Source organism: Oncorhynchus keta, chromosome 20 (genome assembly GCF_023373465.1).
Source record: "Oncorhynchus keta strain PuntledgeMale-10-30-2019 chromosome 20, Oket_V2, whole genome shotgun sequence".
Taxonomy (NCBI): domain Eukaryota; kingdom Metazoa; phylum Chordata; class Actinopteri; order Salmoniformes; family Salmonidae; genus Oncorhynchus; species Oncorhynchus keta.
Genome location: NC_068440.1, coordinates 21646566 through 21705517, shown reverse-complemented (window position 1 = coordinate 21705517; position 58952 = coordinate 21646566). Strand labels below are relative to the sequence as shown.

Sequence of the window (58952 nt, the reverse complement as noted above, 5' to 3'; positions counted from 1 at the left end):
CTTTAGGCATTTGTCTATTTTCCCTCAACATTCACTCATTGCAAACAGAATGTGGGATATTTCAAAATGGGCTATTTCGAGCCCATATTAAACATCCAAACTCATTTAATGATACCATTTCTTTTATTTTCAAAAGCCAAAGTTAGCCTCGTTTTTTAAATTGTATCCATCCATAACCATGTATACGATTTTTGTTCATAGTGGTAGTACTAATTTGATAACAAGGTGGTAGTATTTCTGCTTATTTAAACCATAGGCTTTAATATACATTTATCATCCTGCAGCAGCTGTGGACGTTCGTGACGTCACAGTCGGTACAGTGCGGTCGGTGTTTTTCGGTAAGAGCTGGACGGAGAGCAAGAGAGAGAGAAAGAGAGAGAGAAAGAGAGATAGAGAGAGATGGCTATTGGCATAGGAACACGAACGGAAATAGAAGAAACGAGTAAATCTGAGATGACCTTGACTCGACAGACATATCCCATCATTTTGATCAACTGACATAACGGCCGTTTTTCCGGTAGGAAAAGTTCCAGTGTTTGACGTTACCGTTTTACGCTTCTTCTCCACACGGTGCCCGGGATTTTACCGCGTGCCCTTGCAGCACATATAATAAAATCCCACATTCCACATTTACTACAATAGTTCCCCACCCGGTTGATCTTGATATACGAGGGGAAATCGGCTATAATCGACTGGATTTCTTGAATCCTGATTGTGCGTGAGTAAGCGTTTTTATACTTCCTAACGAAGCATCTTTGTTTACTAACAACGTACAACGTGGCATTGCGGGGTACAATAACGGTTAAGGTATTCTAAGAGACGTTGTATTTTTGTTGTCAACTGGGTTTTTGTGATAACATGTCACCTACACATCGTTGTCTTTGTTTATGCAATGAGAGGGGAGAGAGCACACTGCATCCGCGCACGTAACGTCATGATGTATCCCGGCAGTGGCCACACCCAGCGTCTGGGTACAGTGCGGATGTAAAGCGGGATGTAAATCATAGCGGGTTTATAATAGGCAGTGGATAGTATATGAGGTAAATGTTGGCCTATGGAGCGGCCTTTTGTGGATCAATGATGTAGACAGAGATGTATTCGGTAGAACTGCTACAATTAATTTGACATGACAGAGAATGATCATGTGTGTTCTATACTAGGTATTTCTACCTGAACACTATGTCCCATCCTGTTGATGCCTGTGGGTCTATGGAACAGTCGTAGGGTCAGCCGATTAATTCTCTAGTGGAGAGAACTGACTGATTACAGAGCAGTGATTCGAGAAGCTTTTCTGACCAATGCCACTTGAACTCCTTGCTCCTACACCTAGGGAACTGGATCCATTAATCGTACAAAGGATTAGATAGGTTGGTCTATCATTACTAACAATACGGAGAACAAAAACCTGTAGGGCAGATTGAGTGTTCGTAAATCAGGGGAGACAGGGTCAGCGAGAGTGTGATACAATCTGTGACTTGTAATCCCCCCTCTTTCCATCTCTCTATTCCTCCATCTTTCCTTAGCTTGGCCCAAAGCATTTTTCATATTTATCCCCCTGTCCAAGCTCACATCAGCTTACGTAAACATGGACATGGCTTATTACCAGGGAAATTACAGCCACATTCATACCATACGTTAGTATTGTGGTTTGTGCGTTTGTTTATGCGTGAGTTCTTGTGCACGTGTGTGTTTGAACAAAGCTGTGAGCTGTAATGTGACTGCAGGATCTACCTGTAGTGTATAGGTTTACTGCATAGAGAGAGAGAGACATCCCAAGGTTGCAGTGTCTCCATGCGTCAGCCTTTATAATATAGGAGCACCACAGAGCCTTTATAGTAACATTATTACAGAGCCTTTATAGTAACATTATTACAGAGCTTTTATAGTAACATTATTACAAAGTCCAACATTACAGATACTTTATAGTAACAACACCACAGAGCCTTTATAGTAACAACACCACAGAGCCTTTATAGTAACAACATCACAGAGACTTTATAGTAACATTATTACAGAGTCCAACATTAAAGAGCCTTTATAGTAACAACACAACAGAGCCTGTATAGTAACAACACAACAGAGCCTGTATAGTAACATTATTACAGAGCTTTTATAGTAACATTATTACAAAGTCCAACATTACAGATACTTTATAGTAACAACACCACAGAGCCTTTATAGTAACAACACCACAGAGCCTTTATAGTAACAACATCACAGAGACTTTATAGTAACATTATTACAGAGTCCAACATTAAAGAGCCTTTACAGTAACAACACAACAGAGCCTGTATAGTAACAACACCACAGAGCCTTTATAGTAACAACATCACAGAGACTTTATAGTAACATTATTACAGAGTCCAACATTAAAGAGCCTTTATAGTAACCACACAACAGAGCCTGTATAGTAACATTATTACAGAAGTCGCTCTGGATAAGAGCGTCTGCTAAATGACTTAAATGTAAATGTAAATGTAATTTATGTAACAACTTTACAGAGACTTTATAGTTACATTATTACAAGGCCTTTTATAGTAACAACATAACAGAGACATTATAGTAACATTATTACAGAGCCCTTTATAGTAACAACATTACAGAGCCTTTATAGTAACAACATTACAGAGACTTTATAGTAACAACATTACAGAGCCTATATAGTCTCAATATTACAGAGCCCTTTATAGTCTCAACATTACGGAGCCTTTATAGTAACAACATTACAGAGACTTTATAGTAACAACATTACAGAGCCTTTATAGTCTCAATATGACAGAGCCCTTTATAGTCTCAACATTACAGAGCCTTTATAGTAACAACATTACAGAGAATTTATGTAACAACATTACAGAGACTTTATAGTAACATTATTACAGAGCCCTTTATAGTAACAACATTACAGAGACTTTATAGTAACAACATTACAGAGTCCTTTATAGTAACATTATTACAGAGTCCTTTATAGTAACAACATTACAGAGCCTTTATAGTAACAACATTACAGAGACTTTATAGTGACAACATTACAGAGAATTTACGGTGACAACATTACGGAGCCCTTTATAGTGACAACATTACAGAGACTTTATAGTGATAACATTACGGAGCCCTTTATAGTGACAACATTACAGAGACTTTATAGTGACAACATTACAGAGCCCTTTATAGTGACAACATTACAGAGCCCTTTATAGTGACAACATTACAGAGTCCTTTGTAGTGACAACATTACGGAGCCCTTTATAGTGACAACATAACAGTTACAATTATGTCACAACATTCCAGAGCCTTCATAGTAACAACATTACGGAGCCTTTATGTCACAACATTACAGAGCCCTTTATAATAACATTATTACAGAGACTTTATAGTAACAACATTAGAGAGCCTTTATAGTAAGTAACAACATTACAGAGCCCTTTATAGTAACAACATTACAGAGCCTTCATAGTAACAACATTACAGAGCCTTTATAATAACATTATTACCTAGACTTTATAGTAACAACATTACAGAGACTTTATAGTAACAACATTACAGAGACTTGATGGTAACATTATTACAGAGTCCTTTATAGTCTCAACATTACAGAGCCTTTATAGTAACATTATTACAGAGACTTTATGGTAACAACATTACATAGCCCTTTATAGTAAGTAACAACATTACAGAGCCCTTTATAGTAACAACATTACAGAGCCTTCATAGTAACAACATTACAGAGCCTTTATAGTAACAACATTACAGAGCCTTTATAGTAACAACATTACAGAGCCTTTATAGTAAGTAACAACATTACAGAGACCTTTATACTCACAACATTCCAGAACCTTCATAGTAACAACATTCCAGAGCCTTCATAGTAACAACATTACTGAGCCTTTATAGTAACAACATTACAGAGCCCTTTATAGTAAGTAACAACATTACAGAGACCTTTATACTCACAACATTCCAGAACCTTCATAGTAACAACATTACAGAGACTTTAGTAAAAACTTTACAGAGGCTTTATTGTAACAACATTACAGAGCCCTTATAGTAACTACATTACAGAGACTTTATAGTAACATTATTACAGAGTCCTTTATAGTAAAAATATTACAGAGCCCTTTGTTGTGACAACATTACGGAGCTTTGTAGTGAGATAATTAGAGTATACTGTATTGTAACAACATTACAGAGCCTTTATAGTAACAACATTACAGAGCCTTTATAGTAACAACATTACAGAGCCTTTATGTAACAACATTAGAGCCTTTATGTAACAACATTACAGAGAATTTATGTTAACATTATTACAGAGCCTTTATGTAACAACATTACAGAGACTTTATAGTAACAACATTACAGAGCCTTTATAGTAACAACATTACAGAGCCTTTATAGTAACAACATTACAGAGCCTTTATAGTAACACCATTACAGAGCCCTTTATAGTAACAACATTACAGAGACTTTATGTTAACATTATTACAGAGTCCTTTATAGTAACAACATTACAGAGCCTTTATAGTAACAACATTACAGAGCCTTTATAGTAACACCATTACAGAGCCTTTATAGTAACAACATTACAGAGCCTTTATGTAACAACATTACAGAGCCTTTATGTAACAACATTACAGAGCCTTTATGTAACAACATTACAGAGAATGTATGTAACAACTGAACAGGGCCTTTTACAGTGACATCATCACAGAGCCCTTTATAGTAAGTAACAACAATGCAGTGCCATTATTGTAAGTAACAACATTACAGCGCTGTGTATAGTAACAACATTACAGCGCTGTGTATAGTAACAACATTGCAGAGCCTTTATGGTAACATCATCACAGAGCCCTTTATAATGGCAACATTTAAGAGCCTTTATAGTAACAACATTAGAGAGCCTTTATGGTAACAACATTACAGAGCCAGTCAACTGCCCGGCACCCTCCACAGCAACCCGCCAAAGCCCCCACCATTTCTCCTTCACCCATGTCCAGATAGCTGATGTTCCGAAAGAGCTGCAAAATCTGGACCCCTACAAATCAGCCGGGCTAGACAATCTGGACCCTCTCCTTTTAAAATGATCTGCCGAAATTGTTGCAACCTCTATTATTAGCTTGTTCAACATCTTTTTCGCATCGTCTGAGATTCCGAAAGATTGGAACGCTACCGTGGTCATCCCCCTCTTCAAAGGGGGTGACACTCTAGACCCAAACTGCTACAGACCTATATCTATCCTACCCTGTCTTTCTAAGGTCCTCGAAAGCCAAGTTAACAAACAGATTTCCGACCATTTTGAATCCCACCGTACCTTCTCCGCTATGCAATCTGGTTTCAGAGCTGGTCATGGGTGCACCTCAGCCACTCTCAAGGTCCTAAACGTCATCGTAACCTCCATCGATAAGATACATTACTGTGCAGCCGTATTCATCGACCTGGCCAACGCTTTCAACTCTGTCAACCACCACATTCTTATTGGCAAACTTGACAGCCTTGGTTTCTCAAATTATTGCCTCACCTGGTTTACCAACGACTTCTCTGATAGAGTTCAGTGTGTCAAATCGGAGGGCCTGTTGTCCGGACCTCTACAGGGTTCAATTCTCGGGCCGACTCTCTTCTCTGTATACATCAATGATGTCGTTCTTGCTGCTGGTGATTCTCTGATCCACCTCTATGCAGACGACACCATTCTGTATACTTCTGGCCCTTCTTTGGACACTGTTTTAACTAACCTCCAGATGGGCTTCAATGCCATACAACGCTCTTTCCGTGGCCTCCAACTGCTCTTAAATGCAAGTAAAACTAAATGCATGCTATTCAATCGATCACTGCCCGCACCTGCCCGCCTGTCCAACATCACTACTCTGGAAGGCTCTGACTTAGAATACGTGGACAACTACAAATACCTAGGTGTCTGGTTAGACTGTAAACTCTCCTTCCAGACTCAAATCAAGCATCTCCAATCCAAAATTACATCTAGAATCGGCTTCCTATATCGCAACAAAGCATCCTTCACTCATGCTGCCAAACATACCCTCGTAAAACTGACCATCCTACCGATCCTCGACTTCAGCGATGTCATCTATAAAATAGCCTCCAACACTCTACTCAACAAATTGGATGCAGTCTATCACAGTGCCATCCGTTTTGTCACCAAAACCCCATACACTATGCACCACTGCGACCTGTACGCTCTCGTTGGTTGGCCCTCGCTTCATACTCATCGCCCAACCCACTGGCTACAGGTTATCTACAAGTCTCTGCTAGGTAAAGCCCCGCCTTATCTCAGCTCACTGGTCACCATAGCAGCACCCACTCGTAGCACGCGCTCCAGCAGGTATATCTCACTGGTCACCCCCAAAGCCAATTCCTAATTTGGTCGCCTTTCCTTCCAGTTCTCTGCTGCCAATGACTGGAATGAAATGCAAAAATCACTGAAGCTGGAGACTCATATCTCCCTCACTAACTTTATGCACCAGCTGTCAGAACAGCTCACAGATCACTGCACCTGTACATAGCCCATCTGTAAACAGCCCATCTATCTACCTCATCCCCATACTGTATTTATTTATTTACCTTGCTCCTCTGCACCCCAGTATCTCTACTTGCACATTCATCTTCTGTCGATCTACCATTCCAGTGTTTTATTGCTATATTATGATTACTTCGCCACCATGGCCTATGTATTGCCTTAACCCCCTTATTTTACCTCATTTGCACTCACTGTATATAGACTTTTTTGTTTTCTTTTTTCTACTGTATTATTGACTGTATGTTTTGTTTATTCCATGTGTAACTCTGTGTTGTTGTATGTGTCGAATTGCCAGGTCGCAGTTTCAAATGAGAACTTGTTCTCAACTAGCCTACCTGGTTAAATAAAGGTGAAATAAATACAAATAATAACCGCATTACAGAGCCTTGTATAGTAAAAACATTACAGAGACTTTATGGTGACAACCCCTCTGCCAGCTGCTGCATTAATTACATTAGAACATATATAACCTAGAGGAAATAGGAACCAGTGATTAATAGAGGAAATGTAACATGTTTGGAATGACATTGTTTGAAATGTACTGAGTGATTGACTTCTGAATTGATTGATTGATTGTTAGTTAGTTGAATGATATGATATGACTTGAGGGATGTGATGTAGTTTTTAATGAGAATGTTAGATGCTGCGAGGTGTGTGAGTGAGTGTGTGTGTGTGTGTGTGTAACTGTGTGTGGTGTGTGTGGTGTGACTGCAGCCAGCTGTTCAGATGAAACCTCCGCTCACCTCTACTCTCTCCATCTGCAGTCTAAAATAGAGTGGTAGGCAGACATGGGTATTCTAGTACATCAGCAAAGTACTGTACTAACCTGGTCCTAGATCTGTTTGTGCTGTCTTGCCAACTCCTCACGTATGAAAGTACAAATAGAAGTAAATAGGGGGCCTCCTGGGTGGCGCAGTGGTCTAAGGCACTGCATCGCACTCTGGATTCGAGCCCAGGCAATTGGCCTAGCGTCGTCTGGGTTAGGGAGGGTTTGGTCGGTAGGGATATCCTTGTCTCATCGCGCACTAGCGACTCCTGTGGCGGGCCGGGCGCAGTGCACGCTAACCAGGTCGCCAGGTGCACGGTGTTTCCTCCGACACATTGGTGCGGCTGGCTTCCGGGTTGGATGCTCGCTGTGTTAAGAAGCAGTGCGGCTTGGTTGGGTTGTGTTTCGGAGGACGCATGGCTTTCGACCTTCGTCTCTCCCGAGCCCACCATAACTACTAACAATTGGATACCACGAAATTGGGGAGAAAAAGGGGGTAAAAATGCAAAAATAAATAAATAAATATATACATTTAAAAACATTTTTTTGAAGTAAATAGTATCCAGAGTAGAAGCAATGTCACTGCAGTAGTTAGTAGTTGTGAGTTGCTATGTGCTCATGCTCTGTCAATTGCATGTTTGGTTGGCAGGAGGCCAAGTGCACTGTCAGAATGTTCTAGTGGTCTACTGATTTATAAAGTGTCTTCTGTCTGTCTCTTTCCCCAACATTTATCTAATCTCTCTTCTTCACCCTTTCACTTTCTCTTTCCAACCCCCCTTCTCTCTCTCTCTCTCTCTCTCTCTCTCTCTCTCTCTCTCTCTCTCTCTCTCTCTCTCTCTCTCTCTCTCTCAGCCCCCTCTCACTCTTCCCCTCTCTCTTTCTCAGGTTTAGACCTCTGCACCTCTCCTTCCTCCGCAGGTACCTGGTAACCCAGATAGAACTCCAGGTCTGTAGGCACATGGCCCTCCATTCTCTCCCCCAGTGAGTGGTGAGCCACGCTGGCCTCCCCAGCCCCCGCCCTGCCCCCGGACCCAGAGCCAGAGCCAGAGCCCGGCCCGGCCAGCCGAGAGGAGGAGCAGTATGTGAGCCTGCCTGAGCCACCCACCCCACCACCACCATGCAGGGACGCTGAGACCCTCACTGGTAGGTGTGTGTGCGAGTACGTTTGTAAGTCTGTGTGAGTGCGTATGAATGTGTGTGTGCATCTACTAACAAGAATGAGAAAATAGTTATAGGATGTGATGTGTCTCCTGTTTCTCTGGCTGTGATACTTTTCTCATTCATAAAAAAGTGTACAGATTTAACCCCCCTATAGATGTGTGTAACACTGCTGACCTACCGGAAGTTGAGATCATCAGTCTGTTGGAGGAGCAGCTGCCGGTGTATCGGTTACGCGCCGACACCGTCTTCGGTTACGACCATGACGACTGGCTACATACACCGCTACTGTCACCAGATGCACGCATCGACCTGACCACAGAACAGATCGAGGAGACGCTCAAATACTTCTGTAAGTGTTTGTGTGTGAGGGCGATTATGTGTGCAGTATAGTGTAGGGTTTTTGCTGTTCTAATGCTTGGGGAGATGACAGTTTCCACACAGGTTCTAGATCTTCTCTGTTGCATAACTCAGCAAGTATATTAGATCTCTCTGTGTATAATGTATAATGTATATGCCGTGGCTCGGGTGGTTGATGTCCTGGAGGGCAGGTAGTTTGCCCCCGGGGATGGGTTGGGCAGACCGCACCACCCTTTGGAGAGCCCGGTGGTTGCAGGCGGCGCAGTTGCCATACCAGGCAGTGATACAGCCCGACAGGAGGCTCTCAATTGTGCATCTGCCACCTTGCCATGGTTAAATGCGGTGGTTCGCGCTTTCAGTTTTGCATAACAGATTTCACAACATATTAAGTGTGTTCCCTCAGGCCCCTACTCTACTACCACATATCCACAACCCAAAATCCATGTGTACGTGTGTGTATAGTGCGTATGCTATTGTGTGTGTGTATGCATGTGTCTGTGCCTATGTTTGTGTTGCTTCACAGTCCCCGCTGTTCCATAAGGTGCATTTTTATCTGTTTTTAAATCTAATTTAACTGCTTGCATGAGTTAGTTGGTGTGTTAGCAGTTGATGTTATTGTTAACACAGACCCGAAGCAAATCAGGGGGAGAAAAATAGGCTTATTCAAAGGGAACGGATCATAGCTGTTATTCTGAGAAGTAGATGTTCATTCTTCCCTGTCCTCAGTGATTCTCCACAGAACAAAGTGACAGGATGTAATTTATAGCCCCCCAACCCTAGCCTGTTGTTAACCAATTAGAATTCCTTGCAGTAAAACTGGGACAATGGCCAAATAACAAGTATCCTGTTTCAGGCTCAATGTATAGACTATTCAGACCAATGAGATCTTGCCACATATAGCTATGAGTCCAGGACTGAAGCCCCTACACAGATTCTAACCAGATGTTGAACTGGAAAACAACTATTTCCATTGCTTGTTAATTCCATTAATTCCATTGCTTATATAATTCCCTATTGACCTCTAGTCCTCTGCGTTGTGGATTATCTTAAAATATTCTTACATGTGGAGTAGAGTTCTATGTAGTCATGGCTCTATGTAGTACTGTGTGCCTCCCATAGTCTGTTCTGGACTTGGGGACTGTGAAGAGACCTCTGGTGGCATGTCTTGTGGGGTATGCATGGGTGTCCGATCTGTGTGCCAGTAGTTAAAACAGACAGCTTGGTGCATTCAACATGTCAATCAATACCTCTCACAAATGCAAGTAGTGATATAGTCAATCTCTCCTCCACTTTGAGCCAGGAGAGATTGAGATGCATGTTATTAATGTTAGCTCTCTGTGTACATCGAAGGGCCTGCTGTGCTTCCTTTTTGTGAGCCAATTGCAATTTTTCTAAGTCCCTTTTTGTTCCACCTGACCACACGAATTAACAGTAGTCCATGTGTGACAAAACTATGACCTGTAGGACCTGCCTTGTTGATAGTGCTTTTAATAATGCAGAACAGCACTTTATTATGGACAGACTTCTTCCCATCCTAGCTACTGTTGTATCAATATGTTTGGACCATGACAGTTTACTATCCAGGGTTACACCAAGCAGTTTAGTCACCTAAACTTGCTCAATTACCACATTATTCATTACAAGTTTTAGTTGGTTTAGGGTTTAGTGAACGATTTGTCCCAAATACAATGCTTTTAGTTTTTGAAATATTTACGACTAACTTATTCCTTGCCACCCATTCTGTAACTAACTGCAGCTCTTTGTTAAGTGTTGTAGTCATTTCAGTCGCTGTGGTAGCTGACGTGTATAGTGTTGAGTCATCCGCATAGACATACTACACTGCCTTTAATCAAAGCCAGTGGAATGTCATTAGTAAAGATTGAAAAAGGTAAGGGGCCAAGACAGCTGCCCTGGGGAATTCCTGATTCTATCTGGATTTCGTTGCAGAGGCTTCCATTAAAGAACACTGTTAGACAGGTAACTCTTCATCCACAGTATAGCAGGGGGTGTAAAGCCATAACACATACGTTTTCCAGCAACAGACTATGATCGATAATGTCAATCGCCGCACTGAAGTCTAACATAACAGCCCCAACAATGTTTTTAGCATCAATGTCTCTCAGCCAATGATCAGACATTTGTGTAAGTGCTGTGCTTGTTGAATGTCCTTCCCTATAAGCGTGCTGAAAGTCTGAAAGTCCACAACTGTACATTTGGCGAAGCATGACAACTCAGCGACACAATGTCTCAACGCAGCCTTATAAGGCTGGGTTGAGGGACCCAAATTATTATAATACAAGCATTTAAAGATGCAGATGGTCTCATGGAATTCTCATTCAGTTCAAGGCACTTGGTCAAATGTTTTATTTTTTCATGAAGAGTAATAATCCTTTCTTTACAAATGAAGGTATCCATCGAACCTTTCCCCGTGACAACTATGAACATGTCGCAGATTATACACTTAATAGCATGCCAGTCCCCAGCAGATTCAATGGCTTTTTCACTGTTGAACGCCAACAGTCCAAGGGAACAAACATTTCCCGGCAGCGCTGGGGACTTATATGCTCCCTCCATGGCTGTGGACGCCACACCCACCAGTGCCTCGCGTAACTGTGTTGTTGTCTGACTCTTGTTGAATGTGAAGAGCAAGAGAGAATTGCAGGGGGGGTGATGGCTGGGTCGGTTGTCAGTGGCAGGTCGCCGGTTGTGTCTTGGTGCGCACCAGTCCGGCTGTGTGTTAGCGTTTGGTGTAGTCTCTCAGAGCTGTGTCGGGCATGTCCCCAGTGTCTGTAGTCATGGGGAATACAAAACATACGGTTACAGCATGTACTGGCCAACAACTGGAGTCGCACTCACACGCTGTTTGACTTTCCTTTAGTAGTTCTATAGAGAGCGTTGTATAAGTTGAGCTCTTGGCAGCCTGGCTCGGTTGTTGGTATCCAGGTACTAAAGGGACCGCAAGATGGGCCGCGCGACAAACTTCCAGCGGTGGCAAGAGGAGGGCAACAGATGGATAATTCTTGATACACACAGGAAGCTGTTGAGTGTAAAAACCCGTCAGTATTGAAGATGGGCAACTGGCTGGCCCTTTTGTAGACCGGCGGACCAATTAAATGTTTAAAAAAATATATAATAATAATAATAGTAATAATATATTTATTTATTTTGGAACTCGGTTGGGGTCTCAACTTACTGTTGAGAGTTACAATAATAGAATACACAAGGTGCAATTTCGAAATTTAGTTGTGCATCAGCAGTAACATAATTAGCCTATGTCAGCTAACATTTTTTAGATTGGCAAGTTTGTCTAGTGGCCAGCTATCTAAACATGGTCGTATCAATGTATAGACTATTCAGACCAATGAGATCTTGCCACATGTAGCTATGAGTCCAGGACTGAAGCCCCTACACAGATTCTAACCAGATGTTGAACTGGAAAACAACTATTTCCATTGATTTTTAATTCCCTATTGACCTCTAGTCCTCTGCGTTGTGGATTATCTTAAAATATTCTTACATGTGGATTAGAGTTCTATGTAGTCATGGCTCTATGTAGTACTGTGTGCCTCCCATAGTCTGTTCTGGACTTGGGGACTGTGAAGAGACCTCTGGTGCAGATCTCCCATACCACACAAATGTGAGATGGCTGAGTTTGGGGAAGGTGCTTAAAAGGGTGTGGGACCTGAAGTCGGAGATTGCTGAGTTTTTGCAAATGAAAAAATAATAAAGAATGGTTGACTGATTTTGCCTTCACCGTGGACATCATGGACCTCATGAATGAACTGAATTCCAAACAACAATGGAAGTGCCTTTTTGTACATCAGATGTATAGCCTTGTCAAAGCCTTCAAGAGAAAACTAGACTCCTACTGACCCACCATGTAGAAGCCAACAATTTCACCCACCTTCTGACACTACTAGTCTGTTCCCTATCAGATGACACTACTAGTCTGTTCCCTATCAGATGACACTACTAGTCTGTTCCCTATCAGATGACACTACTAGTCTGTTCCCTATCAGATGACACTACTAGTCTGTTCCCTATCAGATGACACTACTAGTCTGTTCCCTATCAGATGACACTACTAGTCTGTTCCCTATGAGATGACACTACTAGTCTGTTCCCTATGAGATGACACTACTAGTCTGTTCCCTATCAGATGACACTACTAGTCTGTTCCCTATCAGATGACACTACTAGTCTGTTCCCTATCAGATGACACTACTAGTCTGTTCCCTATCAGATGACACTACTAGTCTGTTCCCTATCAGATGACACTACTAGTCTGTTCCCTGTCAGATGACACTACTAGTCTGTTCCCTATCAGATGACCAGCGGGAGAAGTATACATCACTGCTGCTTTGAACGGTGAGTTTTCTCGTCGTCTTGAAGATTTCAAAGTGTTGGAAAATGACATGCATTATCTGATCTGAGCAAGATTAAGCGGGCCGTGCTGAATCAGTCGCTGGCCGCATACGGCCCCCTGGGCCAGACTTTGCCCAGGCCTGGTGTAGGCACATGCATCTCTCGATAAACAAAACTTTCCAAAGATTTGTAGTCATGCTCAGAAGATGTTTGTACTGTTTGGGTCAACCTATGTATGTGAACAGACATTTTCAGTGATGAAATATAACAAGTCAAGACACAGATCATCTCTTACCGACTCTCACCTCTCAGCAGTCCTGTTCGTAGTGACGTCAGAAACTATACCTGACTTCACTCCTCTAGTCAATGCCCATCAGAGACGTCTCTCCTCACACTGATTGAGATGTTTAAATGTAATGTTGAGTTCTCTCTCTTTCTTGTGCTTTTGTGCATAGTCGTTATTAACAGGAGTTCTGTCCATGGTGCTGAATGCACAGTGTGCTTTTCCCTATGTGTAGTTCATTGCATGTTTAAAAATGAAAATACCTTCCAAAAGGAGAACATGGATGTGGTTTATTTCTGTGCATGTTAAAGTAAAATCAGTAGCATATCTGGATGTGATTTACAGTAGATTTACAATATCTGTCAACAGTCATACACATTATGTATAATCCTGTAATATGATTCTGGCCCGCTATGGCAAAAATATATCCTAATGTGGCCCTCCATGGGAAATAATTGCCCAGGCATGGTCTACACCACCAGGGGGAAGTCCAATCAATCGTTCTCAGCCTTGTTTTGGTCTTGTGGGATGAGGTGTGTGTGTGTGTGTGTGTTGATGGAAGCTTAACTGTGATTATATAGGTGGATGGATGCTCTTTGTCCTTGGACAGAGGAGGAATACGTGTGTGTGTGTGTGTGTGTGTGTTTGTGTTTACTCTATTGAGATGGCCTGTGGGCACGACAGTGGGTGTGACTGGGAATGGAGGAAGGTCTGTCCCTGATTTTACAATCTCTGATTGGTTCCCTCTGTCTTCCTCCCCTCCAATCAGGATGCTATCTCAGCTACAGCTCTCACTCAGCAGTACACTAGAGTGTGTGTGTGTGTGACTTTCTTACCTAAGTACTGGCACTGTGGAAAGGAGAAGAGGGAGGGAATGAGAGGAAGGATGCGGAGGATGGAGAGAATTACAGGGGATGGATGTGAGCTGGAGGACTGGTGCTATGAGGAGGGAACTGAGGGTAACACTGGTGTGCGTGTGTGTGTGTGTGTGTGTGTGTGTGTGTGTGTGTGTGTGTGTGTGTGTGTGTGTGTGTGTGTGTGTGTGTGTGTGTGTGTGTGTGTGTGTGTGTGTGTGTGTGTGTGTGTGTGTGTGTGTGTGTGTGTGTGTGTGTGTGTGTGTGGGTGAGAGAGAAAGAGGGTGAGAGTTGTGTTAAGTATAAACCTGTTTTTCAGTTTGTTGTAGAGAGATTGTAGGACCCTATCATTAAGGGATTTAGTTCTGTATTGTGTAGAGAGAATGGTGCTTCAGGCTCATATTTGAGATTTGTCTGTAATGTGTTCAAGTGTAGCTTGTTTTCCGCTCATAGTTGACTCTCATGTTGTGGTTCCAGAGAAGTAAAGGTTGGTATGTGTATAATTAAGCAATGGGGCCCAAGGGGGTGTGGTATATGGCCAATATACCACGGCTAAGGCCTATTCTTATGCATGACGCAACGCTAAGTGCCTGGATACAGTCCTTAGCCGTGGTATATTGGCCATATACCACAAACCCCTGAGGTGTCTTATCGCTATTATAAACTGGTTACCAACATAATGAGAACAGTAAAAATAAATGTTTTGTCATACCTGTGGTATACGGTCTGATATACCACGGCTTTCAGCCAATCAGCATTCAGGGCTCGAACCACCCAGTTTATAATAATGTTTAATAATGTGTTATAATAGGTTTAAAGAGGAACTGATGGAGCTGTGTGATGTTGAGCTGGTTCAGTGTGACCTGTCTACCCTCAGGCTCACAAACACTCCCTTACATCATATGTCTCAGTTTCTCAGCGTCTCGATGAATGTTTGTTTTTGTTTTGGTACTTGGTTTAATGACAGAATGTCAGGTTTTAGGAAGTGTCTGTTTATTGGAGGTTGAGGAAGCTAAAGAAGCATCGTATTTTATGGATGCTCTAGCTCTCTTTAACTGTAATTTAGTTAGAAGTTTATTGTAAAGATGGTTGATTTAGAAGAGGCTATGTTATGTTTTAGTGAGTTTCTAGGTCATTACTAATTAAATTGATAATTATAGTTCTGATCAATATCAGCTTCAGGCCTATTGAGCACATCAGCCGTGTGCGGCATGGAAAATAGTCCCCTTGCCTGAACCCTCAGGGTGTTCCAGGAAAAGTTTCCCCCAGTAGTGATGCACGGGTTGACTCATCATCTGGGGCAGGTTTAGGATAATGAAATATTGTGTGGATGAAGGGCGGGTGGCTTGCGGGCAGTCTGAATAAAGAGAAAACAATACCTTCAATCCATAAAGGTATCATTGTTGTGCGATAATATATCTGTAGGCTACACATTGAGTTTTTGTTCTTCTTGTTTTAGGCTATCTGGCATTCGTGCTGAAGCCTAAGCTTACATGCGCAAAATAGCCTACACGGCAATCGGAAAATATTTTTGGTAATGGGCCAGCCAAAAAAGTTAACGTCGATCCATGGAGGCAAAAAGGACAATGTGTCTGTGGTGTTGAGTTTAATTCAATACGAGAAAAGCTGCACAATGGAGAGTTGAAAATAAAGACAAGGGAGGGCCAGAATGTCATGTTTGAGGAAGATTTGGTGCTTATGTTATGTGTGATGAATGTGAGGCGCAATACAAATTTGACAGTCACAAGACGTGGACTTCAAATAGGCCTATAGCATGTCAAGGGAACTGTAGCCTACTGTTCAGATGGGCTAAATGGGAACTGAAATCTGGACACTGACTGTAGGTCTGTAACCTCTCACATAGCCTTAATATTAACTCCTGCAGAATTAACCATTTCTTGCAGTAAAATTATACACCAAATATATGCAACATTTAGACTGGGAACATGAGTGGAGAAATCTGATTTCTTTCAGCATCTTAAGAGAATGTGAATGCAAATAGATACCGTCTGTAGAGGGGCTTCTTTATCAGCATCATAAAAGATGATATTATTTCAACCACATAAAATATACATCCAAACTGAAATCTTATCAGAAACATGTTGGGTTGTTTTCACAGCTTTCTATTTCCTTACAACTGGTCAAACTGGTGAGCAAAGGTTTATTAGTGTTCTAGGGCAACATATAAGGACAGAAGAGAAGCTGTATGTATCTAATTATAGACACGTTGACTATCAAATAGTCTAGCAAAATGTTGGAAATTATGAGCAGAAACGTACATGTACAGCCTTCAGAAGGTATTCATACCCCTTGACCTTTTCCATATTTGGTTGTGTTACAGCCTTCAGAAGGTATTCATACCCCTTGACCTTTTCCATATTTGGTTGTGTTACAGCCTTCAGAAGGTATTCATACCCCTTGACCTTTTCCATATTTGGTTGTGTTACAGCCTTCAGAAGGTATTCATACCCCTTGACCTTTTCCATATTTGGTTGTGTTACAGCCTTCAGAAGGTATTCATACCCCTTGACCTTTTCCATATTTGGTTGTGTTACAGCCTTCAGAAGGTATTCATACCCCTTGACCTTTTCCATATTTGGTTGTGTTACAGCCTTCAGAAGGTATTCATACCCCTTGACCTTTTCCATATTTGGTTGTGTTACAGCCTTCAGAAGGTATTCATACCCCTTGACCTTTTCCATATTTGGTTGTGTTACAGCCTTCAGAAGGTATTCATACCCCTTGACCTTTTCCATATTTGGTTGTGTTACAGCCTTCAGAAGGTATTCATACCCCTTGACCTTTTCCATATTTGGTTGTGTTACAGCCTTCAGAAGGTATTCATACCCCTTGACCTTTTCCATATTTGGTTGTGTTACAGCCTGAATTCAAGATGGATCACATTGTTGTTTTTTTCTCACCAATCTACACACAATACCCCATAATGACAAAGTGAAAACATGTTTGTAGAAATGTTTTCATATTTATTAAAAATGAAGTATTCACACTACTGAGTCAATACATGTTAGAATCACCATTGGCAGTGATAACAGCAGTGAGTCTTTCAGGTTAAGTCTCTTAAGAGCTTTCCACACCTGGATTGTGCAACATTTGTCCAATATTATTTTCTAAATTCTTCAAGCTCTGTCAAATTGGTTGTTGATCATTGATCACCATGTTCAGGTCTTAACATATATTTGCAAGTAGATTTAAGTCAAAACTGTTACTCGGGAACATTTACTGTCTACTTGGTAAGCAACTCCAGTGTAGATTAGGCGTTGTGTTTTAGGTTATTGTCCTGCTGAAAGGTGAATTAATATCCCAGTGTCTGGTGGAAAGCAGAATGAACCAGGTTTTCACGGAGGACGTTGCCTGTCCTTTTAAAGAATGGATTTTCATTGAATATTTAAAACATACAATCTATTTGCAATGAAGCCGCTCAACATCTACATCACATTAGACATTAGTCTAACAGACTCCCGAACCAGCGACCCACCAGCCACCGGCTCAACCTCCCAACCGCCAGGCCACCAGCCCTCTAAGACACCCCCCACACAGTTCCCCAATAGTATTCCCTTCTTCCTTCTTTGCGAGGCATTGGAAAACCTCCCTGGTCTTTGTGGTTGAATCTGTGTTTGAAATTCACTGCTCGTCTGAGGGACCTTACAGATAATTATGTGTGGGGTACAGAGATGAGGTAGTTATAAAAAATCATGTTAAACACTGTTATTGCACAGTGTTTAACACTGCAGGCCCATGCAACTTATTATGTAACTTTTAAAGCAAACCTTTATTCCTAAACTTATTTAGGCATGCCATAACAAAGGGGTTGAATACTTATTGACTGAAGACATTTCAGCTTTTCATTTTTTATAAATTTGTAAACGTTTCTGAAAACATTATGCCACTAACATTATGTGGTATTGTGTGTAGATCCGTGACACAAAATCTCAATGTAATCCATTTTAAATGCAGGCTGTAACACAACAAAAATAGGAAAAAGTCAAGGGGTGTGAATATTTTATGAAGGTTCTATATCTAAATTAGGCAAACAAACATCCTGCACTCCTGTTAAAAAACAAATTCTTACGTGTCTGACTGTTTTGTATTAGCAGGTTAGTCTCGGGATCGGGCATCAGATTTGAACTTTATCACATATAGCCTCTGATAGTTGGGTGCTTGCGGATTGATTATTAGCAATTGCGGGCGGGTGCGGGTAACAAACAGCTGACCCGTGCACCACTATTCCCCGGTTCTCACTAGGCCATGCTGTAAAGGATGAAATGGACAATATCATTCGAATTGATTAGCAAGTAAATTAGTGTAATTTAGGGTTTGGGTTAGGGGTATGGTTAAGGATATGTTGAGGTTATGGCTATTGGTTCAAATCAGAGATCAATGTGTTCTTACTCTTCTCTATAAACAGTGTGTGTCAAGTCAGTCGTGTGTTTATTCTAGCTCCTCTCTCCATCCACAGTGCTATGTGCAGACAGAGTGGGCCAGATGACGAAAACCTACAATGACATCGATGCTGTCACACGTCTGCTGGAGGAGAAAGAGAGGGACCTGGAGTTGGCTGCTCGGATCGGCCAATCACTGCTCAAGAAGAACAGAACGCTCACAGAGCAGAATGACTACCTGGAGGTACAAGTGGGACACATCACAGAGGAGGTGAGAGAGACATTGGGTCACAGAAGAGCACACAAGTGCATGTACGCACACATGCATTTACAATAACTGAGTTACAAGGGCACTTGTTCCTCATGCATAAACCCAGCTCTGTTTTTTGCCAATGTTGCAAAGTTAGGTGTCATTGGTCAGGTTTTTAAAATACATTTTGGCTATATTTTTTCAGTAGTATAAACGTGACTTTTAAAGATCCACTGTTATAGGTATTTTGTTTTTGATATCAGTAAACAACACTAAGTGCTAGTGCTGCATCACCAGCTCAGTGATCTGTGTGTTCTCAGGTGGCCCAGCTGCATCACGAGTTGAACCTGAAGGATGAGTTGCTGCAGTTCTACACCAATGCATCAGAGGAGAGTGAAGAGGACTCTACTACTGGCTCACCCACGTTAGTATTGTCTGTGTGTTTACTATTCCTGACTGTCTTTCTCTCTCTCTCTGATTCTATCACCCCTCCTCTCTCTCTCTCTCTCTCTCTCTCTCTCTCTCTCTCTCTCTCTCTCTCTCTCTCTCTCACCCCTCCTCTGTCTCTCTCTTTCACCCCCTCCTCTGTCTCTCTCACCCCCTCCTCTTTCTTTCTCTCTTTCTCCCGCTCTCTCGCTTTATCTCTTTCTCCCTTTCAATTCAATTCAAAGGGCTTTATTGGCATGGGAAACATATGTTTACATCGCCAAAGCAAGTGAAAATGATAAACAAAAGTGAAATAACCACAAAAAAGTGAACAGAAAATATTACACTCACACAAGTTCCAAAATATAGACATTTCATATTATGTCTATATAGTGTTTTAGCGATATGCAATTAGTTAAAGTACAAAAGGGAAAATAAATAGATATGGTTTGTATTTACAATGGTGTTTGTTCTTCACTGGTTGCCCTTTTCTTGTGGCAACATGTCACAAATCTTGCTGCTGTGATGGCACATTGTGGTATTTCACCCAGTAGGTATGGGAGTTTATCAAAATTGGATTTGTTTTCAAATTTGTGGGTCTGTTTAATCTGAGGGAAATATGTCTCTAATATGGTCATACATTTGGCAGGAGGTTAGGAAGTGCAGCTCAGTTTCCACCTCATTTTGTGGGCAGTGAGCACATAGCCTGTCTTCTCTTGAGAGCCATGTCTGCCTACGGCAGCCTTTCTCAATAGCAAGGCTATGCTCACTGAGTCTGTACATAGTCAAAGCTTTCCTTAATTTTGGGTCAGTCACAGTGGTCAGGTATTCTGCCGCTGTGTACTCTCTGTGTAGGGCCAAATAGCATTCTAGTTTGCTCTGTTTTTTTGTTAATTCTTTCCAATGTGTCAAGTAATTATCTTTTTGTTTTCTCGTGATTTGGTTGGGTCTAATTGTGCTGATGTCCTCTCTCATTCTCCCGCTCTCTCTCTCTCCCGCTCTCTCTCTCTCTCTCTCTCCCGCTCTCTCTCTACATCTAGGAGTAAGCGGAGTAAGCTGCTGGGTGTGTCAGGATTTGGAGCTGACTCTATGCAAAGGAAACTCAGAGAGCTGGAGGAAGAGAACCTATCCCTCCGCTCAGAGGCCTGTAATCTGAAGACTGAGACTGAGACCTACGAGGAGAAGGAACAACAGCTGGTCAACGACTGTGTTAAAGAACTCAGTGAGTGGAGGATTATTATACTCTTATACTCTTTCTTTCCTCATGACCAATAGCTCCTGAGCTTGCCTCTCTTCCTCACTCTCTTCCTCTTTAGCTATTTCTCGCTCTCTCGTACTCTCTATGCTCTCCATCATTTTCTATCAATTAAAATATGCCTCTTTTGGCATGAATCCCCCCTCTCCCCTCTCCTGTCTCCAGGACAGTCCAGTCTGTAGATAAACACCTAATGAATCCCCCCTCTCCCCTCTCCTGTCTCCAGGACAGTCCAGTCTGTAGATAAACACCTAATGAATCCCCCCTCTCCCCTCTCCTGTCTCCAGGACAGTCCAGTCTGTAGATAAACACCTAATGAATCCCCCCTCTCCCCTCTCCTGTCTCCAGGACAGTCCAGTCTGTAGATAAACACCTAATGAATCCCCCCTCTCCCCTCTCCTGTCTCCAGGACAGTCCAGTCTGTAGATAAACACCTAATGAATCCCCCCTCTCCCCTCTCCTGTCTCCAGGACAGTCCAGTCTGTAGATAAACACCCAATGAATCCCCCTCCCCCCTCTCCTGTCTCCAGGAAAGTCCAGTCTGTAGATAAACACCTAATGAATCCCCCCTCTCCCCTCTCCTGTCTCCAGGACAGTCCAGTCTGTAGATAAACACCTAATGAATCCCCCCTCTCCCCTCTCCTGTCTCCAGGACAGTCCAGTCTGTAGATAAACACCTAATGAATCCCCCCTCTCCCCTCTCCTGTCTCCAGGACAGTCCAGGCTGTAGATAAACACCTAATGAATCCCCCCTCTCCCCTCTCCTGTCTCCAGGACAGTCCAGTCTGTAGATAAACACCTAATGAATCCCCCCTCTCCCCTCTCCTGTCTCCAGGACAGTCCAGTCTGTAGATAAACACCTAATGAATCCCCCCTCTCCCCTCTCCTGTCTCCAGGACAGTCCAGTCTGTAGATAAACACCTAATGAATCCCCCCTCTCCCCTCTCCAGGACAGTCCAGTCTGTAGATAAACACCTAATGAATCCCCCCTCTCCCCTCTCCAGGACAGTCCAGTCTGTAGATAAACACCTAATGAATCCCCCCTCTCCCCTCTCCTGTCTCCAGGACAGTCTAGTCTGTAGATAAACACCTAATGAATCCCCCCTCTCCCCTCTCCTGTCTCCAGGACAGTCCAGTCTGTAGATAAACACTTAATGAATCCCCCCTCTCCCCTCTCCAGGACAGTCCAGTCTGTAGATAAACACCTAATGAATCCCCCCTCTCCCCTCTCCTGTCTCCAGGACAGTCCAGTCTGTAGATAAACACCTAATGAATCCCCCCTCTCCCCTCTCCAGGACAGTCCAGTCTGTAGATAAATACCTAATGAATCCCCCCTCTCCCCTCTCCTGTCTCCAGGACAGTCCAGTCTGTAGATAAACACCTAATGAATCCCCCCTCTCCCCTCTCCTGTCTCCAGGACAGTCCAGTCTGTAGATAAACACCTAATGAATCCCCCTCTCCCCTCTCCAGGACAGTCCAGTCTGTAGATAAACACCTAATGAATCCCCCCTCTCCCCTCTCCTGTCTCCAGGACAGTCCAGTCTGTAGATAAACACCTAATGAATCCCCCCTCTCCCCTCTCCTGTCTCCAGGACAGTCCAGTCTGTAGATAAACACCTAATGAATCCCCCCTCTCTCCTCTCCAGGACAGTCCAGTCTGTAGATAAACACCTAATGAATCCCCCCTCTCCCCTCTCCTGTCTCCAGGACAGTCCAGTCTGTAGATAAACACCTAATGAATCCCCCCTCTCCCCTCTCCTGTCTCCAGGACAGTCCAGTCTGTAGATAAACACCTAATGAATCCCCCTCTCCCCTCTCCAGGACAGTCCAGTCTGTAGATAAACACCTAATGAATCCCCCCTCTCCCCTCTCCTGTCTCCAGGACAGTCCAGTCTGTAGATAAACACCTAATGAATCCCCCCTCTCCCCTCTCCAGGACAGTCCAGTCTGTAGATAAACACCTAATGAATCCCCCCTCTCCCCTCTCCTGTCCCCAGGACAGTCCAGTCTGGAGATAAACACCTAATGAATCCCCCCTCTCCCCTCTCCCGTCTCCAGGACAGTCCAGTCTGTAGATAAACACCTAATGAATCCCCCCTCTCCCCTCTCCAGGACAGTCCAGTCTGTAGATAAACACCTAATGAATCCCCCCTCTCCCCTCTCCCCTCACCAGGACAGTCCAGTCTGTAGATAAACACCTAATGAATCCCCCCTCTCCCCTCTCCTGTCTCCAGGACAGTCCAGTCTGTAGATAAACACCTAATGAATCCCCCCTCTCCCCTCTCCTGTCTCCAGGACAGTCCAGTCTGTAGATAAACACCTAATGAATCCCCCCTCTCCCCTTTCCAGGACAGTCCAGTCTGTAGATAAACACCTAATGAATCCCCCTCTCCCCTCTCCAGGACAGTCCAGTCTGTAGATAAACACCTAATGAATCCCCCCTCTCCCCTCTCCAGGACAGTCCAGTCTGTAGATAAACACCTAATGAATCCCCCCTCTCCCCTCTCCTGTCTCCAGGACAGTCCAGTCTGGAGATAAACACCTAATGAATCCCCCCTCTCCCCTCTCCTGTCTCCAGGACAGTCCAGTCTGTAGATAAACACCTAATGAATCCCCCCTCTCCCCTCTCCAGGACAGTCCAGTCTGTAGATAAACACCTAATGACTCCCCCTCTCCCCTCTCCCCTCACCAGGACAGTCCAGTCTGTAGATAAACACCTAATGAATCCCCCCTCTCCCCTCTCCTGTCTCCAGGACAGTCCAGTCTGTAGATAAACACCTAATGAATCCCCCCTCTCCCCTCTCCTGTCTCCAGGACAGTCCAGTCTGTAGATAAACACCTAATGAATCCCCCCTCTCCCCTTTCCAGGACAGTCCAGTCTGTAGATAAACACCTAATGAATCCCCCTCTCCCCTCTCCAGGACAGTCCAGTCTGTAGATAAACACCTAATGAATCCCCCCTCTCCCCTCTCCTGTCTCCAGGACAGTCCAGTCTGTAGATAAACACCTAATGAATCCCCCCTCTCCCCGCTCCTGTCCCCAGGACAGTCCAGTCTGTAGATAAACACCTAATGAATCCCCCCTCTCCCCTCTCCAGGACAGTCCAGTCTGTAGATAAACACCTAATGAATCCCCCCTCTCCCCTCTCCTGTCTCCAGGACAGTCCAGTCTGTAGATAAACACCTAATGAATCCCCCTCTCCCCTCTCCTGTCTCCAGGACAGTCCAGTCTGTAGATAAACACCTAATGAATCCCCCTCTCCCTCTCCTGTCTCCAGGACAGTCCAGTCTGTAGATAAACACCCAATGAATCCCCCTCCCCCTCTCCTGTCTCCAGGACAGTCCAGTCTGTAGATAAACACCTAATGAATCCCCCTCCCCCCTCTCCTGTCTCCAGGACAGTCCAGTCTGTAGATAAACACCTAATGAATCCCCCCTCTCCCCTCTCCTGTCTCCAGGACAGTCCAGTCTGTAGATAAACACCTAATGAATCCCCCCTCTCCCCTCTCCAGGACAGTCCAGTCTGTAGATAAACACCTAATGAATGCCCCTCTCCCCTCTCCAGGACAGTCCAGTCTGTAGATAAACACCTAATGAATCCCCCTCTCCCCTCTCCAGGACAGTCCAGTCTGTAGATAAACACCTAATGAATCCCCCCTCTCCCCTCTCCAGGACAGTCCAGTCTGTAGATAAACACCTAATGAATCCCCCCTCTCCCCTCTCCAGGACAGTCCAGTCTGTAGATAAACACCTAATGAATCCCCCCTCTCCCCTCTCCTGTCTCCAGGACAGTCCAGTCTGGAGATAAACACCTAATGAATCCCCCCTCTCCCCTCTCCAGGACAGTCCAGTCTGCAGATAAACACCTAATGAATCCCCCCTCTCCCCTCTCCAGGACAGTCCAGTCTGTAGATAAACACCTAATGAATCCCCCCTCTCCCCTCTCCTGTCTCCAGGACAGTCCAGTCTGGAGATAAACACCTAATGAATCCCCCCTCTCCCCTCTCCAGGACAGTCCAGTCTGTAGATAAACACCTAATGAATCCCCCCTCTCCCCTCTCCAGGACAGTCCAGTCTGCAGATAAACACCTAATGAATCCCCCCTCTCCCCTCTCCAGGACAGTCCAGTCTGCAGATAAACACCATAGCGGAGGAGTTGGCTCGGAAGACAGAGGACGCCATGCGACAGCAGGAGGAGATCACACACCTGCTCTCTCAAATAGTTGACCTACAGAAGAAAGCCAAGTGGGTGAGACACGCATACCCATGCTTTACCCTCAGTAATACACTGCATGCAATGTGGTATATACTCACTACAATACTCTTTGTGAGTGTGTGTGTGTTTCTTCAGTTCGCAGTGGAGAATGAGGAGCTCTCTCAGCACCTAGGGGCAGCTAAAGATGCCCAGAGACAACTCACAGTCGAGGTTAGACTCACACCCTTTGCCAACCTACAACTCATGAATACTTTGCCAATGAGAAAAAGTAATCAAGCCTGCACTCTTTTGCTCCTTCTCTCTAGCTAACAGATTTGGATGATAAATATTCAGAGTGTATAGAGATGCTCCATGAGGCTCAGGAAGAGCTGAAGTACTTGAGGAACAGAAACCATCCTGCTGGAACACCACGCAGATTCCATCCTCTGGGTCTCTACCCTATGGTATGTGTGTGGTAGGGGTTATCAGAACGTACACTCTCAAAAGAGCGATCTCCTTTTGAGAGTGTAGTTGTATATCATAGAGCTGATGGTGTGTGTCTCTATGGTGTGTGTGTACGGCAGGACTCCCTGGCAGCAGAGATAGAGGGGACAATGAGGAAGGAGATGAGTCTGGATGACCCTGAGTGCGAGGAACAGAAGTACACACGCTTCTATTAGTTTATAACACTCTTCTAATCTTTCTCAATACTGTATAGTAACATAAACTCACCTATACTCATAATATATACCCATAGCTACCATACTTGCCTACACTCATGCCTATTTCATTTTATGTGTGTGAACAGGGTGCACCACAAGCGTGTGTTTGAGACAGTGAAGAACATCAACCAGATGGTCCGGCAGCGTTCTCCAATCCCGTCCAACGCCAACATCCCGGGATCCAATCAGGCGTCGTCTCTTAGCTCCGCTCACTCTAGTGGCAGGACCACACCCATGACTGGTAGCATTAGCTGGGATGTCAGAGGTGACGGTGTCACCCTTGACAACCGACAACAGAGCATGCTCATGGAGTCAGCAGCAGACAATCAGGACAGGTAAGTCGTGCATACCTGAACCTGTGATTGTTTCAGCCTGTCTTTGACACAGTATAGTTGTACAGTTTACCAGATCTCGCCTGAAGAAATGTTTAAAATCTAACGAATCATATTAAAATGAAATTAGAACAAGCTTTTCATATTCACCAGGTTCATTGTTTAAATAGTCTATTTCTGTGCATCAGTCTAGTAATATTTATCTATTTCTGTTTGGGCTTTAGTGTGGACGCCCGTGCTAAGAAAGCAGCTGGTGTTGAGGACCTGAGGCTGGCGTTACGCCGCCTGTCCCTGCGCCGCCAGAACAACCTGAGCGAGAGACGCTTCTTTGAGGAGGAGAGAGGGAGGAGGAGAGGTGGAGGAGGAGTTGCGCAGGATGGGGGGGGGCAGGGGGGTGGGATGACACCCTCAGATAGCATCATGTCTCTGGGGTCATTACACCTGTGGGCCTCCCGACCATACCTCCCCGACAAACTACAGATCGTTAAACCCCTGGAAGGTGAGGGAGAGAAGGAGAGGGGGACGAGGAGAGAGGAGAAGAGAAAGGTGGGGATGAGGGGAGAGGAGAGAAGGATGGGGTGGAGGAGAGAGAGAGAGAGGGAAGAGAGGGAGGGACTGGCCAAGCCGTGGGAGAGAGGTAGGGAATGGCAGCGAGATGTGGAAGGAGGGAGCGAGGTAGAGAGAGAAGGAGAGGGAGAGGGAAGGGATGGGGAAAAGAGTGGAGGAGAGAGGGAGAGAGGGAGAAGAAGTTGGAGTAAAAAGAGGGGGCTAGATAGAGAGAGGGAGCGAGGGAGGAGATGGGCTAGAGAGGTAGAACAGGGGAGAGAAACAGAAGAAGGGATAGAAAGAGGAGAGCGTCCTGTATCTTTAATGTTGTTTAACTCCTTCTGGTCTCTGATGCATCACCATCGTAAGTCAGGCCTCTCCACCTCACAACACTCCTTCTATAGAGACCCTCAGCCTAGAGGTTGGCTGGGGATCAACTAAAATATAAGTTTAATCATGAGCAGTGTGGTGTTTTGTTGTGCTGCTGCTACCCTCTGCTGGTGAGGGGAGAAACATACAACATGATAACATTTTGATGTAACATTAAATATGTGAGATGTCTGAGTCTAACTCTCTCTTTTCTCTTTAGTTCACTATTCCATCTGTTTTGGTGTACTTTTTTCCCCCTCTGCTACTTTCTTTCTTGTTATAATACTTTAATTTCTTTCATCTCATTTACTCATTTTAATTGAAATCCTTTGTTCATTTTTAATCTTCTGTTTAACTCAACTTTTACTCTGCATCTTCAATAAAAACCTGACCTCATTCTCTTCTTTTGCTCTCTTCATTCTTTCACTTCTGTTGCCTGTGTGTGTTTTTTCATTTTCTCTGCAGTCTCAACTTTCTCTGCAGCCTCCCGAGCTTTGTGTTGGGCTTTACTGTTATGGCTTTAACCATTGTCTACAGTTGAGATGTTTTCATGCAATACAATAAAACACACCCACTTTCCTCACTTCTCTCAAATGTTTAACCATATATAGGAAAATGTGTGTGTGTGTGTGTGTGTGTGTGTGTGTGTGTGTGTGTGTGTGTGTGTGTGTGTGTGTGTGTGTGTGTGTGTGTGTGTGTGTGTGTGTGCCTGTGCTTGTATGTAATATGTTTCTCTCACCCTTTGCATTTCTCTCTTGGTCCTGTCGTCTCCAGGCTCTGCGACCCTTCACCACTGGCAGCAGTTGGCTCAGCCCCACTTAGGAGTGATCCTGGATGCTAGACCTGGGGTTGTACCTAAAGGCTTCAGGCCTCTGGAACTAGAGCTGGAACAGGTACGTGTGTGTGTGTTTCCCATGGGTGTGTGTGTATATGGAATAACCTGTGTGTTTCCCATGGGTGTGTGTGTATATGGAATAACCTGTGTGTTTCCCATGGGTGTGTGTGTATATGGAATAACCTGTGTGTTTCCCATGGGTGTGTGTGTATATGGAATAACCTGTGTGTTTCCCATGGGTGTGTGTGTATATGGAATAACCTGTGTGTTTCCCATGGGTGTGTGTGTATATGGAATAACCTGTGTGTTTCCCATGGGTGTGTGTGTATATGGAATAACCTGTGTGTTTCCCATGGGTGTGTGTGTATATGGAATAACCTGTGTGTTTCCCATGGGTGTGTGTGTATATGGAATAACCTGTGTGTTTCCCATGGGTGTGTGTGTATATGGAATAACCTGTGTGTTTCCCATGGGTGTGTGTGTATATGGAATAACCTGTGTGTTTCCCATGGGTGTGTGTATATGGAATAACCTGTGTGTTTCCCATGGGTGTGTGTGTATATGGAATAACCTGTGTGTTTCCCATGGGTGTGTGTGGATATGGAATAACCTGTGTGTTTGTGTGTACGTTTGGGTGTTGCAGGTGTATCCATGGGGTGGTTTCGAGGAGGATGAACCAGGAGAGCAGTACTTCCAGAGTCTCCCCACCTCCTCAGCCTCTGCCTCCCCCGCCCTCCCCCCTCAGCCTCACCCTCCTTACCCCTCTACTCCCCCCAGCCACCTCGCCTCACCCTCAGCCCCCTCTCCCTCCCCTCACCTAAGCAACACTGATCCTGCAGGTATGTTTCTATATGCACATACAGATACTATGATAGATGCTACAACAACATGTTAGATACTAAGAATACTTAACCATTTATATTCAAAGTGATAGAGAGAGAGAGCGATTCAAAAGACAGAGAGAGCGATAGAAATAGATAAACAGAAAGAGAAAGTGTTTTAGTGGTTAACTAAGTGGTTGACTGGTTCAATCATATACACACTGGTTCAGTGGTTCACTGAGTGGTCCACTGAGTGGTTCACTGAGTGGTTCACTGAGTGGTCCACTGAGTGGTTCAGTGAGTGGTCCACTGAGTGGTCCACTGAGTGGTTCAGTGAGTGGTCCACTGAGTGGTCCACTGAGTGGTTCACTGAGTGGTTCACTGAGTGGTCCACTGAGTGGTCCACTGAGTGGTTCACTGAGTGGTCCACTGAGTGGTCCACTGAGTGGTTCAGTGAGTGGTCCACTGAGTGGTTCACTGAGTGGTTCACTGAGTGGTCCACTGAGTGGTTCACTGAGTGGTCCACTGAGTGGTTCACTGAGTGGTCCACTGAGTGGTTCACTGAGTGGTTCACTGAGTGGTCCACTGAGTGGTCCACTGAGTGGTTCAGTGAGTGGTCCACTGAGTGGTCCACTGAGTGGTTCACTGAGTGGTTCAGTGAGTGGTCCACTGAGTGGTTCACTGAGTGGTTCAGTGAGTGGTTCACTGAGTGGTCCACTGAGTGGTTCAGTGAGTGGTTCAGTGAGTGGTCCACTGAGTGGTCCACTGAGTGGTCCACTGAGTGGTTCAGTGAGTGGCCCACTGAGTGGTCCACTGAGTGGTTCACTGAGTGGTTCAGTGAGTGGTTCACTGAGTGGTTCAGTGGTTCACTGAGTGGTTCAGTGAGTGGTCCACTGAGTGGTCCACTGAGTGGTTCAGTGAGTGGTCCACTGAGTGGTCCACTGAGTGGTCCACTGAGTGGTTCAGTGAGTGGTCCACTGAGTGGTCCACTGAGTGGTTCACTGAGTGGTTCAGTGAGTGGTTCACTGAGTGGTTCAGTGAGTGGTTCACTGAGTGGTTCACTGAGTGGTTCACTGAGTGGTTCACTGAGTGGTTCAGTGAGTGGTTCACTGAGTGGTTCACTGAGTGGTTCAGTGAGTGGTCCACTGAGTGGTTCAGTGAGTGGTTCAGTGAGTGGTTCACTGAGTGGTTCAGTGAGTGGTTCAGTGAGTGGTTCACTGAGTGGTTCACTGAGTGGTTCACTGAGTGGTTCACTGAGTGGTTTAGTGGTTCACTGAGTGGTTCAGTGAGTGGTCCACTGAGTGGTCCACTGAGTGGTTCAGTGAGTGGTCCACTGAGTGGTCCACTGAGTGGTCCACTGAGTGGTTCAGTGAGTGGTCCACTGAGTGGTCCACTGAGTGGTTCACTGAGTGGTTCAGTGAGTGGTTCACTGAGTGGTTCAGTGAGTGGTTCACTGAGTGGTTCACTGAGTGGTTCAGTGAGTGGTTCACTGAGTGGTTCACTGAGTGGTTCACTGAGTGGTTCAGTGAGTGGTTCAGTGAGTGGTCCACTGAGTGGTTCACTGAGTGGTTCAGTGAGTGGTTCACTGAGTGGTTCAGTGAGTGGTTCACTGAGTGGTCCACTGAGTGGTTCACTGAGTGGTTCACTGAGTGGTTCAGTGAGTGGTTCAGTGAGTGATTCACTGAGTGGTTCAGTGAGTGGTTCACTGAGTGGTTCACTGAGTGGTTCACTGAGTGGTTCACTGAGTGGTTCAGTGAGTGGTTCACTGAGTGGTTCACTGAGTGGTTCACTGAGTGGTTCACTGAGTGGTTCAGTGGTTCACTGAGTGGTTCAGTGAGTGGTCCACTGAGTGGTCCACTGAGTGGTTCAGTGAGTGGTCCACTGAGTGGTTCAGTGAGTGGTCCACTGAGTGGTCCACTGAGTGGTTCACTGAGTGGTTCAGTGAGTGGTTCACTGAGTGGTTCAGTGAGTGGTTCACTGAGTGGTTCACTGAGTGGTTCACTGAGTGGTTCACTGAGTGGTTCAGTGAGTGGTTCACTGAGTGGTTCAGTGAGTGGTTCAGTGAGTGGTCCACTGAGTGGTTCACTGAGTGGTTCAGTGAGTGGTTCACTGAGTGGTTCAGTGAGTGGTTCACTGAGTGGTTCAGTGAGTGGTCCACTGAGTGGTTCACTGAGTGGTTCAGTGAGTGGTTCACTGAGTGGTTCAGTGAGTGGTTCACTGAGTGGTTCACTGAGTGGTTCAGTGAGTGGTTCACTGAGTGGTTCACTGAGTGGTTCACTGAGTGGTTCAGTGAGTGGTCCACTGAGTGGTTCACTGAGTGGTTCAGTGAGTGGTTCACTGAGTGGTTCAGTGAGTGGTTCACTGAGTGGTCCACTGAGTGGTTCACTGAGTGGTTCACTGAGTGGTTCAGTGAGTGGTTCAGTGAGTGATTCACTGAGTGGTTCAGTGAGTGGTTCACTGAGTGGTTCACTGAGTGGTTCACTGAGTGGTTCAGTGAGTGGTTCACTGAGTGGTTCACTGAGTGGTTCACTGAGTGGTTCACTGAGTGGTTCAGTGGTTCACTGAGTGGTTCAGTGAGTGGTCCACTGAGTGGTCCACTGAGTGGTTCAGTGAGTGGTCCACTGAGTGGTTCAGTGAGTGGTCCACTGAGTGGTCCACTGAGTGGTTCACTGAGTGGTTCAGTGAGTGGTTCACTGAGTGGTTCAGTGAGTGGTTCACTGAGTGGTTCACTGAGTGGTTCACTGAGTGGTTCACTGAGTGGTTCAGTGAGTGGTTCACTGAGTGGTTCAGTGAGTGGTTCAGTGAGTGGTCCACTGAGTGGTTCACTGAGTGGTTCAGTGAGTGGTTCACTGAGTGGTTCAGTGAGTGGTTCACTGAGTGGTCCACTGAGTGGTTCACTGAGTGGTTCACTGAGTGGTTCACTGAGTGGTTCACTGAGTGGTTCAGTGAGTGGTCCACTGAGTGGTTCAGTGGTTCACTGCCACTTTTCCAGCCAGGAAAGGTAGAGGAGAACAGATAGACTATTCTGTGTGTTTGTGTCTTTGTGTTTTCAGCGGTGTACTACCCAGGTAAATGCATGGCCCATGCCAGCTCTACCTACACCTTTACTACCTGTCGTATCCTACACCCAACTGATGAGCTGACCCGCGTCACACCCAGGTAAAGAGACACACCATACACTTACATCTCCTCCTTCTCTACCACCCTACACCTCCCTCTCCTCCTTCTCTACCACCCTACACCTCCGTCTCCTCCTTCTCTACCACCATACACCTCCCTCTCCTCCTTCTCTACCACCATACACCTCCCTCTCCTCCTTCTCTACCACCACGCACCTCCCTCTCCTCCTTCTCTACCACCATACACCTCCCTCTCCTCCTTCTCTACCACCATACACCTCCCTCTCCTCCTTCTCTACCACCATACACCTCCCTCTCCTCCTTCTCTACCACCATACACCTCCCTCTCCTCCTTCTCTACCACCATACACCTCCCTCTCCTCCTTCTCTACCACCATGCACCTCCCTCTCCTCCTTCTCTACCACCATACACCTCCCTCTCCTCCTTCTCTACCATCATACACCTCCCTCTCCTCCTTCTCTACCACCATACACCTCCCTCTTCTCCTTCTCTACCACCCTACACCTCCCTCTTTTCCTTCTCTACCACCCTACACCTCCCTCTCCTCCTTCTTTACCACCCTACACCTCCGTCTCCTCCTTCTCTACCACCATACACCTCCCTCTCCTCCTTCTCTACCACCATACACCTCCCTCTCCTCCTTCTCTACCACCATACACCTCCCTCCCCTCCTTCTCTACCACCATGCACCTCCCCTCCTTCTCTACCACCATGCACCTCCCTCTCCTTCTCTACCACCATACACCTCCCTCACCTCCTTCTCTACCACCATGCACCTCCATCTCCTTCTCTACCACCATACACCTCCGTCTCCTCCTTCTCTACCACCATACACCTCCCTCTCCTCCTTCTCTACCACCATACACCTCCCTCTCCTCCTTCTCTACCACCACGCACCTCCCTCTCCTCCTTCTCTACCACCATACACCTCCCTCTCCTCCTTCTCTACCACCATACACCTCCCTCTCCTCCTTCTCTACCACCATACACCTCCCTCTCCTCCTTCTCTACCACCATACACCTCCCTCTCCTCCTTCTCTACCACCATACACCTCCCTCTCCTCCTTATCTACCACCATACACCTCCCTCTCCTCCTTCTCTACCACCATACTCCTTCTTCTCCCTCTTCTCTCTAAAGTGTACACTTGTTCTCTGTCCACACGTTATCTAATAGATCACAATTGTTGCAGTGTGCAGTCTCAATTTTCTCTGTTCTTTCTCTGCCTGTCTTTTTCAAATGGTGTTGTTATGGCTCCTCTCCAGTGTTAACCCCGGCATGTCCTCGTCATCCTGTGTGATGACATCATCTATCCTGGCCACTCCCGCTGGCACGCCCTGTCATACACCCCGCAGGATGAGTCTACTACGACCCTCTGAGTCTTCTACCAACCTCAGGTACACACACACACACACACACACACACACACACACACACACACACACACACACACACACACACACACACACACACACACATATATAAAACTTGTTAGATTGACTCTAGCTACTACGTCTCATTCCCAGGACTTTGTCTCTTTGTCTGTGTGTGTGTGTGTGTGTGTGTGTGTGTGTGTGTGTGTGTGTGTGTGTGTGTGTGTGTGTGTGTGTGTGTGTGTGTGTGTGTGTGTGTGTGTGTGTGTGTGTGTGTGTGTGTGTGTGTGTGTGTGTGTGTGTGTGTGCACCTGCCCATGTGTGTATATGATTTCCCCTTCTTCAGGGAAGCCACACGTACCACCAGTACCTCTCTGGGATTAGTGCGCCTTCTGCAGGAGAGAGGCATCTCTGCAGCCATGTACCACCACCAGACCCAGGGCTGGGACAGGGCTGGCGGGCCCGGGGTGGGGAGCGGAGGGGTGCTGTTCAGTACCTCTATCACCCCTAACCTCCACCCAGCCCCCCACCCCGACACCCTCCGCCCCTCCACTCCCCCCAACTCCCCCACAGGACACGACCCCCCATCCTCGGGGACCAACACCCCCGCGGGCTTCGACTTCAAGTCTCCTTCCTATGACACCTTCCTGGCCTCCAAGCCGGCACGGTCCATTCTGAAGGAAGTAGCGGGGGGGATGGGGAGCAGCCGGAGCAGGAGGCAGCAGAGGGGGAGAGATTGTGAGAGCCAGACAGATGTTAGCGTCACAGTTCATAACCTCAACCTGGTGGACAAGGTGAGGCGCCTGGGTGTGGCTGGGTGTCCTCCAGGACAAGGGGGTGTAACCGGGGGACCAAGCCCCCTCCTGGGGCCTCTGGGTGGGCTACGGAGGCCTGGGTCGCCCTTTGGACCAGAGGGGATGAGGAGGAACAGGAGTTATCCAGCTATGGTAGGGGCCAGTATGGCGATGAAGGGCCCGGGGCCCCAGGAGGACTCAGAACTACTCCTGCCTCCTAACAAAATGCCTAAAGAGAAGAGACTCAAGTAGATGCTGGGACCTCTGGCCTCTAACCGCTGACACCTAATATTAACCCTAACCAACTAGTTTCCTCAGGAGACTGAACTTGTTACTTACCTGTTAGACCTCTGGTACTATAGCTAGTTTTTCAAAATCCTACAAACTATTGGTACTCCTGGTCTAGCTATTGACAAATGACAACCAATCACCTTTCTCAGCTACTGACAATGAATTAGTCTTCTAGTTCTATCCGATGCTTATCCTTCCAGCTCCAAAACCAAATGGCTACCCTGCTGTCTGCTACTATTTAACCAGCTACCAAACTAGTACTAACAATGAACAATGATCTTCCATAATAGCTAAAACTTTTCCTCTCTAGCCCTTGAACACAGCTATTTCTCCCTGATGTAGTCAATGAAATGACATTTGCGCCCAGAGGGGGGTAAGCTCCTCACATGTAGACTAAGCATAATGTATGTAGTTCAAATCTAATTGTCACATTTTTTTAAACCTTTATCTTACTAGGCAAGTCAGTTAAGAACAAATCTTATTTTCAATGACGGCCTAGGAACAGTGGGTTAACTGCCTGTTCAGGGGCAGAACGACAGATTTGTACCTTGTCAGCTCAGGGATTTGAACTTGCAACCTTCCGGTTACTAGTCCAGCTCTCTGACCACTAGGCTACCTGCCGCCCTTTGTAAACGACAGGTGTAGACTAACAGTGAAAGTCTTACTAAAGGGCCCTTCCCAACAATGCAGAGAGAAAACAAGTCATAATAACATAAGGAATAAATGCACAATGAATAACGATAACTTGGCTACATACACGCGGTAGCAGTACGGAGTGGATGTGCAGGGGTACGAGGTAACTGAGATAGATATGTACATATAGGTAGGGATAAAGTGACTAGGAAACTAAATAATAAATAGTAGCAGCAGCGTATGTGACGAGTCAAAAGAGTTAATGCAAAAGGGTCAATGCAGATAGTCTGGGCAGCTATTGGTTAACTATTTAACTACCTATTCACTAGTCTTATGGCTTGGGGGTAGAAGCTGTTCAGGATCCTGTTGGTTTCAGACTTGGTGTATTGGTACCCCTTACCATGCGCTAGCAGAGACAACAGTCTATGACTTGGGTAGCTGGAGTCTTTGACAATTTGCTGAGTAAGTTAAATCAAACTTACACGTCATGTGATTGTCATGTCAGCTGGACTTGGAGCTTCTTCATCACCATGTATTTAGATGACTAGTATCATGTAGCACCACTAACTATAGTCTAAACCTTTCTTCCTAGGTAATAATGGATTGTGAAATAATGTTGAATATGTAACAATTCTAATGGTAAAGATTTTCCACCAAATTCATGAAATAGATGATCAACTTTTTTGCTCAACTCTTTCTCCTTCTCTCTTTCTCTCTCCCTGTTCTCAATGAGAAGAACAAGTCATATTTCACTTTTAGGAGTCTTGTTAATGTTTTGTCTGTGTGTTAAAGTTTAATTAGTGTTATTTTCCTAAATGACTATAGACAAAGGGAAATGGATAGTGGTTTCAGAGTGGTCAGTGATTGAGGGAATTATGAAAAGATCAATATACCCACTGCTGGAATGGAGACAGGGAAGGAGGAACAGGGGGAAGGGATAGAGGTTAAACAGTCTTTGTGGTCAGAAGCGTTTCCTGCTTCTTACTTCAGAGAATTCCACAGAGAATTTCAATTGCTTAAATTAATTTTAAAAAGCATTAGTGCCTCAATATGGTTTCTACATCACTATGCTCATACTGGTTGTTTATGTTCTTATTCTAACTAAAATGTTGTCCACTGAGTTACACTCCTCTTACATTGATATGTATAATTATATAATTTATTGACTAAACAGTCTTTTGATTGAATATGCAAAACTATTATTATTCACAAGATTTAACACATTAAACACATGTGCGTTATATACGGTATATAACACTATATTCATTCATTGTTATTAGTACTGGAAAACTCATTTACAACAATCACGGTGAAATAGAGGGGTGGTGTTCAATACTAAACAAAAATATAAATGCGACATGTAAAGTTTTGGTTTCCTGAGCTGAAATAAAATATACCAGAAATTATCCACCATTTTGTTTTTGTATTTCTCTCAAATTTGTGCACAAATTTGTTTTCCTCCCTGTTATTGAGCATTTCTCCTTTGACAGGTGCACCTTGTGCTGGCGACAATAATAGACCACTCTAAAATGTGAAGTTTTGTCACACAACATAATGCCAGACATGACTCAAGTTTTGAGGGAGCGTGCAATTTGCATGCTGACTGCAGGAATGTCCACCAGAGCTGTTTCCAGATAATTTAATGTTAATTTCTCTACCATAAGCCACCTCCAACGTCGTTTTAGAGAATTTGGCAGTACGTCCAATCGGCCTCACAACCTCAGACCATGTGTAACCACACCAGCCCTGGACCTCCACTTCCGGACAGCTGATGAAACTGTGGATTTGCACAACCAAATAATTTCTGCACAAACTGTCAGAAACTGTCTCAGGGACCCTGATCTGTCTGCTCATTGTCCTCACCGGGGTCTTGACCTGACTGCAGTTCGGTGATGTAACTGACTTCAGATGGAAAATGCTGACCTTCGATGGCCACTGGCACACTGGAGAAGTGTGCCCTTCACGGATGCATCCCGGTTTCAACTGTACGAAGCAGATGGCCTACAGAGTGTATGGCGTCGTGTGGGCGAGCTGTTTGCTGATGTCAAAGTTGTATCGATGGCAATTTCAATGCACAGAGATACCGTGATGAGATCATGAGGCCCATTGCTGTGCCATTCATTTGCCGCCATCACCTTATGTTTCAGCATAATAATGCACGGATCTGAACACAAATCCTGGAAGCTGAAAATGTCAGAGTTCTTCCATGGCCTGCATACTCACCCGACGTGTCACCCATTAAAGTATGTTTGGGATGCGTATGACAGCATGTTCCAGTTCCCGCCAATATCCAGTAACTTCTGCACAGCCTTTGAAGAGGAATGGGACAACATTCCACAGGCCACAACAGCCTGATCAACTCCATGGGAAGGAAATGTGTGGTCACACCAGATACTGGCTGGTTTTTCTGATCCACGCTCCTACATAATTTTTTACGTATCTGTGACCAACAGATGCGTATCTGTATTCCCAGTCATGTGAAATCCATAGATTAGGGCCTAATTAATGTATTTCAATTGACTGATTTCCTTATATGAAACTCAGTAAAATCTTTGAAATTGTTGCATGTTGTGTTTATATTTTAATTCAGTGTATATTTAAACAGTTGTGTTTCTGCAGTTACAGTGGCTTGCGAAAGTATTCACACCCCTTGGCATTTTCCCTATTTTTTGGCCTTACAACCTGGAATTAAAATAGATTTTGGGGGGGGTTGTATCATTTGATTTACACAACATGCCTACCACTATGAAGATGCAAAATATTTTTTATTGTGATACAAACAAGAAATAATACCAAAAAAACTGAAAACTTGAGCATGCATAACTACCCCCAAAGTCAATACTTTGTAGAGCCACCTTTTGCAGCAATTACAGCTGCAAGTCTCTTGGTATGTCTCTATGAGCACATCTAACCACTGGGATTTTTGCCCATTCTTCAAGGCAAAACTGCTCCAGCTCCTTCAAGTTGGATGGGCTCCGCTGGTGTACAGCAATCTTTAAGTCATACCACAGATTCTGAATTGGATTGAGTTCTGGCCTTTGACTAGGTCATTCCAAGACATTTACATGTTTCCCCTTAAACCACTCGAGTGCTGCTTTAGCAGTATGCTTAGGGTCATTGTCCTGCTGGAAGGTGAACCTCCGTCCCAGTCTCAAATCAGGTTTTCTCAAGACTTTCCCTGTATTTAGCACCATCCATAATTCCTTCAATTCTGACCAGTTTCCCAGTTCCTGCCAATGAAAAACAACATTCTCAGGGTGATGAGAGGTGTTGGGTTTGCGCCAAAAAGCTACATTTTAGTCTCATCTGACCAGAGTACCTTCTTCCATATGTTTGGGGAGTCTCCCACATGCCTTTTGACGAACACCAAACATGTTTGCTTATTTTTTCTGGACACTCTTCCATAAAGCCCATCTCTCTGGAGTGTACAGCTTAAAGTGGTCCTATGGACAGATACTCCAATCTCCACTGTGGATCTTTGCAGCTCCTTCAAGGTTATCTTTGGTCTCTTTGGTCTCAGATTAATGCCCTCTTTTCCTGGTCCGTGAATTTTAGTGGGCGGCCCTCTCTTGGCAGGTTTGTTGTGGTGCCATATTCTTTACATTTTTTAATAATGGATTTAATTGTGCTCCGTGGGATGTTCAAAGTTTCTGATATTTTTTTATGACCTAACCCAACCCAAAGTTGTCAGGGACAACTTTGTCCTTGACCTGTTTGGAGAGCTCCTTGGTCTTCATGGTGCCGATTGCTTGGTGGTGCCCCTTGCTTAGTGGTGTTGCAGACTCGGGGGCCTTTCAGAACAGGTTTATACATACTGAGATCATGTGACAGATCATGTGACACTTAGATTGCACAAAGGTGGACTTTATTTAACAAATGATGTGACTTATGAAGGTAATTGGTTGCACCAGATCTTATTTCGGGGCTTCATAGCAAAGGGGTTGAATACATATACATGCACCACTTTTCCATTTTTGAATTTTTTTAAACAAGTTATTTGAAATCCAAATAAAAATCTATTTAAATTTCAGGTTGTAATGCAACAAAATAGGAAAAACGCCATGGGGGTGAATACTTTTGCAAGGCACTGTATAGAGTTATAAGAGTTTGTGGTCCACCCTTCTCCTGATAATGATTAATTGCTTGGAGTGCAGACTTTTGCTCAAGCCATACTGTAACACATCTGATTTAGCTAATCAAGGTCCTAATAATTTGTAATTATTTCGGTAGAGCATGGCGTGAGCAAAAGCCTGCACACCACTACCAGCTGATGGCACTGTTTGACAATTTATTTCCTAGAAGAAGTCTTGTTTTCAGAACACGCACACACTCAGATATAATGTTTGCCTCTCCATAAGTGTTGCGACTGCCGCTGAGAGGAAGATGGAGGATGATTGGTGGATAAATGAGAAATGAACAGGAACATTTCAACCTTCATACCTGTGTGTGTGCTCTCCTTTCAATAACCACAAATATCACTGCGGCTGCCTCTAATCCAACACAATTAGATGTCAACAGACGATTATTACGTTTCAAATGCCATTGGTGTCGATCATTAAGATAATGTGTGTAAAGTTTCATAATATTTTAATAACATTCTATAAGTCATTGAGATCAAACTGTACCTGAGGAATGGTGAAACTTGTTTTCAGTAATGTGAACGGAAATTATTTTGTGTCAGATTTGAGTTCCTTTAAAGAAAAGAGACAGAGATAAAAGGGGTTAGAGATGGGGAGGGGGAGAGAGAAAAGGGGTTAGAGATGGGAAGGGGGAGAGAGAAAGAGATAAAAGGGGTTAGAGATGGGGAGGGGGAGAGAGAAAGAGATAAAAGGGGTTAGAGATGGGGAGGGGGAGAGAGAAAGAGATAAAAGGGGTTAGAGATGGGAAGGGGGAGAGAGAAAGAGATAAAAGGGGTTAGAGATGGGAAGGGGGAGAGAGAAAGAGATAAAAGGGGTTAGAGATGGGGAGGGGGAGAGAGAAAGAGATAAAAGGGGTTAGAGATGGGGAGGGGGAGAGAGAAAGAGATAAAAGGGGTTAGAGATGGGAAGGGGAGAGAGAAAGAGATAAAAGGGGTTAGAGATGGGAAGGGGGAGAGAGAAAGAGATAAAAGGGGTTAGAGATGGGGAGGGGGAGAGAGAAAAGGGGTTAGAGGTGGGGAGGGGGAGAGAGAAAGAGATAAAAGGGGTTAGAGATGGGAAGGGGGAGAGAGAAAGAGATAAAAGGGGTTAGAGATGGGGAGGGGGAGAGAGAAAGAGATAAAAGGGGTTAGAGATGGGGAGGGGGAGAGATAAAAGGGGTTAGAGATGGGGAGGGGGAGAGAGAAAGAGATAAAAGGGGTTAGAGATGGGAAGGGGGAGAGATAAAAGGGGTTAGAGATGGGGAGGGGGAGAGAGAAAAGGGGTTAGAGATGGGGAGGGGAGAGAGAAAAGGGGTTAGAGATGGGGAGGGGGAGAGAGAAAAGGGGTTAGAGATGGGGAGGGAGAGAGAAAAAGGGGTTAGAGATGGGGAGGGGGGAGAGAGAAAGAGATAAAAGGGGTTAGAGATGGGGAGGGGGAGAGAGAAAGAGATAAAAGGGGTTAGAGATGGGGAGGGGGAGAGAGAGAGAGAAAAGGGGTTAGAGATGGGGAGGGGGAGAGAGAAAGAGATAAAAGGGGTTAGAGATGGGAAGGGGGAGAGATAAAAGGGGTTAGAGATGGGGAGGGGGAGAGAGAAAAGGGGTTAGAGATGGGGAGGGGGAGAGAGAAAAGGGGTTAGAGATGGGGAGGGGGAGAGAGAAAAGGGGTTAGAGATGGGGAGGGGGAGAGAGAAAGAGATAAAAGGGGTTAGAGATGGGGAGGGGGAGAGATAAAAGGGGTTAGAGATGGGAAGGGGGAGAGAGAAAGAGATAAAAGGGGTTAGAGATGGGGAGGGGGAGAGAGAAAGAGATAAAAGGGGTTAGAGATGGGGAGGGGGAGAGAGAAAGAGATAAAAGGGGTTAGAGATGGGAAGGGGGAGAGATAAAAGGGGTTAGAGATGGGGAGGGGGAGAGAGAAAGAGATAAAGGGGGTTAGAGATGGGGAGGGGGAGAGAGAAAGAGAGAAAGATAAAGGGGATACAGGAAGAGTAAGAGAGAGTGAGGGAGAATAAGAAAAAGAGAGAAAAAGAAAGAGAGATGGGGAGAGTGATTGCCAGAGACAGAGAGATGTTGTGTATCGGACTGAAGTGAGTTTGGATTGACGAGCAATTCTCCAGGGTATTAGCAGTCTGAACGCTGGACTGAATGTTTCTTAAGCTTTTGAAGACTAACTCCCACAGAGAGCGAGAGAGTGTATGTGTGAGTGTGTATGTGTGAGTGTGTGTGCGTGTCTGTGCGAAGATAGGTATTTGATGTCCAAACGCTGCACTAAGTATTTTTTATGCTATCTTCCAGATGAAGTGATGGCAGTGATGAAGTGATGACATACATTTACCCCTGTCTCCAATCCTAACACACCTGAGCCATTAGCTGTCGAAGATGTGAAGAATATTGTTTGGTCTGATGTGTGTAATGATGAATATCCTGATGCTACACTTGAAGCATATATGAAACTGCTTCTTCTGGTTATGGATAAGCATGCGCTCATCAAGAAACTGACTGTCAGAACTGCCAAATCCCCGTGAATAGATGATGAATTGAAAAACTGTATGGCTGAGAGCGATGAGGCAAAGGGAATAGCAAATACGTCTGAAACACAGCAGACTGGCAAACATACAGTCAATAGAGAAATAACATAGATAAACAAAAAGAAGAAGAAACTACACTATGGAACAAAGTTGAATGATATAAAAAATTAAATAGTAAAAAATCCTCTGGAGTAATTTAAATAATTCTAGGCAAAAAAAGCAAACTCTGCTCCATCCTTCATTGTGGGAGATGCCTTGTTCATAGCAAATCCCTTTGATATTGCCAACCACTTTAGTAACTTTTTTGAGCCTTCATGTTCATGCATAATGGACCAAGTAATGAAAGACCAGCACTGTAGTGGAGAGTTCCACAAAGTGGGTGTGGAAGAGGTATATCATTTTTTGCTATCTATAAATAAGGACAAACCACCTGGTACCGACAACTTGGATGGTAAATTGCTGAAGTTGGTAGCAGAATACCCTCCTGTTTGCCACATCTTCAATTTAAGCCTAGAAGACTGTGTTCCCTCAGACATGGAGGGAGGGAAAGGTCATTCCACTACCCAAGAATAGCAGAGCACCCTTTAATGGTTCAAACAGTTGACTAATCAGCCTGTTACAAGTGCTTAGCAAACTTTAGGAAAAAATTGTGTTTGATCAAATATAAAGGTGTTTTACAGAAAACGAACAAGACTTTCAGCATGCTTATAGGGAAGGGCACTCAACATGCTCGGCACTGACACAAATGACTGATAATTGTCTGAAAGAAATGGATAGTGTTGTGGAAAATGTTATCCAAAGATTCTGCCACCATCATAATAATAATTGTGTGAGCTGATTTGTAAGACTTCAGTGCAGCTTTTGATGTCATTGATCATAATCTATTGCTGAAAAAACGTAGGTGTTACGGATTTGCATCCTCTGCCTTATTATGGATTGAGAGTTACCTGTCTAATAGAACACAGACGGTTTTCATTAATGGAAGCCTCTCATACAAATTGAGTTGAGTGTGGTGTACTGCAGGGCAGCTGACTAGGGCCATTATTGTTTTCTGTTTTTACTAATGATCTTCCACTGACCTTGAATAAAGCTTGTGGGTCTATGTATGCTGACAACTCAACACTATACACTTCAGCTGCAACAGTAAAATAAATAACTGACACATTTAACATATACCCAGTTTTAGAATGGGTAACTAGCAATAGGATAATAGCAGAGGCCGGGAAACGCACAGTACAAACACACACAATAATATTATTACGTGAAATATTATTACCCACACATATACAGGGCATTCATAAAGAAGTCAGACCCCTTCACTTTTTCCATATTTTGTTAAGTAACAGCCTTATTCTAAAATTGACCAAAAAAAATAAAACTCATCTATTCACACATAATACCCCATAATGACTCGTATTTGAGCTCAGGTGCAACCTGTTTCCATTGATCATCCTTGAGATGTTTCTACAACTTGATTGGAGTCCACCTGTGGTAAATTCAATTGATTGGACACACACCTGTCTACATAAGGTCACACAGTTGACACTGCATGTCCGAGCAAAAACCAAGTTATGAGGTTGAAGGAATTCTCCGTAGAGCACCAAGACAGGATTGTGTCGATGCACAGATCTGGGGAAGGGTACCAAAACATTTCTCCAGCATTGAAGTCCCCCACATCACAGTGGCCTCCATCATTCTTAAATGTAAGACGTTTGGAACTACCAATACTCTTCCTAGAGCTGTCGCCCGGCCAAACTGAGCAGTCAGGAGAGAAGGGCCAGGGAGGTGACCAAGAACCCGATGGTCACTCTGACAGATCCCCAGAGTTCCTCTGTGGAGATGGGAGAACCTTCCAGAAGGACAGCCATCTCTGCAGCACTCCACCAATCAGGATTTTATGGTAGAGAGGCCAGATTGAAGCCACTCCTCCGTAAAAGTCACATGACAGCCCGCTTGGAGTTTGTCTTAAGGCACCTAAAGACTTTCAGACCACGAGAAACAAGATTCTCTGGTTTGATGAAACCAAGATTGAACTCTTTGGCCTGAATGCTAAGCATAAAATCTGGAGGAAACCTGGCACCATCCCTATGGTGAAGCATGGTGGTGGCAGCATCATGCTGTGGGGATGTTTGTCAGTGACCATGGACTGGGAAAGTAGTCAGGATCAATGAAAAGATGAACAAAGTACAGAGAGATCCTTGATGAAAACCTGCTCCAGAGCGCTCAGGACCTCCAGACTGAGGTGAAGGTTCACCTTCTAACAGCACAACAGCCCTAAACACACAGCCAAGACAATGCAAGAGTGGCTTCGGGAGAAGTCTGTGAATGTCCTTGAGTGGTCCAGCCAGAGCCCAGACTTGAACCCCATCGAACATCTCTGGAGAGACCTGAAAATAGCTCTGCTGCGACGCTCCCCATCCAACCTGACAGAGCTTAAGAGGATCTGCAGAGAAGAATGGGAGAAACTCCCCAAATACCAGTGGGCCAAGCTTGTGGCGTTATACCCAAGAAGACGCAAGGCTGTAAATGAAAACTGTCTCATCAAAACAAAATGCTAGCTTTCTATATTAAATGCATTCAAAGAAATGTTGTCTATTCTCATGTTCAGTTACCAGAAAATTGCAAAGAAAAATGCATTTCGGCCTACCTTAAATTAAGTGCAGTCGTCTGTCCTTCAGGGTAAACCTCTCGGGGACAGCGTTGTGGAAGTCACAGTAAAACCCTATTTCCATTATTTTATTGGGAATGCACTCAGCAGGCCAACAGTCATGTGGGACTGGAGATGTGGGACTGGAGATGCATCCCTAAGGCCTCCTTCGGTTCCAGTTTCACACTGACACGAGTCACACACACAAACAGTAGCTGGTAGCACAGTTCTCCCACTCAGCACACAGATAGGCAGCTACCTCCATTAGGGCATCCAGCCAGTCAGAGAGCAGAATCCTCCCGCCGAGTGCGCCCCCATGCAGCAATACACATATAATCATGTTTCGTCGAATCCATTTTGTAGAAGCCAAGGCTCAAGGCCGCATTTGGTAGTGGGAGAAGCCCCATTCCCATAATGTCCACAAAGCAAAAGTAAATGTCAATGTATTAAAGTATTACATTTAAAGTATTAAATGTATTAAATGCACAGTCCAGCACTCATTGTTCCTCTGCCCGACAGCTAGCAGTGAGGGGGATGGTGGTTGCCAGTCATAAATATAATAATGTCTTGTAGAGCTCTTGTATGCAGCCTCTGTCTGGCCTTCCCTTTCATTATACACTGAGTGTACAAAACATTCTGAACACCTGCTCTTTCCATGACATAGACTGACCAGGTGAATCCAGGAAGGGGGTATGGTAGGTGCCAGGTGCACCGGTTTGTGTGAAGAACTGCAAAGCTGCTTGGTTTTTCACGCTCAACAGTTTCCCGTGTGTATCAAGAATGAACCACCACCCAAAGGACATCCAGCCAACTTGACACAACTCTGGGAAGCATTGAATCAACATGGGCCCTGTGGAATCCCTGTGGAATGCTTTTGATACCTTGTAGAGTCCATGCCCCAAAGAATTGAGGCTGTTCTGAGGGCAAAAGGGGGGGTGCAACTCAATATTAGGAAGGTGTTCCTAATGTTTGGTATTCTCAGTGTAGTTGACGTTTCACTCTACGAACCCTCTAAATGTAATGTTACATTATTACAACTTTGGAAATTGTTTGTGGTGCAGTATAGTTTTCATTTTGTCAGGTTGTTTTTCCTAGCTAGCTAGCTAGCTTCACCTTTGTTCATTTCAAGGGATGCCAAATTATGTAGACACCCCCAGATGTGCAGAGTTTACCCCAGGTTAACTACATAACATGTTCAAGTCAAATCAAAGTTTATTTGTCACGTGCGCCGAATATATCAAGTGTAGTACAATTGCTTACTTACAAGCCCTAACCAATTGTGCAAAAAAAGGTATTAGGTGACCAATAGGTAAGTAAAGAAATAAAACAACAGTAAAAAGACAGACTATATACAGTAGCGAGTCTATAAAAGTAGCGAGGCTACATACAGACACCGGTTAGTCAGGCTGCTTGAGGTAGTATGTACATGTAGATATAATTAAAGTGACTATGCATATATGATGAACAGAGAGTAGCAGTAGCGCAAAAGAGGGGTTGGCGGGACACAATGCAGATAGCCCGGTTAGCCAATGTGTAGGAGCACTGGTTGGTTGGGCCAATTGAGGTAGCATGTTCATATGTACATGAATGTATAGTTAAAGTGACTGTGCATATATGATAGACAGAGAGTAGCAGCAGCGTAAAAGAGGGATTGGGGCACACAATGCAAATAGTCCGAGTAGCTATTTGATTACCTGTTCAGGAAGGAGTCTTATGGCTTTGGGGTAAAAACTATTGAGAAGCCTTTTTGTCCTAGACTTGGCACTCCGGTACCGCTTGCCATGCAGTAGTAGAGAGAACAGTCTATGACTGGGGTGGCTGGGGTCTTTGACAATTTTTAGGGCCTTCCTCTGACACCGCCTGGTGTAGAGGTCCTGGATGGCAGGCAGCTTAGCCCCAGTGATGTACTGGGCCGTACGCACTACCCTCTGTGGTGCTTTGCGGTCAGATGCTGAGCAATTGCCGTACCAGGCAGTGATGCAACCAGTCAGGATTCTCTCGATGTTGCAGCTGTAGAACCTTTTGAGAATCTCAGGACCCATGCCAAATATTTTTAGTTTCCTGAGGGGGAAAAGGCTTTGTCGTGCCCTCTTCACGTTTAGGCAATATGCATGCGCAAAATATAAAAACCGCTCAATGCAACGAATGAAGCTACTTCAAGCTAGGCAAAGCAGTGATGCCTATGCTGACCATGTCCGTTAACAGTGACTGGAGTCAGGAACGGCCACGCGTGTCAACGATTTGCATGGATGAAAAGGAAGGCATGAATACATTGTCGCATTTCCTGAGGTTCTGATGCAGTTTTAGATTTTTTAAAACATTTATTTTGACCATAAAAGCCACCAGAATCATTGAGAAAAAACCTTAGATAATATATATTTTTTAAATTTTTTAATTACATTTTAAAACATTTAAAAAAGCACTGCATACCCTGCCAATGTGGTCTCACAACCTGGTCTCAGAGTATTTTGTATTTTTCTCTGCGTCAATCCAAGACATTCCCTTTAGTATAATATTTTATGTGTTATGTTTCGTATGGTATGTACAATATTAATTTGTGGATCTCCATCATCCATTGCATATGATATGTTACAAATTACAATTCGTATGATATGTTACGAATTACAATTTGTATGATATGGGCGGCAGGTAGCCTAGTGGTTAGAGTGTTGGACTTGTAACCGGAAGATTGCAAGATCAAATCCCTGAGCTGATAAGGTAAAAATATGTCTTTCTGCCCCTGAACAAGGCAGTTAACCCACCAAGGCTGTCATTGAAAATAAGAACTTGTTCTTAACTGACATGCCTAGTTAAATAAAGGCAAAATAATGTATGTTCTGAATATGCTAAATGTACAATATGTTACACTAATGTTAGCTAACTCTAGTGGTTAGGGCTAATGTTAGGAGTTTGTCACTCCCTGGGCTGTTTCACCTGTCTTATGCTTGTCTCCACCCCCACCAGGTGTCTCCCATTATCCCCTGTGTATTTACTGCTGGGTTTTCTGTTTGCCTGTTGTCAAGTCGTACGAGCGTTTTTCACGTTTTTCCTGTTCTCAAGTTTTTGTTTTCTAATGTTCCTTTCTGTCTGTCTGTCAATCCTGAGCCTGCCTACCTGCCGTCCTGTACCTGCCTGACTCTGACCTGGTTTATGAACCACTGCCTGCTCTCGACCTGCCTTTTCCCGTCCCCCTTTGTTACAATAAATATTGTGTGAATCGTACTATCCGCCTCCTGTGTCTGCATCTGGGTCTTATCCTGAATCGTGATAGTACAAACTTCCTCAGGGAGAAGGATGAAGTGTCCACTAGATGATGATCAGTGTGTTATGTTTCCTCTCCTAATGATTGAGGTGAGGATTGGGGAGGGTAAACTGATCCTAGATCTGTTGTTAGCAGCTCCTCAGGGAATTCTGTTTACACTCAGTCCTCACATCTCTCCGTAAAGACCTCATCACACCACCTGAATAATTCACTAGTTTTACCAACACACACACACACACATACACACACACACACACACACACACACACACACACACACACACACACACACACACACACACACACACACACACACACACACACACACACACTACACATATTTTCCTTCAGTTAAATGATTTAATAAGTTAGCCTATGACTGAAAGAGATGTCAAACTGTCAAATCAGAAATTCTCTCTAAAACATCTCAAATTGTCTTTAAAACCTTTGATTAGATATAGGGTCTAGATTGCTCTGCTATATGGGTTTGACAGCAGCAGTCAGAGCATGTGATACTGACTGGACTGGCTGAACTGTACAGGACCGTATCACACTTTAAAGCTCTCACAGCACTTTGCATTCAGAGGAGTCCTAACTAATTCCTCAGTAACAGAAAGACCCTGAGACTTTTTCACTTTAAATGTAAAAACAAAAAAACAAACAAAATAACTACAGTGGGGTCTGAAATTGTTGACACCCTTGATAAAGATTAGCAATAATTGTTTATTTAATTTAATTTAACTAGGCAAGTCATTTAAGATCAAATTCTTATTTACAAGGATGGCCTACCAAAAGGCTTCCTGTGGGGCGGTGGCTGGGATTAAAATCAAAATTAAAAATATAGGACAAAACACAAGAGAGACAACACAACACTACATAAAGAGAGTTCTAAGACAACAACATTGCATGGAAGCAACACATGACAACACAGCATGGTAGCAACATATAACAACATGGTAGCAACACAATATGTCAGTAGCACAACATGGTAGCAGCAGAAAACAGGGTACACACATTATTGGGCACAGATAACTTCCAATTTTTCAATTGAGATTATTATACAAAATTCTTGCAACCAATAGAATGTTATACACATGGGGGATACAATCTTTCCAGCTCTGCAGATTTTTCTGCGAGGGGGCAGAGTCATTAGATCCATCTATTTTGGTATTGTCCATATGTAGCTCATTTTTGATCACAGGTCCAGGAAGGGCTGAAGAATTGGAATATTTGCCTAGAACTAATGCTGCAGATAGCACGACTGGGTGATTTGAAAAGTCATAGTCAATTGACTAATAATATAATAATTATTTTAGCAAAAATGCTTATCTTTAATTTACAATATGTAGAAGATATGATAATAGAAAGGTTCAGTACAGTTGAACAATATATGGCAAATAGAAATCCAAAATGGATGGTGTTAAGAGATGGATGGATGGGTTCACAACTTTTGTGAAATAACACAGTTACAAATAGAAATGGAGTAAACTAATAAACAATAACACTTAGGCTTCTACCTTTAGTTTGTAAATAATATACACATTTTATAGACACAATCCATTTTACAATAGTTATATTTAGTTTGTTTTTAGTCCTAACCTTCCTCTAATTGGGGGCGGGTGGTAGGTTCGCAGGGAACAATAAAGGCATATTCTAAATTTAAAAAAAGTGTGTATATGTATGCATGTTTGTATATATTTACAGTGCCTTGCGAAAGTATTCGGCCCCCTTGAACTTTGCTACCTTTTGCCACATTTCAGGCTTCAAACATAAAGATATAAAACTATATTTTTTTGTGAAGAATCAACAACAAGTGGGACACAATCATGAAGTGGAACTACATTTATTGGATATTTCAAACTTTTTTAACAAATCAAAAACTGAAAAATTGGGCGTGCAAAATTATTCAGCCCCCTTAAGTTAATACTTTGTAGCGCCACCTTTTGCTGCGATTACAGCTATAAGTCGCTTGGGGTATGTCTCTATCAGATTTGCACATCGAGAGACTGAATTTTTTTCCCATTCCTCCTTGCAAAACAGCTCGAGCTCAGTGAGGTTGGGTGGAGAGCATTTGTGAACAGCAGTTTTCAGTTCTTTCCACAGATTCTCGATTGGATTCAGGTCTGGACTTTGACTTGGCCATTCTAACACCTGGATATGTTTATTTTTTAACCTTTCCATTGTATATTTTGCTTTATGTTTTGGATCATTGTCTTGTTGGAAGACAAATCTCCGTCCCAGTCTCAGGTCTTTTGCAGACTCCATCAGGTTTTCTTCCAGAATGGTCCTGTATTTGGCTCCATCCATCTTCCCATCAATTTTAACCATCTTCCCTGTCCCTGCTGAAGAAAAGCAGGCCCAAACCATGATGCTGCCACCACCATGTTTGACAATGGGGATGGTGTGTTCAGGGTGATGAGCTGTGTTGCTTTTACGCCAAACATAACGTTTTGCATTGTTGCCAAAAAGTTCAATTTTGGTTTCATCTGACCAGAGCACCTTCTTCCACATGTTTGGTGTGTCTCCCAGGTGGCTTGTGGCAAACTTTAAACGACACTTTTTATGGATATCTTTAAGAAATGGCTTTCTTCTTGCCACTCTTTCATAAAAGCCAGATTTGTGCAATATACGACTGATTGTTGTCCTATGGACAGAGTCTCCCACCTCAGCTGTAGATCTCTGCAGTTCATCCAGAGTGATCATGGGCCTCTTGGCTGCATCTCTGCATCAGTCTTCTCCTTGTATGAGCTGAAAGTTTAGAGGGACGGCCAGGTCTTGGTAGATTTGCAGTGGTCTGATACTCCTTCCATTTCAATATTATCGCTTGCACAGTGCTCCTTGGGATGTTTAAAGCTTGGGAAATCTTTTTGTATGCAAATCCGGCTTTAAACCTCTTCACAACAGTATCTCGGACCTGCCTGGTGTGTTCCTTGTTCTTCATGATGCTCTCCGAGACTATCACAGTGCAGGTGCATTTATATGGAGACTTGATTACACACAGGTGGATTGTATTTATCATCATTAGTCATTTAGGTCAACATTGGATCATTCAGAGATCCTCACTGGACTTCTGGAGAGAGTTTGCTGCACTGAAAGTAAAGGGACTGAATAATTTTGCACGCCCAATTTTTCAGTTTTTGATTTGTTAAAAAAGTTTGAAATATCCAATAAATGTCGTTCCACTTCATGATTGTGTCCCACTTGTTGTTGATTCTTCACAAAAAAATACAGTTTTTTATCTTTATGTTTGAAGCCTGAAATGTGACAAAAGGTCGCAAAGTTCAAGGGGGCCGAATACTTTCGCACTGCACATATGTGTATGTATGTATAAATATGTATGAATGTTTATGTGTGTATATATATATACATTGGGGAGAACAAGTATTTGATACACTACCGATTTTGCAGGTTTTCCTACTTACAAAGCATGTAGAGGTCTATAATGTTTATCATCGGTACACTTCAAATCCAGAAAAGCACATTGTATGATTTTTAAGTAATTAATTTGTTCTCCCCACTGTATGTATATGGGTATGTGTATGTATATGTGTATTTAGATATATATATATTTACCCCAAAAATATATGAGGGATTGGAAATGATGCAGATAATTACATTGATGGAAGCAACAATCTATCAGCAATATTAAAGCTGATCCACCCCTTGAAAAGAAAAATTCTTATATATATATAATTGGGCACAGACAACAGTAAAAAGGGCAAGAAGGTAGAGACAACAATTACATTACACAAAGCAGCTACAACTGTCAGTGTCCATGATTGTTTCTTTGAATGAAGAGATAAAACTGTCCAGTTTGAGTATTTGTTGCAGGTCATTCCAGTCACTAGCTGCAGTGAACTGAAAAGACGAGCGACCCAAGGATGTGTTGTGCTTTGGGGAGTGTATAAAATGACTGTATAAAATAAATACTTCAAATACTGAGCTATATTGCATGTATTTTATACTAACACAAATGCTCAGAGAAAGAGATTAAAATGTTTTGTGCCGAATAAATAACTGATTATGTCATTTTGGAGTCACTTTTATTGTAAATTAGAATAGGATATGTTTCTAAAAACTTCTACATTAATGTGGATGCTTCCATAAGTACGGATAATCAGGAATTAATTGTGAATAATGATGAATGAGAAAGTTACAGAGGTTCAAAGATCATACAGCCAAGACATGCTACAATTACCATGTCTTGGAGTTCTGATATTTGACCCTCTGTAACTTTGTCACTGATAATTATTCCTGAGTGAGAAAGTTTTATTTTATACCATCATTATTGCATATCTTTATCAAGCGTGTTAATCATTTGTGGCCCCACCAATACTGTACATACACAATGACTATTTTTTAACAATTTCCACTGAATTCTTTTACATTTACTCAAATAAAAGTACAGTGTGTCAAATTTGGGAACAGAATGAATTAAATCTCCCTCCGTTTTTTATGTGACCTGCAGAAAGAATGGGGTGCCAGTTATGACATCAAATCAAAGTTTATTTGTCACGTGCCCTGAAAAAAACAGGTGTAGACCTTACAGTGAAATGCTTACTTACAGGCTCTAACAAATAGTGCAAAAAAGGTATTAGGTGAACAATAGGTAGGTAAAGAAATTAAACAACAGTTAAAAGACAGGCTATATACAGTAGCGAGGCTATAAAAGTAGCGAGGCTACCAGTTAGTCAGGCTTATTGAGGTAGTATGTACATGTACAGTGGGGCAAAAAAGTATTTAGTCAGCCACCAATTGTGCAAGTTACCCACTTAAAAAGATAAGAGAGGCCTGTCATTTTCTTCATAGGTACACTTCAACCATGACAGACAAAATTAGAAAGAAAATACAGAAAATCACATTATAGGATTTTTAATGAATTTATTTGCAAATTATGGTGGAAAATAAGGTCTATGCCTTAAATAAAACATTCAAAAAACAGACTCTTAGCTTTAATTTGCAACCAAATGTAATGTTCTCTTATGAACTTCACGTTAATGTTCATAGGGCTCTTTACATGGAAATGCCCTTCTTTGAAATTCCCTCTTGGACATCTGAACCATTATCACTGAAGCATTTAATCTCACGCCATGTACCACCAATGTAGGCCTATTGCGGTGGTTCCCAAACTGTGGGTCGGGACCCACTTGTGGTTCGCAGCAGGTGTCCATGTGGGTTGTGGGATGACATTAACCACATGTTTTAATATATACATTTTCAGGATAGAAAACCCCTTTCAGTGTAAACATAAATTACTAAAACCAAATAGAAACTATGTAGAAAAGATAATGGAGCTATATATTTTTCAAGAATAGCCTATAATCTTTGAACATTTACAATCAACAAAATTGCAGCTACACCATCAGGCCTCCATTGATTTTGTTATGTTTGAGCATAAGAACAAAGCATTAGCCATGTACAATCTGTGGAATTGTATGGAATTATCTTTTAATCTGCAACATGGCAGGATGTATAGGATTGCAGGAGATTAGCTATGAAAGGGCAGAATGTTCTATCCACTGCCTAGATAATATTTGTTACTTATTCTTTGGTCTGTGTATGTTTTTTCACTGCTCAACCCTTATGATGGACTGCGACTCGAAAGACACCTCAATTGGTGGGTCAGGAAGCAAAAAAGTTTGGGAACGTCTGGGCTGTAATACCCATTGCTGAATATATATTATAGCAGTGATGTGCTGTACTTCTGTCTATTCTTCTACTTGTCATGGACTACTCTCTGTCCTGAGGTGAATAAGTGAATATGTTCTTCACATTTCATCTCTGTCCATTTCTCTTCATTCCCTCAGCTCTGTCAATATTTACCAGATATGTACCGGTTCTCTGTCTCAGCTCTGTCAATATTTACCAGATATGTACCGGTTCTCTGTCTCAGCTCTGTCAATATTTACTAGATATTTACCTGTTCTCCATCTCAGCTCTGTCAATATTTACCAGATATGTACCGGTTCTCTGTCTCAGCTCTGTCATTATTTACCAGATATGTACCAGTTCTCTGTCTCAGCTCTGTCAATATTTACCAGATATGTACCGGTTCTCTGTCTCAGCTCTGTCAATATTTACCAGATATTTACCTGTTCTCTGTCACAGCTCTGTCAATATTTACCTGTTCTCTGTCACAGCTCTGTCAATATTTACTAGATATGTACCTGTTCTCTGTCAATATTTACCAGATATGTACCTGTTCTCTGTCACAGCTCTGTCAATATTTACCTGTTCTCTGTCACAGCTCTGTCAATATTTACTAGATATGTACCTGTTCTCTGTCAATATTTACCAGATATGTACCTGTTCTCTGTCACAGCTCTGTCAATATTTACCTGTTCTCTGTCTCAGCTCTGGCAATATTTACTAGATATGTACCTGTTCTCTGTCACAGCTCTGTCAATATTTACCTGTTCTCTGTCTCAGCTCTGGCAATATTTACTATGTACCTGTTCTCTGTCTCAGCTCTGTCAATATTTACCTGTTCTCTGTCTCAGCTCCGGCAATATTTACTAGATATGTACTAGTTCTCTGTCACACCTCTGTCAATATTTACCAGATATGTACCGGTTCTCTGTCTCAGCTCTGTCAATATTTACTAGATATGTACCTGTTCTCTGTCTCAGCTATGTCAATATTTACTAGATATGTACTAGTTCTCTGTCACAGCTCTGTCAATATTTACCAGATATGTACCGGTTCTCTGTCTCAGCTCTGTCAATATTTACTAGATATGTACCTGTTCTCTGTCTCAGCTATGTCAATATTTACTAGATATGTACTAGTTCTCTGTCACAGCTCTGTCAATATTTACCAGATATGTACCGGTTCTCTGTCTCAGCTCTGTCAATATTTACTAGATATGTACCTGTTCTCTGTCTCAGCTATGTCAATATTTACTAGATATGTACTAGTTCTCTGTCACAGCTCTGTCAATATTTACCAGATATGTACCGGTTCTCTGTCTCAGCTCTGTCAATATTTACTAGATATGTACCTGTTCTCTGTCTCAGCTATGTCAATATTTACTAGATATGTACTAGTTCTCTGTCACAGCTCTGTCAATATTTACCAGATATGTACCGGTTCTCTGTCTCAGCTCTGTCAATATTTACTAGATATGTACCTGTTCTCTGTCTCAGCTCTGTCAATATTTACTAGATATGTACCTGTTCTCTGTCTCAGCTCTGGCAATATTTACCTGTTCTCTGTCTCAGCTCTGGCAATATTTACTGGATATGTACCTGTTCTCTGTCTCAGCTCTGTCAATATTTAGTGTGCTCAGGAGATAGTCTGGTGATTGTCTTATTGATGATGGGATTGGGTTATTGATGATGTGATTTGGTTATTGATGATATGATTTGGTTATTCTTTGTCACATCTCTGTCAAAATGTACCCCGTCTGTGTTTACTGTGCTCATGAGATTGTCTCTTGATTGTCTTATTGATGATGTGATTGGGTTATTAGGAAATGAATGAGCAGTATCTGTTTACACTGCAGTCATTTCTTGATCTCCACCAGTTAGAACACCAGCGTTCCAGTCACTTTACAGTCTGTCTCCAACAGTCTTTATCTCCACCAGTTAGAACACCAACGTTCCAGTCACTTTACAGTCTATCTCCAACAGTCTTTATCTCCACCAGTTAGAACACCAACGTTCCAGTCACTTTACAGTCTATCTCAACAGTCTTTATCTCCACCAGTTATAACACCAACGTTCCAGTCACTTTACAGTCTATCTCCAACAGTCTTTATCTCCACCAGTTAGAACACCAGCGTTCCAGTCACTTTACAGTCTATCTCCAACAGTCTTTATCTCCACCAGTTAGAACACCAACGTTCCAGTCACTTTACAGTCTATCTCCAACAGTCTTTATCTCCACCAGTTAGAACACCAGCGTTCCAGTCACTTTACAGTCTATCTCCAACAGTCTTTATCTCCACCAGTTAGAACACCAACGTTCCAGTCACTTTACAGTCTATCTCCAACAGTCTTTATCTCCACCAGTTAGAACACCAACGTTCCAGTCACTTTACAGTCTATCTCTAACAGTCTTTATCTCCACCAGTTATAACACCAACGTTCCAGTCACTTTACAGTCTATCTCCAAAAGTCTTTATCTCCACCAGTTAGAACACCAGCGTTCCAGTCACTTTACAGTCTATCTCCAACAGTCTTTATCTCCACCAGTTAGAACACCAACGTTCCAGTCACTTTACAGTCTATCTCCAACAGTCTTTATCTCCACCAGTTAGAACACCAACGTTCCAGTCACTTTACAGTCTATCTCCAACAGTCTTTATCTCCACCAGTTAGAACACCAACGTTCCAGTCACTTTACAGTCTATCTCCAACAGTCTTTATCTCCACCAGTTAGAACACCAGCGTTCCAGTCACTTTACAGTCTATCTCCAACAGTCTTTATCTCCACCAGTTAGAACACCAACGTTCCAGTCACTTTACAGTCTATCTCCAACAGTCTTTATCTCCACCAGTTAGAACACCAGCGTTCCAGTCACTTTACAGTCTATCTCCAACAGTCTTTATCTCCACCAGTTAGAACACCAACGTTCCAGTCACTTTACAGTCTATCTCTAACAGTCTTTATCTCCACCAGTTAGAACACCAACGTTCCAGTCACTTTACAGTCTATCTCCAACAGTCTTTATCTCCACCAGTTAGAACACCAACGTTCCAGTCACTTTACAGTCTATCTCTAACAGTCTTTATCTCCACCAGTTAGAACACCAACGTTCCAGTCACTTTACAGTCTATCTCCAACAGTCTTTATCTCCACCAGTTAGAACACCAACGTTCCAGTCACTTTACAGTCTATCTCCAACAGTCTTTATCTCCACCAGTTAGAACACCAACGTTCCAGTCACTTTACAGTCTATCTCCAACAGTCTTTATCTCCACCAGTTAGAACACCAGCGTTCCAGTCACTTTACAGTCTTTCTCCAACAGTCTTTATCTCCACCAGTTAGAACACCAGCGTTCCAGTCACTTTACAGTCTATCTCCAACAGTCTTTATCTCCACCAGTTAGAACACCAGCGTTCCAGTCACTTTACAGTCTATCTCCAACAGTCTTTATCTCCACCAGTTATAACACCAACGTTCCAGTTACTTTACAGTCTATCTTCAACAGTCTTTATCTCCACCAGTTAGAACACCAACGTTCCAGTCACTTTACAGTCTATCTCCAACAGTCTTTATCTCCACCAGTTAGAACACCAGCGTTCCAGTCACTTTACAGTCTATCTCCAACAGTCTTTATCTCCACCAGTTAGAACACCAACGTTCCAGTCACTTTACAGTCTATCTCCAACAGTCTTTATCTCCACCAGTTAGAACACCAACGTTCCAGTCACTTTACAGTCTATCTCCAACAGTCTTTATCTCCACCAGTTAGAACACCAGCGTTCCAGTCACTTTACAGTCTATCTCCAACAGTCTTTATCTCCACCAGTTAGAACACCAGCGTTCCAGTCACTTTACAGTCTATCTCCAACAGTCTTTATCTCCACCAGTTAGAACACCAGCATTCCAGTCACTTTACAGTCTATCTCCAACAGTCTTTATCTCCACCAGTTAGAACACCAACGTTCCAGTCACTTTACAGTCTATCTCCAACAGTCTTTATCTCCACCAGTTAGAACACCAACGTTCCAGTCACTTTACAGTCTATCTCCAACAGTCTTTATCTCCACCAGTTAGAACACCAGCGTTCCAGTCACTTTCCAGTCTATCTCCAACAGTCTTTATCTCCACCAGTTAGAACACCAGCGTTCCAGTCACTTTACAGTCTATCTCCAACAGTCTTTATCTCCACCAGTTAGAACACCAACGTTCCAGTCACTTTACAGTCTATCTCTAACAGTCTTTATCTCCACCAGTTAGAACACCAGCGTTCCAGTCACTTTACAGTCTATCTCCAACAGTCTTTATCTCCACCAGTTAGAACACCAGCGTTCCAGTCACTTTACAGTCTATCTCCAACAGTCTTTATCTCCACCAGTTAGAACACCAACGTTCCAGTCACTTTACAGTCTATCTCTAACAGTCTTTATCTCCACCAGTTAGAACACCAGCGTTCCAGTCACTTTCCAGTCTATCTCCAACAGTCTTTATCTCCACCAGTTATAACACCAACGTTCCAGTCACTTTACAGTCTATCTTCAACAGTCTTTATCTCCACCAGTTAGAACACCAACGTTCCAGTCACTTTACAGTCTATCTCCAACAGTCTTTATCTCCACCAGTTAGAACACCAACGTTCCAGTCACTTTACAGTCTATCTCTAACAGTCTTTATCTCCACCAGTTAGAACACCAACGTTCCAGTCACTTTACAGTCTATCTCCAACAGTCTTTATCTCCACCAGTTAGAACACCAGCGTTCCAGTCACTTTACAGTCTATCTCCAACAGTCTTTATCTCCACCAGTTAGAACACCAACGTTCCAGTCACTTTACAGTCTATCTCCAACAGTCTTTATCTCCACCAGTTAGAACACCAACGTTCCAGTCACTTTACAGTCTATCTCCAACAGTCTTTATCTCCACCAGTTAGAACACCAGCGTTCCAGTCACTTTACAGTCTATCTCCAACAGTCTTTATCTCCACCAGTTAGAACACCAGCGTTCCAGTCACTTTACAGTCTATCTCCAACAGTCTTTATCTCCACCAGTTAGAACACCAACGTTCTAGTCACTTTACAGTCTATCTCCAACAGTCTTTATCTCCACCAGTTAGAACACCAACGTTCCAGTCACTTTACAGTCTATCTCCAACAGTCTTTATCTCCACCAGTTAGAACACCAACGTTCCAGTCACTTTACAGTCTATCTCCAACAGTCTTTATCTCCACCAGTTAGAACACCAACGTTCCAGTCACTTTACAGTCTATCTCCAACAGTCTTTATCTCCACCAGTTAGAACACCAGCGTTCCAGTCACTTTACAGTCTATCTCCAACAGTCTTTATCTCCACCAGTTAGAACACCAACGTTCCAGTCACTTTACAGTCTATCTCCAACAGTCTTTATCTCAGCAGGTAGAGAGAAACAGAACAGACAGAACACAAACTAAGCAGAACATAAAATAAAGGCTATTTATGATTTGAGTATTTTCCAGATTCCTGTGTCTTCTCATCTCAGATTCATGGTATGATATTCCCATCAAGTAACAGAACACTTCCCTGTGGTCTGTCCCAAGATACTGTATCTCCAAACATTTCATTTTCAGTTTAGTATGTAGGCCAACATTCCGATCGGGCACAAACAGGTTAACCTAATCTTTCATGTTATTTAAACATTTTGGCAACTTAAGCAATTTATATAAAAACCATGTTGAATTGGTAACACATCAAGATCCACATTTCCCTATATAATTTAAACTTCAATTTCAGTGACTGGGCTTGATGTTTGGTACATCTGCCATTCAATGATGTTGGTCAACAACACACAGTAAATATCAATCACAACATGATGTTGAAGTCTATTCCCTGTCGGTTGTTGTTGCACACCAGTTATGTCAGGCAGTATTGTTGTTCACATGTTTTTAAGTGAAGGGGGCACAGCTGCAGCGTCTGCTAGTTTTCATCCTTTTAATCAAAGTCTGATTCAGTCCTGGGAAACCAGGTGTGTGCACTCTGACCAATCGTTGCACTTTAAAAATCAGTACATTATATTCATTGGTTAAT

The 58952-nt window shown here is 43.5% G+C and overlaps 2 protein-coding genes across 10 annotated transcripts in view; one reads left to right on the top strand and one right to left on the bottom strand.

Annotated features, from left to right (window-relative positions):
* Nucleotides 1-309: 309 nt before the first annotated feature.
* Nucleotides 310-36099, top strand: LOC118398972 (trafficking kinesin-binding protein 1-like). Of its 9 annotated transcripts, none has more exons than XM_052472284.1 (17): nt 310-517; nt 8178-8439; nt 8608-8802; nt 18790-18983; nt 19283-19386; nt 20429-20610; nt 24761-24891; nt 24994-25068; nt 25164-25301; nt 25422-25498; nt 25646-25894; nt 26116-26390; nt 27581-27699; nt 28285-28480; nt 31516-31621; nt 32868-32999; nt 33322-36099. In XM_052472284.1, exons 4-17 carry the CDS (start codon nt 18816-18818, stop codon nt 34019-34021), a joined length of 2652 nt encoding a protein of 883 aa, XP_052328244.1. In that variant the 5' UTR covers nt 310-517; nt 8178-8439; nt 8608-8802; nt 18790-18815; the 3' UTR covers nt 34022-36099. The 9 variants fall into 9 exon arrangements, with proteins under 9 accessions (XP_052328244.1, XP_052328243.1, XP_052328242.1 ...); XM_052472283.1 differs by having other exon boundaries at nt 8145-8439; XM_052472282.1 differs by having other exon boundaries at nt 310-714.
* Nucleotides 36100-58742: 22643 nt separating this feature from the next.
* cckb (cholecystokinin b) overlaps nt 58743-58952 on the bottom strand; it is a 6085-nt gene continuing 5875 nt past the window's right edge. Inside the window, exon 4 of the mRNA XM_035794826.2 lies at nt 58743-58952. This exon is cut by the window's right edge and continues 623 nt beyond it. The gene's annotated coding sequence lies outside the window, so the exon portion shown is untranslated.

Coding starts and splice junctions, on each gene's coding strand:
- LOC118398972 (XM_052472276.1), top strand. CDS start 14,333: ATGAGAGGAAGGATGCGGAGGATGGAGAGAATTACAGGGGATGGATGT. Junction 25,895..26,115: donor GCAGCAGACAATCAGGACAG/GTAAGTCGTGCA, acceptor TTTGGGCTTTAG/TGTGGACGCCCGTGCTAAGA. Junction 27,700..28,284: donor TGGAACTAGAGCTGGAACAG/GTACGTGTGTGT, acceptor TGGGTGTTGCAG/GTGTATCCATGGGGTGGTTT.